The 50,591-nt window shown below is 49.3% G+C and overlaps 1 protein-coding gene across 2 annotated transcripts; it reads left to right on the forward strand.

The window, feature by feature from the left end:
• Positions 1-13,526: 13,526 nt before the first annotated feature.
• CLCN5 (chloride voltage-gated channel 5) lies at positions 13,527-28,703 on the forward strand. 2 transcript variants are annotated; one of them, XM_044682958.1, is made up of 11 exons: positions 13,527-13,678; positions 15,859-15,958; positions 17,317-17,504; positions 18,549-18,671; positions 19,930-20,136; positions 22,350-22,430; positions 22,662-23,204; positions 24,628-24,814; positions 25,756-26,154; positions 27,472-27,688; positions 28,286-28,703. In XM_044682958.1, the coding sequence occupies exons 1-11, from the start codon at positions 13,532-13,534 to the stop codon at positions 28,374-28,376; spliced, it is 2,283 nt and encodes a 760-aa protein (XP_044538893.1). In that variant the 5' UTR covers positions 13,527-13,531; the 3' UTR covers positions 28,377-28,703. The 2 variants fall into 2 exon arrangements, with proteins under 2 accessions (XP_044538893.1, XP_044538894.1); XM_044682959.1 differs by lacking the exon at positions 22,350-22,430 and having other exon boundaries at positions 13,531-13,678.
• Positions 28,704-50,591: the final 21,888 nt, after the last annotated feature.

The raw sequence follows: 50,591 nt of genomic DNA on the forward strand, positions 1-50,591 counted from the left end.
CTCTCTCTCTCTCTCTCTCTCTCTCTCTCTCTCTCTCTCTCTCTCTCTCTGCCTCCAGCAGAGGTTCTTCACCTTGTTTGTGTCACGGCCCCTTTGGCCAGTCCAGGAAGAAGCCTAGAAATGGACCCCGGGTTCAGAAAAGGCAGGTTTTTAAATAAAAGAGTTGAAGGAAATGCTACGTTTCAATTAGAAGTAAGTTAAAATCAAGATGTAATCTTTTCCCTCCGTCTTAAGTCCGTGTTCTCGAGTGAAGCCAGGAAGCCTTCCTTAGGTCGGACGAGGAACTTCTTAACAGAAACAAGCGTGAGTGGCCCCCTGATAAGGAAAGGTGAGGTCTTCGGCCCTCCAGTCTGTCCTCAGAATCCTAGATGAATCGAGAAGACGATGAGTTCATGCCAAATGGATGACTGGGCAGCTGGGTGAGAGGGAGTGGGCTGCCGGATAGCCGGCGAGGATAGTTAGTAGCACTGGGGCACTCTGGTATAGTGGGAAGAGCCCCCGAGGTTATTACTGCTTCCGAACGCCATGTGCCCTGTGGCAACAAACAGGCTTCCAGCTGGCCTGGGCCTGGCTAGCTAACCTAGCAATTGAGAGGGCCCATCGGCCTCCTGAAAACGGGCCTCTGCCATACACCGTGGCGTACAGAATTGAGCTCGGCTCTTGCTAGATGATCACTTGACCTTTGCGAACCTCTGTGTTCTCCCCTATAAGTGTGAGGAGCTGGGCGGAGGCGATCTTTGGGGGTCGTTCTCCCTGGCCTTCGGTGGTCTCAGATGTGCTGAGGACTACATGGAGCCTGGTGACAGGGAGCATGCTGGGCTCCCCCTTTTCAGAAGTAGAGTGACTCAATGAACTCCTGGAGCAATGATGTCGGTGGCCGTTAAGTGTGCGCTTAGTCAGCGGGGGCAGTGAGATAGAGCTGCATTTCGCCCTCTGGTCACCAGTTTGTTCCCGAACCCCTGCCCACCCCTTGCTTTTGACAGGACTTCGCTAGGCCACTTGGCTGTGTCATCGGTGGCCTTGTAGGCCTCCGGGTTAACCTTGGAGGGTTTGAGCCTCATGCTTCCTCCAGCCTCCTGAAAGCAACCAGTGACTATGGACAGCAGCAAGGAAGTTGTTGGCCTAACGAGAAGTGGGTTAAATACTTCAGTGACTTCTGGGCCTTGTCGTTTCAGCAACGAGCTTCGAAAGGGCCCTTGTGAGCTCTTTGGCTGTGAATGGAACCTTCTGGTCGGGTTGCTTCAATATTGATTTTTCCTGGCCCCCTCACTGTATATTTTTCCTGGCCTTGGCAAATGCAAATGAGCCTTTTCTGGTTTTGCTTCCACCCTTCAAACTGGGATCCAAAGTTTCTTAAATGAAAGCATCTTTCTCTAAAGAACTTCAAGTCATTTTATAGACAAGCCCATGAACCTTTTTGCAGCCGTCTCTTGGGTTACGTTCCTTCCCCCTCTCCTACCACAAACACTTTCTCCCCTTTTAGTGGAGACACAGCAAGGAGTTTCTCCAGGCTCTCCCTGGGAGGCCCTGTGCCCTCCCGGCTTCGTTTTGTGGAGCCCCCCGTGGAGGGGGGCTGATTGCACACCTCCCTCTCACCACATAGGAGCAGCTTTGGCGGTGGTAGGTAGCCCCAGGTGGGTGGACCACATCCACGGTGGGTTCCTAGAGGGGCTTCGTCATGCTGAATGCCAGGAAGGGGACGGGGTGGGGGGGGGAAAGGGGGAGCATCTTTCTCAGTGTCTTGCCACCTTGAGAGCACTGATCCAGCTAAGTCCGGGGAGGGGCGCAAGATAAGACTCCGTTTGTTTGACCGTCTCATGGCCAGCATCCACTGAGGCCCTTTGCTGAGGGAGGTGGCCTCCCCCATGCCCAGGTGTCCTCTGGGACCGTGGCGATAACGGCTCGTGCCCAAGTGGTACATGCTCTGCTCCTCCACACAGGACAAGTCCAGTAAATGCCTATCAATCAGCTGACTGGTGAAAAGAAAGCTGAATTCTAGGGTTGTTCTGGGCAGAGGAGGTTGGGTTTTGTGCGCACATCTTCAAGCACTTACCACACAGCAAGGGCTATGTGAACTGGCCCGTTTGTTTTTTCTTTTCCTTCAGGGAAATTCTGGCACTAACCTATATTCTCTATATGGGTTGTCCGTCTTCTCACAGTTGTTCTCAGCAGCTGCTAATGGGTGGAGATCACCCCAGCCTCCTGGGGCTGTTTGTGCGCCTCCCTGTATGTACCGAGAGCCAAGCTCGATTCTGTACGCCACGGGGTATGGTAGAGGCCCCTTTTCAGGAGGTCGATGGGCCAACCCAATTTCTAGGTTAGATATCCGGGCCCAGGCCAGCTGGCAGCCTGTTGCCATGGGGTACGTGATATCTGGAAGCAGTAGCAAATGGGAGGGGTGAGCAAAAAGAGGAGTCACTGTGCTCCAAGTGTGGCCATCTCCCTTGCTAGAAGCCTACTTAAACAGGATATAAAATACTCTTAATGTTGGGCACCCTTTAAAAAGTGTTATTGCTGATGTAGGAGTGGAGGGGGCGAGGTAGGCTGGGCATTTTTTGGTTTGGGGTCGCGTCTTTTTTTGGTAACGAGCCCTCCTCCTTATGGCAACGACAGAGGTGACTGGAATTCTTCTTGCCCTTAGACCTGATCCTAGTACATTTAGGGAGACGACTCTGCTGCCAGCTTATTCTTGTGGGAGCAGCAGGACGCAGAGGGGAGAAGGCATACGGCCCCAGGAAGCAGCAGAGTGGCCACATGTCAGCACAGCCGCCATTTTAAAAAGAAGGGTCTGAAGAAGGAACAGGGTCACTTTGGGTTTCGGAGATGGAAAAGCATCCAAGAGTAGAGAGCTTTCCTTGTTGGCTTTTCCCTAGGTCCCTCTCCTCCAGATGCCTCAGATGGGGCCATACTACAACCTTGAAGGCCGTCCACTAAACTAGCCCAGACTTGTCCTTTCTCCACCTTGAACGGCCTGCTTATTGGCCCAGGGTCTACTTTTTCTCATTCGCCTCTTTAATAGTCTCATTAGACCACACATCCTCTAAGACCCTAGGAGTCTCTTCTAAATTGCACTGTGCCTTTGTATCCTCAGCACCTAGCACAGGGGCTGGCACACAGTAGGTGCTTAAGAAACACCTGTTGAAACTGTCTCCTCTGCCAAGTGGTAACAGTTTAAAAATCCTCCCGTATTTGACTAATTTACGTTTGCCCTAGTGTTCAGATAAAGTCCGTCTCCTTCAAAAGAGACCCCCGAAGAGAGCAGGTTCATTAAACTGACGGGGGCATCTGCGAAATACGGTTCTCGTCGCCATCGCTGGTATGGCCAGCCATTGGCAGGGTTGTAGATGAGGAACTTATTATCTCCGACCTCCAAAGAGGTGATGCTCAGTTTCCGCGAGGGAACGTCTACCTGCAGTATCCAGAGAAGACAATTTTCGAAAACGCTCATCCTGCCACAGCAAGCCCACTTGGGTCCTGTCTAGGATGGAGACTTAGGGCCCCCGAAGATGAGGTGGCCCCTCGTGCTGTTCATCATCTCATCAGTGACCTCGATTATTTTACCCACGGGGCCGGAATTAGGTTAATGCTCGAGCGGCAGCGTCCCTGCCAACTTCAGATACGGGATGGTTTGGGTAAGCTAGCACCGAGAGTTCTTGAGCCGCACAAAACTTCGTTCTTCTTCGGAACAAAGCTACTAACTAGCCGTGTGACCTTAGCCAAGTCACTTCCCGTTCCTCTCAGAGGACCCTCTTCAGCCCCCAGGTTCCACAGATCTATCCAGCTTTGCAATGCCGATGGATACATGGATACGTGCGCTGCTGTGCCCCGCCTCACCCCAGACCCCAATCCTCCCATTGCTCCAGTGGAGATAGGGACAAGTCTCTGGCCCGCTCCCCCCTGCTGCTGAGCCAGGAGCTTGATGATTAGAACAAGCTCTGAGCAGGTTAATGTGTGACAATTGCTACAGAAAAGGCGGCAGGGGGTGCGCGTGGGGGCAACATTGTCTGCAGGCCTGATGTCAAGTCATGCAGAGCGAGTTGGGACGAACAGGTTTAGCCTCAGAGAGGTCTGCTCTTGCTGGGCGAGATACAGGGCCGCACTGACTCATTTTCTGTGAAATGGTTTGACGAGTCATAAAGCTCTCCTCCCCGGCCCTCTCCAAGGACCAAGTCCAGGTCCGAGAATGGAAAACACCTCGCCCCTTCGTGCTCGCATCTAGCATTTGCTGATTTCACTGAGTGAAGCAGAGCCACGAAGCCCCTCACGGGTTTGGACAAAAAGTCATGCTCTCTCGCTTCTCCCCTCTAGGCCTCAGTTTGCTCATCTGGACTGGGTGACCTTGAAATCGTGGGACCTTTGAAACACAGAGTTCTGTGTTCGATGGCTGCTTGCATTTTCCTTTTTGCCTTGCCGGGCTAGGAGGGACAGTCCCTAATGCTCTGGGGGTTAATATGTAAACCTGTCCTTCGAGGGCACATTCCAACTCAGGCCACTTAGAGGAAAATAGGCTTGGTTTCCTCTCCCTAGTTTTCTTAATGTGCCAGTTTCACCAATGCCCTTAGCATGTCCAGCCTGATGCGTGCTGTGTGCCTCCAACCTTTGCTACCGCTTACTCTGCCCATGCAGCATTAGCAAACTCTGAGAAGTCATGTATGACCCTGATCATGTATAACCCCCCAAAGGAGGATGGGGAAGGGCCATTAGGGATCAGTGAAGCAACTGGCCTTTTGGTCCTGTGGACGGGTTTTTGTTGGGCAGCTCCCCTCCGTAGGCATGTGGACTCATTCGAGAGGGCCCCTTGAACTCAAGGGCTGCCCCCCTTCTTGAGGCTCTGACCGGGGAGCTGCCCCTGGACTCTTTCTGAAGTCCCCGAAATGTGCCCAGGATGATTTTCTGCCCATCCCTTCAGTGCTAACGTCCCATCCAAAGGTCTCAGAGAGCTGAGGCCTCTTCCTTAAGGGGGAACGGTCTGTCTCCATTCCTGGTGCCGAGACCAAGAAGGGCCACCTCGCTGCAGCCTCACATTCTCTCAGGCTTCGGCGAGGGAGGCGTATCTAAGAATACTGTCTCTTCTGATACAGGCCCGGCAGAGAAGACCTCTTGGGCGTCTTCTTCAAGGGGTTCTAAGCCCCTTCTTTTGTAGAACCCCACTGCCATCGAGAACGGCAACATAAACCAGTAACAGAAGCCATACACACTCTGCACCATGACCCCTCGGTCCTTATCAGCAGGAGGCTGGCGGGCTTCACACTTCAGGTCCAGCCAGGCAGGGGTAGTGTCTTGTCAGTCTCGTTCCGTTGGCCCTTCAGGTTATGGATTGACTTGGACAGAGCAGTGAGTTCAGCCTCTTTTTCCTTCTCTCCTCGCGGGCTGCTTCTCCCTCTCTTTTCATAGAGTGGCCTCTTCAGAGGAGCCTTCTGGCGTGTGCCAGTGCCCTTCCCCAGTGCTGGAGCCATCAGGGAACATGAAGGCCTCCCTCCTTCTTCTCCCTGGCTCTGGCCTTGTGATGGGCCTGCCATCTTGGCCAGGTACCTTCTTTCTCCTCCTGTAGTCATGGGTAGTATTCTGCTGCCCGCTTATGCCCACCACATGCCTTTGTAGTTGCTTCTGGTTGAGTGGCATAACAATTTAGATGAGAATGGAGGAAGCGGGAATGGCGAGGTGGAACACTGGGGGCTTCTGTCATTCTCATTCTCATCTTCCAGCCATTTGGGGGACTTTTTTTTAAACCCTCACCTTCCATCTTGGAGTCAATACTGTGTATTGGCTCCAAGGCAGAAGAGTGGTGAGGGTAGGCAATGGGGGTCAAGGGACTTGCCCAGGGTCACACGGCTGGGAAGTGTCTGAGGCTAGATTTGAACCTAGGACCTCCCGTCTCTAGGCCTGACTCTCCATCCACTGAGCTACCCAGCTGCCCCCTCCATTGCTTTTTATTTCATTTTTTTTAAACCCTTAACTTCTGTGTTTTGGCTCCAAGGCGGAAGAGTGGTAAGGGTGGGCCATGGGGATCAAGTGACTTGCCCAGGGTCACCCAGCTGGGAAGTGTCTGAGGCCGGCTTTGAACCCAGGACTTCCCGTCTCTAGGCCTGGCTCTCAGTCCACTGAGCTACCCAGCTGCCCCCCTATTTGGGGGACTTTTAAAAAGTCTTCCTTGAGAGTGTCACTCTGGAGAGCTAAAGTTCAGTTCAGCTCAGCAAATTCACGGCAGCCTGGTTTTGTCATAGGCTGCCGCCTTGTCCGGTAGTAAACATCGGCTCTCCTCTTTCTGACCTTGCCGGTAGCCTGTGGCCCTTCCCTCCCCGGTTTCTGGGGGCCTTGCATGGAAATGAGAATGAGTGAGCTGAGGCGCTTGGAAGCCGCTGCTGGGTGCCTGCCTTGTGGCTCCAGGTTAGCTGGCATCTAACTGAGACTATGTCTTTAAGGTTTCCCTCCTCCGGAACAGCCCTCCTTTTCCCCAGGCTGGTCCGAGGGGGTCTGTTCACGTGAGCCAGATAGTGACATCACGTTGGAGTGCTGGGGGCATGCTGGAGGCTGGGGCTCCGGAGGGTGGCTGGCTCCTGGGAGACAGGACTGATTGCAAGTATTCTCCCCTGCCTGAGCGCCCTGGGCGTTGTGCTGGGAGTGTACAACTACTGCCTGCCTGCCTGCCTGCCTGCCTGCCTGGTGGCCACATGCAGCCTGCAGTGCCGGGCTCCGGCTTAGAGCAGAACCAGTAAAGGTAAGCAGGCGCTGCCGCCCCCGCCTACCACCCCTCAGCATGGCTGGTACACAGGGGGAGCCTGTGCTTGGTCACTGCTGGCCAACCGTCCCAGAATTTGTTTTTCTTCTGACCAGAAAATGCCAGGAGGGACAATGCCAGGCTCAAGTTACTGAATGAAGTCATCCTGACTTTGAGGTGGGGGCTGCTGCTGCTGCTGCAGCCTGTGCCCCCGCCACCACTGCCGGTACGAGTTGGGGCTTTCCTATTCGGAAGTGGGCAAGGGGGGCCTTGTTTTGCCTTGAGTCATTCAGGGATTCGATGCCTTCTGCCTTTTGTCTGGTACATCAGGGGTATCGTGGCTGATGCTTTTAAAAAATCAATTTCTCCCGATCCTCTGCCTGGGATGAAATGAGAAATTGGAGCCTCCTGGGAATGGAAGAGGCCAGAGGGAGCCTGCCTTCTTTTTTCCAGTGGTTTGCTGGCGGGTTTGGGAGTAGTTTGTGTTGGGTTGCATCTGAAAGGAGAGCCGGCGGGGTCCTGGGAGTCTTCCTGCTGCTGGAGGGTCCTAAGCTCCTCCCAGGCCTCCCCACTCCCCAGGCTGTTGTTTTATCTCTCCAAAACAAGCTTATCTTGATCACTCTGGCCTGATGGGACTTATTTCTCTGGCTCTCCTCTCTCCGGGCCTGCTGGGGGTTTTTCTAATCAGGTGCCCTGGAAGACTTTGCCGCAAGGACTTTGGTTCAGGGATTTAAGATTAACTTCTCCTCTGCTGGGGAATCAGCCAAAGTGCAGATCTGGCCTTTGTTAGTGTGCTGCTTGGGGCAGGTACGGCCTTGGCTGGGGAAGCCAACTTTTGTCCTTCCTCTAGGAGAATGAGGGCCCAGAGCTGGGAGTGCCCTTCATCCTCGGATCTGCAGAGTGACCACGCTGCCAGCTAGGCGAGAGCGCTTCCTGCCCCTGCCAGGGCCAATGCTGCATAGGGCTGGGAACAGGGAGGGTGAGCTTCAGAGGCTGCCAGGCCCCCACCCTCGGCCTCCCTCTTCCTGGACCTGGAGCTGCGTCTCTAGCCCCACCCCCCCGACCGCCTGCCCTTGACTCGACTGGTACTCTGCTCCAACTCCTGCAACCAGCAGCCACCAAACTGAGACAGGGGAAAGCTTCGGTATTTGGACTGGGTCCAGCCTAGGAGCGGGCCCAGACCCCACACCTCTTGCCTTCGGGACCTCCTCTCCAGGAAGGGCCACTGAAGGCAGGCCTCTTCTCCCTTCTTTTGAACTGAGGCTGCCTTCTGCCATCACAGGACTGGCAGGAGGGTGGGAGGCCCAGCCAAAAGGTACTGCATCCCTGTCCTAAGGCTAGCCAACTCCTGCCTCTCCCTCTTCTAATTCCAATGATACAGAACCAATCATGACCCCCTCCTCTGCCACTACTTCCCATTCTCTCACTTGCATCCACCTCCCATTGGCACAGCGCAGCCGCCCCACCTTCCTGCCCTACCACCCGCCGCCCCAATCCAGCTTTGCTTCCTCCTTCTATTGTGTGCTCTGGAATCCTGTTGTTCAAAAATGCCTCTTCTCCTTGGCCCTCTTCTCTTCTGCCTCCCCTTTCATCTTTCGGCTCCTCCCAGAAGATAGTGTTCTTCTGGCCACCCTCTCTGGAACTGCTTATACTTTCTGCCCTGGTGCCTCCACCACTGGGCCAGAAGGAGCAGGAGCAGGTTCTTCCTCTTGCTCCCAGGGCCACCTGCAGGTCCTCCTCCTGTCACGTAGCCACCTCTGCCTTGGTGGTCCCTGACAGTAGTTTTTCAAGTCGACTGGGCCCCCATCCGTGCTCTCTCCTTTCTCTAGGAGCTCGGGCCCTGCCTCACCCTCTTCCTCTCCACTCAAAGCCCAATTCTCGCGGTCCCTCAGTCTCCTTAGCTCCCACGACCCATCCCTTCACTCCTCAGCTGCAGCCAGGGCCAGTGACAATGGTGTCCCCCTCAAGCTCACCATCCCTCAGAGATGGGCCATTTCCACGATCAGAACTCTGATGAAACTCCCATTTTACTGGAACCTCCTGTTCTTCCAGTTCTCTCTGGCTCCTACCTCCTCCTAAACCAATTCCTTGCCCCCACTGTGACCTCCAGGCCGGCCAGACCAGAGTGTTCCCTGAGGCCATCCATCACCCTTGGGGGGGGGTGTGGCAGTGTGGTACACTGGAAAGACCATTGGCTCTGGTGGCAGAGGACCTGGTTCAAATCCAAATCACTTTAGCTGCCTGAGCCTCGCTTTGGTCATCTGTAAACTGAAAGCTTGGACCCAGAGGACCCCCGAGGTCCCTTCCAGCTCCAGGTCTAGCATCCTCTCGTCCCAATCTTGACCCTGTACTTAACTAGTCATCTCCTTTCAAATCTTTTGCCCCTTTGCCCCAGGGCCACCCAGGCCTTGCCAACTCCAGCTCCGGATTGCGCCGCCTGCCTCATCTACCTTTTCTGTTCCTTGTACTTCAGGTTCCCTATCGCCACTTGATTTCTGCCTAAATACTCTCCACTCTGCTTCTCCCTGGATTTCCTCTTTTGAGTATATCCTTTTAATATACAGAGTTAGTCGCTCTTCCCTCTAACTCCCATTTTACCCATTTTGTTCCTTTTAAATAAATCATGCTCTTTCAGGTAACTAGCCGGTGCAGGGGAAAGGGTGTTGGATGTGGAGGCGGAAAGACCCGAGTTCGAATCCTGCCTCAGAAACCCGAGCAAATACTTGCCCCGCTCTGGGCCTCAGTTTCCTTATCTATAAAATGGTGGGGTTGAATTCAGCGTTCACTAAGGTCCCTTCCAGCTCTATAATCCTCTGATAAGAGTTACATTTCCAATCCTGCACCCCATTGCACCGGGTCTCAGTGATACCTGGGAGCTTAAGTCTGAATCTCTAGTCTCTCTTTGGATGGTTCTACTTTGAGCATCTGTGTGTAGACACATCTGAAGGCTTTTCTGGCGGATTTTGTTTCCTGTGAGTTTTGGAGTGTCTCAGCTGCCCCAGCTTTTCCCACATTGTAGTTAGCCTGTCTGTCTCTGGTATTTAGGTTTGTGAATGTTCCAAAGGCACTTCTGTCCGGCCTGCTTCCTTTTCCAGTGAAAGCCCTATTGATTGGTTTTGCAAGACTCCAGGCCAATGCTTTCTTAGCAGCCCTCATTAGGTGTGGCCCATCCACGAGTCCCTTCATTCCTCCATTCTAAGCAGAATTTCTGATCTTGTTTTCAGGTAGAAGGTCCTAAAACTAAAAGCTGAAAAGGGCCTCAGAAACGATGCCATAGAGCAGATGGGAAATGGGGCCCCAGGAAGCTCACAAAGAGAGTGAATCAGCTCACACTGGTGGGGTTTGAACAGAGGTCCCTTGACTCCAGAGCCGGTGCTCTTTTCTCCATTAGAATATAAGTTCCTCGAGGGCTAGGAACGCTTTACATTTGTCTTTCTGCGCTGCTGAGAGCCTGGCCCACTGTAGCAGCTTCATAAAGGCTTGCTATTTTTTTGAACCCTTAACTTCTGTGTATTGGCTCCTAGGTGAAAGACTCCTAAGGGTGGGCAATGGGGGTCAAGGGACTTGCCCAGGGTCACCCCGCTGGGAAGTGTCTGAGGCCGGATTTGAACCCAGGACCTCCCGTCTCTAGGCCTGACTCTCCATCCGCTGAGCTACCAGCTGCCCCCAAAGGCTTGCTATTTGATTGTCCCACACTGCTGCCTTTCTCTCCTGAAGTGCTGACTTTCAGTGGGCCACAGCCTGCATTGCCAAGGTCTTCAGTTTCTCACCCCAAACCCCGTTGTCCAGGACGGGCTACACTTTCCTGATTCCTGATGGCTTGGGATCATTTGTTCCCGTGTGAATCACCAGCAATGGTGGACAGTAAGCTCTGAAAGGCCCTTCATCCCAGCTTGGCCACATGCCCCAGAAAGGGGGCAGCCTTCTCTAGTAACACCACGATCTGGTCTTAACCGCCTTGGCTGGGAGCCACCAGCCATTCCTATTCTTCTCTCCTCTCCTTCCCACGCTGGCTGATCCCTGGCCTGCCAGCACCCACCTGTGGCTCCATGTCGCCACTCTTCGGACAACAAGCAGCTGCTTCTCCTTACAAAGGGCTATGTTGTCTGCGCTGTCTCTGGCCTCTTTGAGAAGAAGTCTCTTAGCTGGGTGCTGCTTAACTTCCCAGCCAGTGGCCCTTCTTCTGGAGGAGGCCCAACATCCCGATGGTAGGTCACGCCAAGCCGGGAATATCGCCTTCAGTTCTGGGAGATACATTTGAGAAAAATGAAGGTGGGCTTGTTGAAAGAGGGGACACACAAGCTGGGCTTTAATGGATGAGCAGGAATGCAGTAGGCAGAGGGAAACGAGGGCAGTTTGGGCACGGGGAACACTGTCCTTACGGGCCGAGAGTCACAAGAGCAGGCTCTGTGCTGGTGTAGGAGTGGATCATGGTCAGAGTAGCCCAACTTGGCCAGGCTCTAGAGGGATGAGAGGGAAGAAGACCGAATTAGAAATACAGGTGGGAGCAGGAGGAGACTTGTGCGTCCAAGCAGCCAGGTAACAATAATGGCCAATAATAGCAGCTAGTGTTTATTAAGCGCCTCCTCTGAACCAGGTACTGATCCTGCCAACAACCCTGGGGGGTTGGGTGCTATTATGATATCCATTTGTACAGATGAGGAAACTGAGGCAACCAGCTATTAAGTGTCCAGTGAGTGTGCCACCTAGCTGCCCCAGGTCATCAAGGGAAGAGGACAGAGGTGCCGGCCAGTGATGTTGCCAAGGGGCCAGTGGCAAGGCTGGTCATCACCGATACTTGCTCCTCCTTCCTCTCTCATAGCTAAGGAGGACCCTCAGGGTCTGAGCACAGGAGAGTGGAAATGAGGACATTAAAAAAGGAGCAAAATGAAGAGAGAAACAACAGCAACAGACCTCCGCTCCTTGGGGGCTCTAGGTGTGGAGTGAGGCGTGCGTTGCCAGGCGTAGCCGTCATGTTGACCTATGATGCTTTGCTGTGCCTCTTTGAGGGCACTAGGAGGGTGGTGAGAGAGGAGCCATCAGGAAGTAATAGCAATGAATTTATTTTTATCTATTTTTCTAAAGCACCAAACTTGCGGCACTTTTTTTAAGATAATGAGCTCGATTTTCAACATATGTTGAGTTTGAGATGTCAGGTGGAGCCATCTTGTGTATCGTTAGAGATGTGGGCTTGGAGCTGGGGGGAAGTCAGCAATGACACTAGAAAGAGGATTTGCCAACATTAAAACTGTGGGAGAGAATATGAAGGATAACAACTGACACCAATTTTGCAATTAAAGGTTTGCAAAGAGCCTCATCTATGTTCTTATTCGAGTTTTACAATAACCCTGAGAGGTTGGCCATCCAGGTATTATGATCTCTACAGATGAAGAAACTGAGTCTTGGTCAGCTGATGGGACTTGCTCAGATCACGCAGCTTGGAAGTCTTCCTGCCTCCATTTTCTGTCTGTCATGTCTCTACATAGAGAGACCAGACCTAAGGGCCTCGGTAAAGAGTCAGGAAAAAGATGAGACAACAAGGGAGACAGAGGGTTAAAGTAGAAGGAGGGAAAAACCAGAGAGTTTGGCATCAAGGGTTCCAGAAAGATAAAGACGGAAAGGAAAGCCATTGGGTTTGTTTGGTGGTTGAGGAAACTGGTGACTTTGACAGGTGGGGAAATGGAGGCCTTGGACAGAGATTGCTTTTTCAGGGCCTTTAGTGGTAAGAGGGCAAGAGGAAGGAGATGGGCTCCAGTCTATGTGAGCTATGAGAGTCAAGAGGAAACTTTTTTGTCGATATTGAGGAGACTTGAACCGGTTTGTGAGCGGATGGGAAGGAGCCAGTGGTGAAGGAGAGATTCCATAAGATGGACAGTTGCTGCCTACTGGAGTGAGGCCCTGTTGGAGGAGCAGGAGAGAATGGGATGGGCACTAGTGGCTACTGCTGCTTCCATGGCCAGAGGGAAGGAGAAAAGGATGGGGCGGATGATGAAAAATTAGAGGCACTTAAAGAGCAGGAGCTAAGAAAGCTTGGTCAGATGGCTTCGGCCTTTCAGTGATGCAGGAAGAATTGGAGCATGAGCTCTGAGTGCTGGGAGCACGGTGGGGTGACAATTTGGAACCGTGGCTGGCAGTGCTGGAAGAGGGCAGGCACCGAGAAACGTTGATGAAGAGTGCTGACCTAATAGTAAGAGTTGTCAGATCATGAATTCCTAGTGTGTGGATTCCTCTCGGTTTTGTCACTTTTCCCAGGGATGATCTGATTTGGGCAGTGGCCCAAGGCTGAGGATTTGCAGGGTGAGTCTATGAAAGGTTGGCGGGGTGGAGAGGTCCAATGAGTCTGGAATAATAGATTATGACAGGCCATGTGGTGCGATGCTGGGTGGTGAAAGCAAATGAAGTCAGAGTCAGGGAGAAGGACTGTGAAAGTGGGGAGGGGTTCATGGTTCAGCAATAGCAAGGAAAGGTAAGAGTGAGGATGCAAGAGGTCGTGGGTGGTGGGAAATTCCCCAGGATCTTTTAATCTTGGAAGAGTGAGACCCCTCTTCTGATATCTGAGTTGAAGCTGTTATCACGCCCTCCCCCCGTGGACGCAAGGAATATGTAGATTGTCCAAGGTCTCCTCTGGTTTGCTGGTGTTTAGTAAGAAAAGGGGAATGCTGAATTTTGAATGCAAGCTCCTCTTTGTACTTGGCTCCCCAGTGCCTAGTACAGTGCTATGGACACGGGAGCCACATAACAAATACTTATTGATTCATTGAGAAACTAACTAGTGTGTTTCATGTGTATGTTTACTCCTTTTATGCAGAGTTCATGTCATATAATGGAGAAGGGGTGAATGTTCCAAATAAGATGATGGACTTCTTAGAGGAACCTATCCCGGGAGTGGGAACCTATGAAGACTTCAATACAATTGACTGGGTGAGGGAGAAATCCAGAGACCGAGACAGGCACCGAGAGGTAAGGCCACGGTGGCAGGTCATGGCCAAGGATGTCTGGGATAAGGGGTCTGCTGGTGGACACACACATAGGAATAGATGAAAGTTTGAGAATGGGGGAGGGAGAGAGAAAGAGAGAGAGGGAGTGAGAGGGAGAGAGAGACAGAGACAGAGAGAGAGAGAGACAGAGACATAGAGAGAGGGAGGGAGAGACAGAGAAAGACAGAGGGAGAGACAGAAAGGGAGAGAGACAAAGACAGAGACACAGAGAGAGAGAGAATTTTGCTGTAAGTCACTCATACTTGACGATGCCTCTTTTTACCCTGGAGCATATATGACTGACATGGATACCTGAAGGTGGTGGAATGGATGGGACTGAGAGAGCTCAGAAACCACCCATCCCTACTGTCTTTGTGCTACTTCTGCTGTGGTTTCCAGGTGCTTTAGGTAACTTTTGGGCCTTGCCTCAGTTTCTTCAGAGGTGATATCGGAATGGTGGGTTTTTACAAGTGTTGAAAATGTTCTGTTTGTGGAGTGCTTCCTAATGAATGGGGGAATAGTGGTTTTTGAAAACCCCATAAAGCATTTTAATACTGTGTTAAACTGGAATTAAGTACCCCATGTTTTCTGAACATTTTTTGGAATTAGACACTTTCGTAGGATATGTCACCTTTTTTGGGTAGATAACATTTAAAAAATTTCCTTGAGTTGACTGACAGATGACAGGAAACTCAGCTGTCATCTAGTGAAACTTCTCTCACAAGCCTCCCTGGATTCTCCTCCAAGACCCCCACGATGGCTGTGTTCTCCCGTTTTGAGCCTCACCTAGCACTCTGCTGTCTTTTCCTCAAATACACTGCTTGGACAGTGAGGATTAGAGGTGCGCCTCTGCCAGTGTGGTCCTTCAGCATCAGGATGGTGTCTCTTCTAAAACATACATCTTCTCCAGCACTTAGCCTCGCCCTCTGCCCAATGGAGGTGCTTGAGAAATGCCCGTTGGGTATATACCGAAGCCTGAGTGGCCTCACCAACATCTCTGCTTGGGGGGCGTCCACCTTGGGTTTGGAGGCCCCTCACTCCTGCACCAGTGAAATGGAGCCATGCTCTTAGGGCAGCTCAATGGTTGTTAATAAGAAGCTCCTGCCGGTTTGCCAGTGATCGGAAAACAATGGAGTGACTTTACACGCGTCAAAGACCATTCAAGGCCCGTAGTCCTTTCTGTGGTTGTTCGAGCATATGCTCAGCCTCCCCATTTTAGTGCTGGTTTTTTCACTGGCAAATGATCTCAACGATTTATCATTCCAAATGATTATGCCAGGCCTGGTTTTGAACATTGCAGATTTTCCAACTTATTGGAAACAGTTGGTGTGTGTTTATAGTGTTCTACAAAGGCTCGAGAGTTTTCAGAGCCTGGGATCACAGATCAGCACAAGCAGGAGGAAAACGTTCAACAAATGTGCCAAATTGTGATCTTTTTGAAAAGAATTATTATTTATTTTTAACATGCTCTTCTTTTGAAATGTTGAGTCCCAAATTCTCTCCCTCCCTCCTACCCTCTCTCTCACCCACTGAGAAAGCAAGCAATATGATAGCAATTATACACGTGAAATCACGCAAAGCATATTTCCACATTGGCCATATCACAGAAGAGAGAAAACTGTATAGATAGATGTATGTGTGTGTATACACACACACACACACACACACACACACACACACACACACAGTATTGATCAGAGCAGCCAAATCTTTCCCAGCTGACCATTGTGACAACACTACTGTTAGTTAGCATGCACAGTGAGCTCTGGTTCTTCTCACTTTCACTTTGCATCTGTTCATATAGGAAGTCAGAGAGAAGAAAGTAAGATAGGGAGAGAAGTACAGACCAGCAGCGGAGCTGGTGGAGTTCATGGGCATCGAGGAGTCACAATTGGTCTTGACAAGGGTGAGGGACATCAGAAAGTGGGAACGGTCGACTCGGTTCCTGTTTGGCAAGTGCTTTGTAAGCACGTCCATCGAGGTAGCCTTCAATATCTAGAGAAAATTGGTGGTCTCAAGGGTGGCTTTTGTGTCTGCCTTTCCAGGACACAGCAAGCTTGCTTCGTCTGAGTGAGTGTGTGACTCGAGTGACAGAAAGGCAAGGGAGCGAGTGGGTCACACCCACTCAGTGTGTAATCCCTGCCGTGGAATGTTTCTTTCCAGATCACCAATAAAAGCAAAGAGTCCACCTGGGCCCTAATTCACCGTGTGAGTGATGCCTTTTCCGGCTGGCTGCTGATGCTGCTTATTGGGCTCCTAGCAGGTATGAAGAACCCCTGGCTCTTGGGAAACCTGCTTCTTCCCATTGTGCAAGTGGTTAGCTGGCTTGGATTTAGTTTAAAGACAACTTGGAGCAAAAATGACCACTGGGCTCACCAGTGGCCCAGGCAGGGTCTCTCCTGGTGGGGAAGGGGGGAGGTATGGCACAGTGCTGGCAGGGACTCCTACTGCCCTATCTGTGTAGCAGAACAAACTCCTAAGCATATCCAGAGGCGCTGAGACTCTGCGTTGAAACCATCACAATTGCCAAACTCATGGCAGACTGAGCAGAGAGCCACAGTATTCATTTCTCCATTTACGAGGGCAAATAAGGGCGGCCTGGTCCAGAACGGGTCCGAGCTCACGCATGGTCAATACGGGCTATGGTTCTAGGGCAATGGAGGCAACACAGGCTGAGGAATTGTGAGGCTGGAGTTGGCCAGGTTCGAAATGGATGTAGAAGTTGGTGAGGATGATATAGAAAGCAGCTTTGGAGGGTGAGGGTGACCTTGGTGCAGAAGGTACCGCAAATAAGCAGACATGATCCCAGGGGCCAGCAAAATGGTTTTGGGGAGGGTAGAGAAGGAGATGGAGAGCACCCAAGTCCTCATGGAAAGCCAGTGGAGCAGGGGTCGGCAACCTGCAATGGAGGATGCCTCTCTTTGGCATCCATTTCCTGTACCAGAATGGTGCCGCTAGCAATAAGGTACCAAGAGGAGGAGAGTGGCAACAGGTCTTTTTTTAAGGCACAGGATGAGGGTGAGAGGGAAACACAGACAAGTAGGATGACTTTGGAATTTAGTGCCCTGCATGCACTAAGACTTTCTGGACACCCAATATATTTTATTTATTTTATTTTATTTTACTTTATTTTGTTTTATTTTATTTTTATTTTTAAACCCTCACCTTCCATCTTGGAGTCAATACTGTGTATTGGCTCCAAGGCAGAAGAGTGGTATGGGTAGGCAATGAGGGTCAAGGGACTTGCCCAGGGTCACACGGCTGGGAAGTGTCTGAGGCTAGATTTGAACCTAGGACCTCCTGTCTCTAGGCCTGACTTTCAATCCACTGAGCTACCCAGCTGCCCCTTATACTCAATATATTTTAGAGAAAAAAGGACCAAACTATCCATGGTTAGAGAAGCATGCCAGAATGCTCATGTTTGCTGTCATTTGTCACGTTCAGAAGAATAAAGTGATACACACACACACACACACACACACACACACACACACACACAAACCTATGCTTAGCCTCTTGGTTCTTCTCGACTTGTCTTCTGTTAATGAAATGGGTCCTAAAGACTAAGGAAACAAGTTTGAGAGATGCTCTTTGCTCTTGGCCTTTCCTCCCCTAAATCAGGCTCCCTAGCTGGCTTGATAGACATCTCTGCTCATTGGATGACCGACTTGAAAGAGGGCGTCTGCTTGAGGGGCTTCTGGTTTAACCATGAACATTGCTGCTGGAATTCGAAGCAAGTCACTTTTGAAGACAGAGACAAGTGCCTTGAGTGGAATAGCTGGTCTGAACTGATCATCAACAAGTCTGAGGTAGGTAATGTCTGGCCGACAAAGCCCACCTGTGTGCCGCCCAGGTGACGGGCACGTCTCTTCCTCGCCCTTGCCAGGCCTTAGCCAGTGACACCAGATCGTGTGTTCATCCTGGGAAACTGGGGATTCTCTAGTCCCAATAAGAAAAGGGGACCCAGCTGAGATGTTGCCGCAGTTTAGTGCCCTGCATTGCCAGCTCTCTATCGCCCATGCCGTTTCAGTAAAACGTGCCCATGCTAGGGCCAGTTTCTCCTATTTCCCTAGTCACCGGATCAGCAAGCTTTATGAAGGAGAGAATTTAGTCCTAATTCTCCTCCCAGTTCTTCAGCTTTCTATGACCAGTTCCAATGAGATCCTATTTAGAGTGCCAGGCATACAGTAGGGGCTTAAGAAATGCTTGTTCTTTTTCCCTCCCCCCTAGCGTGAGCCTGAATGCCCTCCCCCACACCTGTTATTGCAGTGACTTCATAAGCAATCTCCTTGCCTAAATCTAGCACCAAGAGAATCTGCCCCCCAAAATAAATAATCCTATCATCTGTCTCAGTTTCCCAGGATTCCAGTGTGCTTCCGTCGTATACTAAGTTCCTCGTCCACCCTCCTGTGATGGTGGCAGCTCCTGATGAGTGGCTGAGATCAGCTCTCCTCTCCACATACCCCACAAGAGCAGGGATGTTCTCTGGGCCCCCAGCCCATGCTCTGAAGTGGAAACACCCTAAGAGGCCCTCCAAGGGGCTTGAGCCTATTATTTAGCTCTTGTTCATTGACAGCCCAAGTTGTTTTTACTGTAATAAAACATCTTGTTTTCAGTGGCAAGCTAATGGTTTCACCAAATGAGCTGACAGTGTGTTTCTGCACTCGTGTCTCCAACTCTGGAAAGGGCGTCTCCTGAGAGTTCATGTGGATCCTGTCTCCTTCATGACCTTTCCCGAAATCCATTCTTCTAAGTAGTTTCACGCCTCATTGGGACAACCTCGTCCAAGTGTGAGCTTTCCCTCTCTGTTTCTCTCTCCCTCACTCTGGGTTGTGTGTGTGTTTGTGTTCCAGGGAGCCTTCGCCTACATCCTCAATTACTTCATGTACGTCCTCTGGGCCCTCCTGTTTGCCCTTCTGGCCGTCTCCCTTGTCAGGGTGTTTGCGCCCTATGCCTGTGGCTCTGGGATCCCTGAGGTGAGTTGCTTCGGAGACATGGAAGAAAACGTCCACCATCTTCTTTTCCACGGTAAACCAGTCTCCATCCCGAGAACAGTCAAAACCCCCTTCCCTTCCGCCAAGAAGCCGTGGCTCGCTTCCCGAGCCTGCTCCCCGGGGCCCGTGTCATCCAACGTATGGACGCCGCGGTGCTTTTAGTCCTCTGCTGGCATCCTAGGGGAGGACGACAGCAGTTTGGAGCTGCCAGGGACCTCAGCGGCCCTTTGTCCAAGCCCTTCGTCTGTCAGAGCAGGGGGGGAGGGAGGCCCAGAGAGGGTATGGGGAACACACGGTGCGGGACAGGGGCAGAGCCCAGCTCTTTCCGATGTGCCGTGCTGCTTATGTTCAGAATGTCCAGAGGCCTAAGAAATTGGAATCTATTGTTCTCCAAGACGCGGGCACTTCATTAGCATCTTTGTTCTCCTTCTGTGATATTTCGTTAACCCTCCGCAAGCTATGTTCTTGGAGCGGATGATATACACTGGTGGGCCGTCTCCAAACTCAACTGCGGGAAGATTTTCTATTGTTTCTCTCCAGTAGTTTGGCCTTCCCGAGGCTGTTTTGCTCGGGCCACTGAGGGTACCTTCCCTGATTGAGCCCAAACCAGTAGACTTCTCTGGCCCCAAGTAGGCCAAGGGGAAACTAGGCTAGCCCTGAACATTTGCTTTTGTGACTCGACAGAGAGAGTATGAGAGTTGGCTTTTCGATCCAACTGATGTCATCGAGAACCAGTTCCAATCTGAATGTCCTCATCGTTCTCCTGTTCAGAATCCCCCGGTTCAGTCATTCCAGTGGGATTGGGGTAACAAAGCATGTTCTTTAAAAAACAGCCTCCACCCACTGCAGGAAAGTACAGTGGGGCCCCACCTCACAGACTGATTCTGTTCCCCAAACGCTGGTTGCCTAGAACGACACTGAATCCATCGAGCCTCTGGAGAAATGCCTGTGCCAGGGAGGATGAGTTGCTGCAGCGGCAGACTGACCCTTAGCTATCGTCTCTCCCAGGCCCTTGAAGGTCAGGGAGAGGTATAGCCGCATCAGTAGGTTTCTCGCCCTGCTCTGCTGGCTGGCGCGTCTGTCACGAGAGGGATGTGGGAGCCTGGGGATTTGTCAGAGCAGCCTCGGGTGGGCAGCGTCTAGGGGACGCTCCTGAGTTGGGGAGTGCTTCGAGACTCGTTGTCGTATATCCAAGATCGGCCCAGGGACTATGCGACCTCTCTTATGCTTCTGCTTGCAGATTAAGACCATTCTGAGTGGTTTCATCATTCGAGGCTATTTGGGAAAGTGGACGCTGATCATCAAAACCATCACTCTGGTGCTGGCAGTGTCCTCTGGCCTGAGCTTGGGCAAAGAAGGCCCCCTCGTACATGTGGCGTGTTGCTGTGGAAACATCCTGTGCCACTGTTTCACCAAGTACAGGAAGAATGAGGCCAAGCGCCGAGAGGTAAAGAAATGACCAAATGGCAAAATCCAAGTAGTAGGCATCCCTCTGAAAAAGCCCGTGGATTTGCCTGCTGTCTTGGAGAAAAACCCTTAGACGAGGCTTGCCCCTAGCCTTTGAGACCCTGGAGGGCCTTGTGCAGAAGAGGGAAGGGCCTTGCTCTGTGGCGGTCCCAAGGACCGAAGGCACAGGGAGGCACTTTTTAAAAATGGGGGCTGGTAAATGGGCTGCCTCTGGACGGAAAAGCCTCCTGCAGGTCACTGGAAATGCTCGAGGCGTTGCCTGAGTGAGGTTCCCACAGGGAGCACCCATCTGGTCTAGAGGAGCTCTCGGGTCCCTTCCGACCACGTCCAAGATGGGACGATGGCGGACTCAACTCGAGTCACCCCAGCTCGATCCGTCTCCATAGCTTTCCTTCAGGGCTTTACAAGGCCAATTCCCTGGACTCTAGAAAGCAGATGGCCCAGAAGCAAGAAGGTATGGGGAAAGGAAAGGCCATACTGGATCGTTAATATGGGGCCACAGGTGAAGGCCAGACTTGGGATGGGTGATGGGTCAGAGGGGAGAGCTGGACAGGCCCTTAAGAGAGGCCACGTGGCTAATCACTGTTCAAGACGGAAGCCGGCGTCGAACTCAGCCCTCTGCCTTTAAGGGCTTGTCCAGCCCTAAGCTTTGACAAGCTGTACAGGTGATAGCAGTGTAATGAGGGGGAAGGTGAGGCCGGGAGAGGCAGACACTCCTTGCTCCTAATTCCGGCTTCTGAGGCCAAGTAGAACAAGTCTAACCAATGCTGCGTCCCAAACTGGAAGGCAGCCCCTTCCCGTCCCTCCAGCACCGTCTCTAACGCGACTTCACGATTTCTCTTCCTTCAGCCCATCTTCCTAGGGGACGGTCCGAAGGCCCTTCTCGCTGCTTTGTCTTTCCCCCCCTCTGTTTAGTGCACATTCAAAGAGCAATGAGCCTGACCATCACAGTATATGAAGGAGAACAGAAGCGGAGGATTGTATCGGAAACTGTAGCTGCTTTTAGTAGCTCATCGCTTGTCTTTGGTTTCAATGTATACTACGTTGAAGCCGATAGAAACAAAGTGGCCCTGCTTGCCTGCGGCCACTCTTTGAACTTCCTTCTGCTCTCTTTGGGGCCTTTGGAGCCACTGGTCCTCCCTCGTCTTCTGTTTCTGAAGTTGATCTTCTGAGACCAAGTATCACACTCTCAAGTGAATAGGAAGCAACATCACCTTAGTATGTGCTCAGCCCAGGAGTGGAGTCTGTCGAGACCTTTTCGGATCCCGATTCCGTCAGCTCGTGTGTTACCTTTTCCTCTCGGCTTTGGGGCCCCGGCAGATTCCTTAAGCCTGTGGTTCGTGCCTTTATTCCAAGTCCGAGATAAAAAGGTTTCCTGGCAGAGGGCCAATCGGAGATCTTCCCTGCCCCCCCCCCCCCGGGCACCTAACGGGAGCCTTCCTGTCAAGTTGACATGCAACCGGGTGGCTCCCTGTCTCCTCGCATGTTCAGGGTACTTTTCAAAAAGAAGCAAATGTCTGTGGCCCCGTCATGAGGGGCTTTTGAGGTTTGCCAAGGCCCAAACACAAATCATTGCATTTGAACCTCCTAGTGTGAAGATGGGATTAACTCTCCCTGTGACAGAGAGGTCTGAGGCGTTACCCCCTTTCCCCATTTTACAGATCAGGAAAATAAGGCTAAGGTGGTGAGGCTATGAGCCTGTGCTCACACAGCTAATAAAGTCTGAAAAGAGGCCCCTCGGCATCTCGCCGTCTCCTCACATTATATTGTCCTTGGATCACGGAGCGCTTTGGAATTTTCCGTGGGCCTTGGCATGAGGCGACGGGCTGTTCGTCTCTTTCACCGAACTAGCATTCTCGTTTCCCAGCTTCTTGGGCTCATCAAGCACTAGACCCTTTTAGAACAATTCCCACAGCCACCTCACTTGCAGAAGAGAGCCTCTCGGTGCTTCGAGCTCTTCGGTTAATAGGTTGTCAGCAGTCGGACACTTTCCAATGTGGAAGGTTATAATCGATCAGGGTTAAACCTCACTTCTCACACGGCGCCTGCATGGGTCCGATTAAACTGAATTGGGGAGATGGGAGATATGTCTGATGGTGGTAGTAGGAGCAGTTTTATCTTTTCACTCTGAGGTTCAAGTGAGGAAGTGCACCAATCACGTAGCTGATGCCGAGTGTTTGTTTGGTCTTGTAGGTCTTGTCGGCAGCAGCGGCGGCGGGTGTTTCTGTGGCCTTTGGAGCTCCCATTGGTGGAGTGTTATTCAGCCTGGAAGAGGTAAAGCAAATGTGAGCGGTCTGCAGCAGAACTTTTTAAGGCCCTCGGCTTTCCATGGCTTTCGAGGCCACGGAGCATCTCGGCCTCCTGGCACTCTCGGCAGGAACTGACTGGCCCAGGCACTGAGTCTCGGGCCTGGGGCAGCTCCTCGTCTCCCGACTCTTTGTATTCTTCACAGAAACCCTTGATGCTCGGGTGCCTGATTGGGCTTTCTCCTCTTTTCCCTTGCAGGTCAGTTATTACTTTCCCCTCAAAACATTGTGGCGATCTTTCTTCGCTGCTTTGGTGGCGGCGTTTACTCTGCGTTCCATCAACCCTTTTGGGAACAGCCGGCTGGTTCTGTTTTACGTAGAGTTTCACACTCCGTGGCATCTCTTGGAGCTGGTGCCATTTGTGCTCTTGGGGATCTTTGGAGGCCTCTGGGGAGCCTTCTTTATCCGGGGCAACATCGCCTGGTGCCGCAAGCGCAAGAATACCCAGCTGGGCAAGTACCCAGTGCTGGAAGTTCTCATCGTGACAGCTATCACCGGCATCCTGGCTTTCCCCAATGAGTACACACGGATGAGCACCAGCGAGCTGATCTCTGAGCTCTTCAACGACTGTGGTCTCCTGGACTCCTCCAAGCTCTGTGATTATGTGAGCAACTTCAATACCACCAAAGGGGACCAGCTGCCAGACCGGGCAGCCGGGGCAGGGGTCTACACAGCCATGTGGCAGCTCTCTTTGGCCCTCGTCATGAAGATTCTCATCACTATCTTCACCTTTGGGATGAAGGTGAGGGACCCTCGTTGTCACTTGACAGATCTGTTACCTGCTCTGCCAAGATGGCCCCTTACATTCGGGAGGGGGGGCACCACTCTCCGTTGCCGCCCACGCCCTTTGTTCGTGTGTCTCTGGGCTTCCTAGAAAATGCCACCTCTTCGCCCTATATTTCCCAACTTGACTCTGAAACCCAAAGCCAACCTCTTAGGAAAGGTGAAGCAAATAATGTGCTCCGCTTGGCTCTGGAGCTCCTGGAAAGGGCGGGACACAGCACTCTTTGGGATTTCTTGTGAGTCGTTTAGCGCGTTTTGTAGCTGAGCAGTATTGGTGTGACGGTGTGTTAATGGGCACACTTCCTGTTTGTCTTTAGATACCCGATAAGCGGGCCAGATCGACTGGTGGCTCGGCAGAAGACAGCGTAGTGGGCCTTCATTTTCCCTTCCTTTGAAAACAGCCTCACCTCCTTTCCTGACTCATATTCCAAAAGAAACAAAAAGGGAAAAATTTCAGCAATCTTTCCCCTCCTTAAGTCCAGCCATGAGAAAAGGCCTTTTCTACCAAATCGACGCTGAATTATGTCTGCGGCCTGCCCGCGCCCCCCCTCCCGCCCCCAATCCTGGGGAAATGCAAGCCAGGCAAAATAGTACTAGAGAGAGCAGCTCTGTTCAGTCCAGAACATCATCCGAGATGATATAATTCATCCCCGTCGTGGAATGGAAAGCCAAGCAGGGTAGGGATGGAGGGCGGTGGGAGCGGGTAAGGAATCTTGAATGGCTTTTCATCTCTTCCGGAGTTGGTTTTTACAACGTGGCTTCATTATTTAGTTTGAAGTGAAGCCCAGCCATAGTCAAATGGAAGGCCCAAAGGATATTCCAAAACCAGATACAAATTTTTCTGTCATTTTCTGTTGACCACAGACTCTCTGAGCTAAAAGGGACCCCAGGAGCCATTTCTATCATGGCCATCCCTACCTGCTGGGGGTGTTGTAGATGCGGTGGCTGGGCAGGGCTGGGTTGGGCTAGATGGCCTCCGAGGTCCCTTCTGGCTCAGAGAATGTGAACAGCCTCATGTGAGCAGGGGGCGTACGTGTGGCCATCGTAGCTCAGGAATCAGAGACAGAAAAATGTCTGCACGTGACAGCGATTCCCCGTCTTTCTTTTTCTTCAGACAAGAGTGTTTTACCATACGGGCATGGTTTGGGCCTCTAGCTAGCTCTCTGGTATGGAGACGGCTCCCAATTCAAGCCAAGGCATTTAGCCAGGAGATCCCAGAGATTCAACAGCATTGGAAGGCATCTTCCAAACTAGCTTTGTACTTTGGTGAAAATGCCTTTCTGGGGCACTGGTGCTGCTCAGCTCTCTCCCTGAATGTGGGTACAGACTGCTTGTCATTGTTGCCGTCATTCCTTATTAATCACCCACTCCTCCTTCTGCAGGTCCCCTCCGGTCTCTTCATTCCAAGCATGGCTGTTGGTGCCATAGCAGGAAGACTCCTGGGCGTGGGCGTAGAACAGCTAGCTTTCTATCACCATGACTGGCCCATCTTCAGGGGCTGGTGCAGCCCAGGAGCTGACTGCATCACGCCTGGCCTTTATGCGATGGTTGGTGCGGCTGCCTGCTTAGGTAAGGGTCCACGTTGATTGGGGCCAAGCGCTGAGGATTTCGGGTTACCCACAGGTAACACTAGGGGGCGGCTCGGTACGGTGGACAGGCCACAGGATTGGGAGCTGCTCCCCGGGCCACAATCTCCCCTCTGTGAAACGAGAGGGTAGGGCTAGGTTACCGCTAAGCTCTACTTCTGTAATGTCATGGAAAGCAAGGTGGCAAGCCAGGGCAGGCTGTTGAACGAACGGTTTTCAAGCTTTAGATGTGTAGACATTGCCTTAAGGAATCGATCGGATTCTTCTAGTTAGAAAGGGTCTGGGAGGTCCTCGATAACCTGAGCGTGATCCTTTTCTCGGGGTCTGTGTGACCTCATTGGGCTGCAGTGTATAGATGACCCGTCAGTATGGGATGGGCTCTTGGAAAAGATCCATGACAGACTTGCACATTTTGCATCGTGCTGGTGTCTTCTTGTCCTTCCCCACTGGGCACTCACCTCCTACTCAATAGACTCCTGTGGCTCCCCGTTGCCTCCAGGACTAAATATAAAATCGCATGTTTGGCCTGTAAAGCTCTTCCCAACCTTGCCCCCTGCGACCTTTCTAGTCTTGTCGCTTCACTCCCTTCCGTGTACTTCGAGGCCACTTGCTGTTCCTCAGATACAGTGTTCCTTGTGGCTATGCCTCTGCCCTGGCTGGAGTGCTCTCTGTGCTCACGTCCACCTCCTAGTTTCTCGGGATTCCTTCGAGACTCGGCTCAAATCGCACCTTCTGCAGGTGGCCTTCCCTCTGAGATTACCTCCCATTTACAGTCTGGATCTTGTATGTAGATGGCTGTTTGCATGCTGTCTCCCCCATTAGAATGGCAGCTCTTGGACGGCAGGGACTGTCTTTGTATCCTCAGTGGTTGGCACAGTGCTCGGCACACAGTAGGTGCTTAATAAATGCTTGTCGACTTTTCAGGTGGAGTGACTCGTATGACTGTGTCCCTGGTTGTCATCATGTTTGAACTCACGGGTGGCCTGGAGTATATCGTGCCCCTAATGGCCGCGGCTATGACCAGCAAGTGGGTGGCAGATGCCATTGGGCGGGAGGGCATTTATGATGCCCACATTCGCCTCAATGGATACCCCTTCCTCGAAGCGAAAGAAGAGTTCACCCATAAGACTCTGGCGATGGACGTGATGAGACCCCGTCGAAGCGACCCAACGCTCATGGTCCTCACCCAGGACAGCATGACCGTGGAGGATGTAGAGACACTGATCAGTGAGACCACCTATAGTGGCTACCCAGTGGTTGTGTCTCGAGAGTCTCAGAGGCTGGTGGGATTTGTCCTCAGGAGAGACCTCATCATTTCCATTGGTAAGGGCCGAGAGGGCTGCATGGTCTCATTGACAACATGCTCTCTCCTAAGTAGGCGTTTTGTTCAGGGACGATGTGGTAAACGTTTAGGAATGGGAGTTTTCTGAATAGAGGGACCCCCCCCCGACACCCAACAGCACCCTAAGGTAGCACTCAAGGACTAAAATGGCCAAATTGGAACCCAGGACACAGTGAAAATGCAGGTACTATCTGTTACTGTGTTACCCTGACCTTTGGTGTCATTTAATTCTTAAGTAATGATGGAGACAGTATGATGTGGCCATGTACCATTCAGAGTTGGAAGAGCTGAGTTTGAGTCCTAGTTCTGACACTTCCTTGCTGTGTGAACATGGGCTAGTCATTTTCCTTCTCGGAGCCTCAGTTTTCTCATCTGTAAAATGGGGATAATCATCCTCCTACTACACCTCCTTCAAGGGGTGGTCGCATAAATGTTAAAGCTTACAGACACATGAGTTCTGTCTGTTTCTCTCCTCTCAAAAAGCCTCAGGAGCTCGTCCCGTCTGACTTCAACCTCCTTTTCCTCTCTCGTTGTCCCTTCATGTGGTCTAGGCACATTGGGCTGGTGATTGTTCCCCTTCCTCACCTCTCTCTGTTCTTCTGATTGCTACCCCTTTACCTATGTGGCCTTTAGATCACACACCATCTCCTTTGTGAAACTTCCCTCACCCCAACAACCACATAAGCTCCCTTCCTCCGATGAACTCAGGTAGCCCTTTAGACACAATTTTTACATTGTGCCCTACATCCCTAGTAAGGGCTAAGCAGTGGGGGTTAAGTGACTTGCCCAGGGTCACACAGCTAGGAAAGTTCTGAGGCCAGATTTGAACCCAGATCCTCCCAACTCCAGGCCTGGCACTTTATCCACTGTGCTACCTACCTGCCCTAGGGGCAATGTCTTAACCAAGATCTTTCTATGTCCCTTAGCACCAAGACATAGTAGGGGCCAAATAAGTGTTGAATGACCCCACTTCCAGTCTGAGTTAGTGGCTTTGGAAGCGTAAGATCCCGGCAGCATGGTCCAGGAGAAGAAGGCCAGGGTTTGGAGTCTGAAAAGCCTCTGGAGATCAAATCCCGATTCTTCTTCTTTGTACCCATGTGACTTTGAGCAAACTGTTTGCCCCCTCTGGCCACTGAGGCACCTCGTGGCTTTAAATCTCTGATTCTAGGATATTTCTTACCAAAGAAATGATGAAACTGTTGGAGGGAAGCCACATGTGTGGGGGGCCACTTGGATGGAAAAAGTACTCCCACCATTTTATTATACGTGCGTCACTTTTTTTTTCCTTTTTCAAATAGAAAATGCTCGGAAGAAGCAAGATGGCATTGTGAGCACATCCATCATTCATTTCACGGATCATTCGCCTCCGCTGCCTCCTCATGCCCCACCTTCGCTCAAACTTCGCAACATCCTGGACCTCAGCCCTTTCACAGTGACAGACCAAACGCCCATGGAGATCGTGGTGGACATATTCCGAAAGCTGGGACTTCGCCAGTGCCTGGTCACACACAATGGGTGAGAGCTTCAGGGTAAAGATCAAAGATTTGAGGCAGGTAGAGGGGAGCGGTGGATCTGGGCAAACACACCGGAGCTGAGAGGAGGTCTGGAAGGGTAACAGTATTTGTTGGCCCCAAGATATATGCTTCCTGCATCCCACCAAAATGGTGGCGGCAGAGGAGCTCCCTTTGAATCCTTATTGGAAAAGTACTCCCCTGCTGCCAAGACTTTGCCTTCCTGTTACCTATTCAGTGGTCACGCCAGAGAACATGAGGCGTGCAGAGAGAGATGGAAAGCAACGTTTGGTCTGGAAACTGTCCTCATGGCTAGATGTCATCTGTCTTTAAGAACCGGGAGTGGGAACAATGGGCATCACTGTACTCTGACCTGAGCACAGAGAGCTGCTTGTGCTTCCTCTCCGATGCCCAAGGGCATGTTTGGGCCTTTAGAAGGTATTTGTCCTGGCTAAAAAGAGGATTCGAGACCATAGCACCCTTCTGAGCCCCTTCCGCTAATAGGCTAGGCTAGGGAGCGCTGTGCCACTGAACCCAGGGCCAGGGATGGCTGGACTGCTGCTGGAGCTCTTTTATCTTGAGTTTTTTATTCCAATTTTAGGCGGCTCCTGGGAATTATTACCAAAAAGGATGTATTGAAGCACATAGCCCAGATGGCGAACCAAGATCCCGATTCCATACTTTTCAACTGAAGTCTCAGAACTGCGCTGGGGATGTGACACTTGGAAGATGGGACCCCTTCTCTGTTCACCCAGTGCAGCAACTTGAGCATTTCCCATGTGGGAATGAGGCTGATAATCACGCATTCTTTGGGACTTCCTTCTCAGCTAACCTGTTGCACTACAGAATTTTCTCTAGAAGGAGAGCTTGCTCCTGAGGCTTTTGTGAAGTTACATTGCAAAGATTTCATGAAGGAGTAAAAGAAAATTGCCATAGGAGAATGCTCTTCCTTTCCCTGCCCTATCCTTTTCCCTCCCCTCCCCTTCCTCCTCCTCCTTCTTCTCCTTCCTCCTCCTCCTCCTCCTCCTCCTCCTCTTCTTCCTCTTCTTCTTCTTCTTCTTCTTCTTCTCTCTCTCTCTCCCTCCCTCCCTCCTCCTCCTCTTCCCTCCCCTCCCCTCTCTTCCCTTTTCTTTTCTTCTCTTCCTTTTCCTTCCCTCCTGTCCCATCTCCTTTCCTTCTTTTTTTTAATAAGATCTTTATTTTTTTAACTTGGTAACTAATGATTAGCCAGCTTAGCCATCACTAAAACCTCTGCAAGGAACCTCTTGGCCCACCTGGCCCCCTCCACTTCCTCCTGACCCTTTTGGAGGTCGTTATTGACCTACAGACTCAGGCTTTACTTGGTTTTCTGACAGGAAAGCCAAAAAGGCCCATGGGGTTCTCCCCAGATCAGGGGGAGGGGAGTTCTTGTCATAGCAGGTGGTCCCGTGTGCCTGTTAAAGCATTTAGCAGGATTCCCGACTTTTGCTGTTCCCTGTAAAGGGGATGGGGGAGGAAGGGGAGCTCGCTTGCCTCTCTTTGTGTGAAATTCCCTGCTGCTCCCAGGATGCTGCTTGATGTGACCTCTCCATGTATGCAGGGAGGCCCGCTTCTAGAGCTTGCTTGCCCACTGCTCATGCTACTCATATGAAAAGCAGAAATGTTAGCCCGCTTTCTCTTGGCCTGCAGAAGGCTTACTGTTAATCAGTTCTCTTTGTTAATAGCAGCAAAGAATGAGTTCTGAAGTGTTTCTGAAAGAAACGCCATCTGAAAATTGATTCATTAAAGGATATGAGAAGAAGCAAAACCTTAGTGGAGAGCTGCCAGGTGTCTTTGGGTGGTTGGAGGGCTTGTCATGTGGGAAAGGGCGGGACCTTCCCTGCAGCGGGGGCAAGTCGCAGACATCAGGCCATTTTCAGATCAATGTCTTTGGGCAGAAATGAACCGACGGCCCGAGAAGGGGTGGCTTCCTCCTGGGTAGTAATCCTTAACCAAAAGCAGGGTTGGGGATGTCGTAAGGGGGTCCTCAGGCAGGCACGGACTCATCTGGTTGGACGAGACATACTTGGGCGGATCCCTGAGATTCTGTGACTGGAGTCCCAGTTTTAAGAGCAAGAATAAGTATCGACTAGACCCCATAGGTCTCGGCTGCTGTCTGAAAGTAAGGGTGCAACAGTACAAACCACAAAGACTCGATTACTCGCTCCCCTTGCCCATGCCCACTAAGCTTCCCAGAATTCTACATATGTTCAGGCATTTGGACTGGGCTTGTCACAGACTCTCCAGGGAAACCATGTGCCCTAAACTAAAGTTCTCTCTGAGGCAAGTTTGACCCCCCCCCCCCGGGCAATCCCATAAACCCCCAAAGCTCCCCTAGGTTCCTCGAAGGTGTCACCACCCAAAGGTGCTACAGTCAAAATCAATTCTCCTTTATAATCCTCTGAAGATCAGGCGCCCAGCAGTGGGGTTACAGAGCCACCAGCCATTTCATTCACTCCTCAGGGGGCATTTTGCTCCCCTTTATTTTATCCACATTCAACTCTCCCTTTCTGTTCCCCTGCAAACAACTCAGGCCTGAATTGTGTTGGACTAAATGCTACGACTGATGGAATCCATTTCCCAAAATACCCCCAAAGACTATACTAATGTTATAATATCAGATGTGCCAAAGATGGCAGACAGGCGCTTTTTCCTTGGCCCACAGACTGATTGCTCCCACTTTGGGCAGGAAGACCATAACCGCCATGTCCCCCTTCTCTTAAGTCGTCCTGTATGACCAGAGTTCACTTCTCCTGTTTGGTAAGCATGTTGACTGGCACTTCCAATCATGTGCCTCTTCTCCCCCAACAAACACACATGCACGTGTACACACGCTCACACGTGTGCACAGCTGCTCCCGCAGCTCAACGATGGGCAGACCGTGGATGCCATTCCATCCGTCCCGCACACCGGAAGGTTCGCTCCCGAACCCTTCCTAGAACGATTGCTCAAGGTTTCACAAATCAAATTCTAGCGCCGGGAAGTTCTTATATGTAATTATTGTGTAAATGCCTGACAGTCACGAGGCAGCATAGGCGCTCTTAAAAGAGGTTTTCCAGTAGCAGCCCAGAAAACCCTTGCCCAGGTAAAATAGCAGTGAGCTGCAGGAATATTCCGTTTCCTCGTTCTTCAGCTTTGTCCATTTGAAGCCCGTAGACCAGGCAGACCTTGGGGGGGGGGCACAGGGAGAGCGAGGCCCTTAGCAGTGCTGCTTCTTCCATCTGAGGCTCTTCCCTTAGTGCCGTTTGCCAAGAGCCGAGAGCACAGTTTGGGGTTTCTGTCGCCAGATGTTACCGTGAGGTTTCTTCAAGTACAGATTTGCTCTTGTTTCTCACGTCTCCCCGAAAGCTTTGACGGATGAGGCAGCCGGCCCCGAGACACCACTTCAGAGCCTCTGGTCAAGCCTGGTACCGTCGCAGGTATCTGTGCTCAGGGCCAGTGTGTGGCTCCCGAGCTTTCCTACACAGCGAGAGCCTCATCACTTCTGGGTGTTCTGTTTTTGACATTGTCCTCATCTGCGAATACTGTCCCTTCACGGCACCCTCCCTTGCAGCAACGAAGTAGAATTGATCCAAAAAGACAGGCCCGCCGATGTGCATGGCTCAGAACCCGTGTGTGTGTGTGTGTGTGTGTGTGTGTGTGTGTGTCTCCTTTGCTGCCTGTGGTCCTCCAGGTGTTTAATGAGAAGAGAGAAGCGTTTCACCATTGGGAGAGGCCAGCTTGGGCACTGCCTTGATCTGAGTTTGGCTCTTTGGGGGCTGGGTCTACTTTGTGTTCTTACTGTCAGTGTCGCTTTTCTGCTCTTTCTTTGCCTTGTATCAGTTCAGAGTGATCTTCCCAGGTTTCTCAGAGTCGTCTGAAGAACACAATAGCACTGCGTGCCTGTCATGAGTCGTAAGTGCTTTTCACCCTTCCCCGCTTGGTTTCTGGTGTTTGACTGCCACAAAGAGTGCTGCTCGGAATCTCCGGGGCCAGGTGGCCCTCGCCCTCTTGGCGTCGACCTTCCTGGAGGGCATGCCCACGGATGTGTGGGATTGCTGGCTCCCGTGTGCCTCTCGGCTTAGGAAGACTTTTCCCACTTGCCATCCAGAAGTAGCTGTGGCCTGTGCAGTGTATCCATCATGACACACTTGCAACCCTGGGGAGCTCTGATTGTGGCTGAAGCTTCCTGTCAACTTGCTAGTTCAGCACATTCACAGAGGCTCTTTTCTTGGCGCAAAGGAAAATGTGGCCTGTATTTAACCGTTAAGCCAAACAGATGCAGGGAGCTCTGACAGCCTAGGCCAGCGGCCACATGGCCCCGACCAGGGAATTCTGTGACCCACAGATTAATGAGGTAGAGCTCATCTGTTTAGTGTTCTGTGTAAGAGGAAAGGCTCGTGCTGGAATGCAATTGATTACTTCTGCAGAGCCCTGGATTTCCAGTGGTAGCCAGCCAGCCCGGGAAGGGACGGTTCCTTTAAGAGAAGCCCTCCCTGTTCATCCATTTGCCCCCTTTCGTAGATTTTAAGTAGTGAAGTTAGTTAGCTCCCACTTATCAGAACTGATGGCTGTGCAGAGGGTAGAGAGGGAAGAGGGCCACGTTCCATTCAAGAGGGAACACTGGAGAGAACTAATCATAGCGAAACAGCCCCTTTCTGCTTGGCCTCAACTTCTCCTGTCAGCATCCTGGGACCCAGCTGCACGGTGGGAAAGAGGCAACTAGCTCACGGCTTCAGTGGATAATCGACAAGGCAGCCGAGGCTCGGGTGAGATCATCTCAAGTTGTTGATCCAGCAGCAGAAAAATTCAATTGTTTTGGCACCAAACAGCTGTCTCTGAATAACTCTTGGCAGGAGGAGCCAAGAACAGGATGGAAGTCTCCAATGGGTCCTCAATCCTGCTAGAACATGAGCAGGAGAAAGCAATGGTAAATTAGGCCAGCCTCAGACCCTGAACAACTCACTCTGAAGCTCATTAAAAGAGGGCTCTGAAAAGTTCTTGCCGCTGCCCTGCGGAGCTATGTGGATCTCGGTTGCTTCGCTGAGGGGCAGCTATGTGGCCCGTGAAGGTTTCGGTACTATGGAAGGCAGTTTTCAAAAGGGAACTCTTGTTAGTAAACAGGGGCGTAGCTGCCCCCACGTCTGATTGCCGAAGGATTACGACGGGAAGGGTCCAGGTTTGGGTTTTGCCAGGTGCCGAGTGCCCAGGCCAGCAACGGCAGGAGGAAGCTGTCCGGTCTCTCCCTACCTTGGACTCCTATTCTGTGAGAGGGAGCATTCCAGGCTGCTGATGCAGGGAGAGGCCGAAAGGACATGTTCCAGGGAACCTGGATTCTTTTAAGAATCAGTGTGCTTCAGCCATAGATAGGAAAGAGCCCCAAATCCTCCATTTGGAGCGACTCTTTGGAATGGGAACTCAAGTGAGTGTCAGTGGGAAAGCACCGCTGGGTACCGCTCCCAGCTGCTTGGCCTGGAAATGTGGGAAAGAGGAGGTTACTGCCCATACCCTGGCATCTTGAAGATGCAACATTCCCATGCCTCCAGGGCAGTGAGGTCAGAGCCCAAAAATCCATCCGGTAATTCTAGAGGATCAAGTGCATCCATAAAGCCTCACAAGTGTGAGCGGCAAGCGAGAGTGGGGCTGGGGTGGGGTGGGCTGGGGTGGGGTGACATCCATTCTCAAGCCCCCCCCCCCCGCCCTGGGATGGAGCACAACCTGCACTTCCACTGCCAAGCTGTCTTCAGCTGTCACAGAGAGGGCTGCCACAGCCTTTCCCCCAGTCTACCGTGGCATGTTCCCAGCCAAACCAATTTCATGGGCTCTGTGTGAAGGGGACATTTTTCAACTGCATCCTGATTCCAGGCATTCTTAAACAAAGGCTTTATGGAGCTAAGAAGGGTTTACACAAAAATGGCCACTTGGCAGGGCGGCCCATGCACTCGCAGCTCCCCATATGGCAACATATGGTGCGGCCCTCCCCTGGGCTGGTAGGGGTGAGGGGGCTCTCTAGCCAACCAAGCAACGGCAGCACGAGATCACCTCAAAAGCCAGCGGCAGCAAAACCATCACCGAGTCTCGAGGCGTCTCCCTTCCTCAGAAGAGGGGCTAGCGAGCCACACTTTCCAGGGTTTCCCGATCAAGCAGGAGGCGGCTGTAACAAAGCGGAGCTTGAACCTGTTTGCCATTTTTTCTTTGTTTACAGTCGCAACCTAAATGATCAAAAGTTTGTTAAAGATTTGATTGTGTTGCTTGTTACATGGAAAGAACTTCTTGGAATTGTGGGCGTTAGCAGCTTGAGATGATGCCAAAAACTCTTGCTGGCCACATCCTCATTTCTAGACATCTGGCTTCTGGCTGCATCTCATGGGTGATACAGGAAATTAAAATTGCTTTTCTTTCCACTGTGCTCTCGAATTTTGCCAAATCACCCCCCAAAAGACAACACGGCAGGAGCGACCCTCACACGTGGCCTGAGCCTCAGTGACTGAAGAGCTGTGTTTGACAAAAAGCAGAACGGGACGCTCTAAAGTTCATCTTTGTCGAACGAATCCTCACGATTGGCCCCTCCTTCCTTTCCGTCCCTGAACTCATGCCTACCTTCGGTTCTAACAACTCTTCTCTTATGCTTGAGGAGCTCCCCAAGTCAAAAAGAATTCCTCGGTGACCACACTGGACAAATCAGAAAACGGCACAGAGTCCTGGCAAGGCACCAGAGCGAAAGGGTCACTGGGGAGGTGATGCTGAACGCCAGGGACTTCCGAATAAATAGCAAGGCACGTGACATGCTCAGCGCTCATTGCCGAACCCCGATTTTCACACGTTTCACCATCATCTCTGGCTGTCTGGATTACAGGAGAGAATTGGAGTTAAGCTGCGTTTGAAACCTGTTACTGTGAAGAACACGATTAAGCCCCTTCTTCCCTCTCTGGACCTCAGTTTCCTCCTCTGTTAAATGAGAGGGGGGCGGGTGGTGTCAAAGCAGATGGGCTCTTAACCCCGTGTCAGACATGTAGAAAATGACAGTCCAAGACTAGGACTAAGAGTTCTTTAAGTAGTCACGTGGGAATAGCCAGTCTTGAAAGAGCTACAGACGTGAAGAAGAAAGCTTAAACGTGTTCTTTTAGGCCTCAGAACTAGGAGCAATTGGTTGGGGGAGGGTTACAAAGAGCCTGATTTGGGCTTAATATTACCGGGGAAAGCTTTCTAACGACGAGTTGTAGAGAAGTAGAAAGGCCCGGTGCGGTTGGTTCTCCCTCTTTGGAGTTCTTCAGCATGGACTAGACCACTCTTGTCCAGGACATCATAGCGCAGAGAGCTTTGGGGTTTGGCCTAGACAAGATGGCTGCCGAGGTCCTCGCCAACTCACAAATCCTATGATCTGAGGAGATAGCTACGAAGGACAGAGATCTAGTTTTCTTCCCATATCTCACCATGTAACTAACTCCTTTCTGCCCCTTTAGCTATTAGTGTGCATCTTGAAGAAAGTTCGCATGTGTATGTGTGTGTTTGTGTGTATGTAGGGCGGGGTGTGTGGCAGTGATCTCTGGAAGGTGACCTCAAATCCTCTCAACATGATCTTGCGTATCTTAGATAAGCTCCATGTCTTAAGCGTTGCTTTCTTTGAAGCCACCTTTCGAAGCTCTGCTTACTAACCACGTGTGGCCAAGTTCATTGCCTAAAAAGCCCATTAACCAAACTTCTCTGGCCTCCCGCCCCCTTTCCAGAAGAAACCTTCCTCAGCCCCCTGGAAATAAATTTTTAAAAAAATTTGAATAGCAATGAATAGGAAAGCTAAAGGCCCCTGTGGCCATCACTGCCCTCCTGGATCGCTGCAGCACCCACCAGGGGGCAGTGGCGCCCACTTTGGGAATCACTGCTTTATGGCCTTCAATCCAAAATGCCACACGAGGATGGTGCTGCCATTCTGCCTTCCTCTCTGCTCTGGCTCTAGGCAACAATCGAGCTGGAAGCCAGACCCCAACTAGATTCCATTCTATGAGGCCCGACATGGACTTCCACTCAGCCAGAGAAACCAAACCTGCCCAACTGGCTCTTGGAGTTCCTGAAAGCTGGGAAGAGTTCAGCAGAAACCAATATTTTACAAATATCTGCATGTCAATAGGAGCTCAGCATCCAGAAAGCTAATGCAGTGGAGTTTCCAGAGAAAGCAAAGCCTGGAATTGTGCTGAGCAGTTAATCTTCACATGAGGAAAGGCTGCCAGCCCTTAAGATACTTCCTTAGCTTTAGTCCATCTTTCAGAAACATGGGCCTTCCTCCAGAGAGACAGTCTGAACTCCAGCTCCGGCTCGTCACGTAAAATGGTGTGGTGAAGAAGGGAGAGGGACACTCGGGCCGGGGCACTTGAACTACCTACTACCTCTGTTTTCCTGTCTAGAAAAATGGGGCTGACGGGGTGGAGCCAAGATGGCAGCTTAGTAGCAGCAAAAGCTTAAATCACTCAACAGCCCTTCCAAACCAATCTTTAAAAAGCACCTCCAAATGACAGAAGTCGAAAACCAACAGCAAGATAGAGTAAGGAGGTTCTTGCAGAATACAACTTGAAAGGCAGGTAGCAAGTCGATTTTCATGGGATATGGGGGAACCAGAAGCAAAACTGCACACAGAGGAGTGCTGGCCAACCACCCCTCCCACCTATTGTGCCAGATTCTGAGCCCGGGCATAGGCAAACTTCAGGATCCCAGGATCTTGGCTACAGCAACAACAGAGCACTCCCCACCCCAGACCCACCCCTTGAAGTCCCAGGCCCTGGCACCACCTTCAAGCCTGTAGTGAAAACCTAGCCCCAAGGCAAAATAGCTCACAGTGCTGAGCCTTGCAAGCCACGGGCAGAGAAAGCAGAATCATCAGTTCTCAGAATTTCCAGTCCAAAGGCAAAAAACAGCTGGGAAAATGAGCAAACAGCAAAAGAAGCACTTAACTGTAGAAAATTTCTATGGAGACAAAGGGCAAAGCACACATTCAATAGGAAACATTGAGATCCAAGCAACCACATGTGATGGAAATTGGTCTCAAGCGCTGGAAGAACTCAAAAAGGAACTCAAAAATAAGACAGGTTGAAGAAAAATGGGAAAAAGAAATGAAAGTAATGCAAAGAGAAAATAGTAGCTTAAAAAGCAAAATTGGTCAACTGGAAAAAGAGGCACATAAATCCAAAGAAAAGAGTTTCATAAAAAAAAATAGAATTGACCAAATGGAAAAGGAGGATCAAAAGATCACAGAAGAAATTCATCCTTTAAAAATTAGATTTGAGGGGCAGCTGGGTAGCTCAGTGGATTGAGAGCCAGGCCTAGAGACAGGAGGTCCTAGGTTCAAATCTGGCCTCAGACACTTCCCAGCTGTGTGATCCTGGGCAAGTCACTTAACTCCCATTGCCTAGCCCTTACCACTCTTCTGTCTTGGAGCCAATACACAGTATTGACTCCAAGACAGAAGGTGAGGGTTTTAAAAAAAATAAAAAAAAATTAGATTTGAGCAAAGAGAAGCTAACGACTTCATGAGACGTCAAGAAGCAATACAATTAAAAGAATGAAAAAATAGAAGAAAATATGAAATATCTCATAGAAAATGGGTCTGATGCTACTCTAGCCCTACTTACCTCACAAGGATGCCATGAGGAGAACGTAGCAGTTGATGGAGAACATTTTGGGAAGTCCAAGTGCCTAATGAATAATAGGTGGAACTCTTAAAACTTCAAATATTTTCAGGCCCCGAGATTCACATTCATGGTATAGTTAAGGTTGCTTTCTTGCTTGCTTTGTGAATTCACTTGGTCCAGGTTCGGAATGATGCATGTAAATTAAAACACGGCAGTTACCCAGTCTGGTGCTATAATGCTGCTTCATATACTGACTGCCTGGGATCTCTTCAGCAAGGGTTCTTAACATGGACTTAAGATTTCATGAAACTGAAAAGAAAAAAAAATTGTCTTTGTTTTCACTGACTTCCAATTAAGCATTTTCTTTCTTTATGAGTTTGTTTTTTAATCACTAGAATGTATTTCCTAGAATCTTGGGCCCTCCTTCCCCGCCCCACATCAGAGAAGGCATCACCAGGCAAACAGATATGTACCCATGAATGATGTCTTCCAAGTTTCCATTTTTCAGGTCATTCTTTGGAGGTGACACCCACAAGTCATTCTTCCAGTAATCTGTATTCTGTATACAATAATATCTGCAAGTGGATATGACGTTCTCTTGGTTCTAGTCATTCTGCTATTCATTATCCCATGTAGATCTTTGCAAGTTTGGTTTTTAATTAGCCTGCTTGTCATTTCTTACAGCCCAGTAGTATGCCATCACAACCATTTACCAAATGTCCAGCCATTCTCTCAATTTCCAGTTTTTTGTCACCACGAAGAGAACTGCTATGGATCTCTTGGAACACAGAGGTTCTTTGCCTTTTCCCCGGCTCTCCTTGGGAAATAGAGCGGGTCTACAGGTAGACACAGTATTATACCTCTTGGGATTCAACGGCTAATGGCTCTACACACTGGTGGGATGGGTTCACAGTTTCACCAACGGTGCTTCAGCGTCCCCTCCGATATTTGTCATTTTGGCCGGTCTGGTGTGCGTGAGACGATATCTCAGCATTGTTCTGGTTTGCCTTTATCGAATCAGTAGTGATTTTTTCATAGATTTTTTTCATTTTTTCATAGATCTAAATATGGCTTTGATTTCTTCATCTGAAAATTGTCTGTTCATATCTTTTGCCCATTTATCACTTGGGGCATGGCTCTTATTCCTATACATTTGGCAAAGTTCTCTCTACATGTTCCATGTGAGATCTCTATCTGAGAGCCCCCCCCACCCAACTTTCCTTCTAATCTTGGCAACATTTGTTTTATTTGTCCAAAACCTTTTTTCTTTTTTAGATTTTTCTAAACCCGTAACTTCTGTGTATTGGCTCCTAGGTGGAAGAGTGGTCAGGGTGGGCAATGGGGGTCAAGGGACTTGCCCAGGGTCACCCAGCTGGGAAGTGTCTGAGGCCGGATTTGAACCCAGGACCTCCCCTCTCTAGGCCTGACTCTCAATCCACTGAGCTGCCCAGCTGCCCCACCAAAAACTTTTTAATGTTTGTTTGAAGTATGATTCTAAGGAGGGATCCTTCTGTAGGCTTCACCAGACAGATTGCCCATGAGGGGGGTTGGGGCCCCCCCAACAAAATGGTGATGAACCCCCATTCTACAGCAAGGAACTTCTACATCTGCAGACCCTTTAAGTAATATGTCAGAAAACACTAGATTATTTGAATCATCATCATTTGCTCATTGACTATTGCTCAATAGAGAACGCCATTCAAAGGGGAACCTCAGCCTAATGACCATTAGAATTTAGCTCCGACCGGATAGGGGAGCATCTGTTTCCTGAATTCCCCCCAAAGTCTTCTGGTACAAGTTTCCCAGGTAATAAGGTCTCTCCTTCTGCCTCAGGCTCCAGGGAGGGACCTCTTTCTGCCCACTGGCTTCCTTATAGCTGTCGTCCACCCTAACTTGTGTCTGCCATTGCAGTTGTGCTGCTGAGCCCTCATTGCTGGCTGATCTTCTGGTGTGAGCAAGGGAAGCCAAAACAGGGCCACCCGTGTGGGAAAATAGTCCCCCTCCCCCAGGATGGGGTTCCGACGCTAGAGTCCAGGAGGAAAGTTGTTTGATGGCAAGACGGTAACAATGCTTCTTTTGTTGTGTCTAGCTGAAAGCTACAGGAGGGGGCAGATGCATGTAGGAAGGCTCTTACTCATCCGAAGGGGAGGAGGAGGACGAGGACGACGACAACAGTGGCACGTGGCACTAATGAGAAATTCCATCATTTTGTCAAGAGCGAGCCCATCTCGAACGTGAACAATCCAGGGAAACAGAAGCCTGGTATTTCTGAGAGAGGAAACCCTCCCCTCCAAAATGAACCCTCTGTTGTTATGGAGGAGGAAGGAGGAAAACCTGCCGACGTGGCCGATGTGGCCGTGGCAGCTGAGAGTGTAGTTCATATCCTATGTCAGTAGTCCCTCGCCTCTGTGCACGAAGGGGTGTGTTTCATGATCTGTTCCATGACCCGCTTTGGCTTTCCAAGTAGTGAGACCTTCCTTCGAGCGATTCTTTCACTTCTACTCTGGGTAGCCTTTGTGCCTGTTCTCTTGTTTCTGCTAATGTGCACATCCTCGCCCATTTCCCTGAATTCCTAATATAGCGCCTGGTACTGGATTCCGCCAGGCCAGGCTTTTTGTCTTAAGATTTTGTTTTAAGTTGTTTTGCCACCCCAAAGAGCACAGCTATGGCTATTTTGGCATCTGATGTGCCTTCGGCTCTGATTCCAGTAAATGCTCTCCAGGAGTGAAGCCTGCTGGGTCAGGGGCGTGGACCGTTCAGTCACTTTGTAAATGTCCAGCTTCATCCGTGAAACGGTTTTGATGTGCACTTCTCTTAGGACTGGTGACTTGTCACATGGTCATTAGAGCTTTTGAATCTTTTGAAAAGAATATTCCCAATATGCAAATAGGTCTTGATCAATGACACGTGCAAACCCCGGTGGAATTGCATGTTGGCTACGGGAGGGGGAGGGAAAGAACACGATTCATGGAACCATGGAAACATTTTCTTAATTAATCAGTAAAATTAAGTAAGAAAGGAAAGAAGGAAGGAAGGAAGGAAGGAAGGAAGGGAAAGGAAAGAAAGGAAAAGGAAAGGAAAAGGAAAAGGGAAAGGAAAGGAAAGGAAAGGAAAGTATTCCTTGGACCACTTATTGACGCTAAATACTTCTGTTCATTCCCTGAACAAGAAATGACTCGTGAAATATCACATGAAAAAAAAGTTTTACGATGAACTTGACAGTCACCAACAAACCTTTCCACACACAAAGGACAGGAAAAGAGTTGTCTAGGAGCCCATGACTACCACGTCCCAGCATGCTTTTCTGTAAGTGACATGTTTGGAAAGGATGGAAGCAGTATCACATTTCTAGTCTACGTTTCCTTAGGCTGTGGAACTGGCTTGATGATGCTCTTTTATTCCTTTTATTTTTTTTTTTTTGCATCACTACCTGCCCCCCCCACTTGCTCCTCCCCAAACAGAAGCTTTAACTTGTAACCAATAAATATATATAGTCAAGCAAAAGACATTTGTGTTGTGTTGTTCATGTGCTCCATCCAGAGGTGGAAAGTGTGCTGGGCACGGCTTTGCTAAGGGTTCTTTTTTTTTTTTAAACCCTTGTACTTCGGTGTATTGTCTCGTAGGTGGAAGATTGGTAAGGGTGGGCAATGGGGGTCAAGTGACTTGCCCAGGGTCACACAGCTGGGAAGTGGCTGAGGCCGGGTTTGAACCCGGGACCTCCCACCCCTAGGCCTGACTCTCACTCCACTGAGCTACCCAGCTGCCCCCTAAGGGTTCTTTTATAAAGCCTTTCAGCCTGTCATCCCTGCCAGCTCATCTATAAACGAGAACTTGGCCAGCGGAAATGGTCCTGGTTGTCCTCCCTTCACTACGTCAGGTCGTGTGGGGCTTGCCAGGCTTCTCGTGGCTTTTGTCGTGTCTCAGGGCACAGTAACCCATGCGATCACGGTCCCTCCAGCCATTCGTTGATGAATAGAGGCCCGTGGTTTCTGGTTCTTTGCTAGAACAAAAGGCTGCCGTACGTATTCCATGTGTAACTGATCTCTGCGCTATGGGCCTATTGGTGCTGTTGCTGGATCAAAGGGTGTGTCCAGTTTAGTGGCATCAGAGGCCGTAGCTACAAATGGCTTTTCAGAATGGTCGGACCAATTCATGGGCACGCCAGAATAGCAACCGGCCTCCCTGGGGTCTCCCAGCAACCATCACTTTCTCAATTTTTATCATTTTTGTAAGGAGGAACGTGAGTCATTGGCGTTTGCCTTGCTGTTAGCCATTTGGAGGATGTTTTCATTTCACTGTTGATATGCTGGGTTGGCTTTCCTCTCCCCAGAACTGCTTCGCCCCATCCTTTAAGCGCTTTATTCTCTTGGCCCTGTGCTGATAGGTCTGTGGCCATCCCTTATCTACGTTGGACCTTCAGGAGAGGAAGGTTCTGCAGAGGAATCGTCTCCTCTCTGATGATGACACGATTGATTTCCTTTTGCGGAGCTTTTCAATTGGATGGAATGAAGCGTCCATCTTCTCTTCTGTGCCCCTCGCTGTCCCTCGTTTGTCAGAGACTCTCTCGCGAGCCCTCTAAACAGATCCTCGCTCCTTGCCCTTCTGATTTGTTTGGTGCGGCCTTTGATTCATCTGCGGCTTCCTGTGATCTGAGCCTCATTCCTGCTCTGTGGCTTTATCAAATACACTTTGTTATTGGCCTCAACGATTGCTTAAAATTTGTCTCCGCTTTGTCCTAACTAGTCCCAGATTGTTTTGATGATTCCTGCTCTGTGGGACAGGCTGAGGCCTGGGCCTGCCCGAGTCACTCTTTTCTTTCCCACTCTTCCTCCCCCCCATTATTTCTCTCCAGACTCTTGACCTTGTATTCATGGGGACGTACTTTTTTTTTTTGATTTTTTTTTTTTTTGATTTTTTAAACCCTTAACTTCTGTGTATTGACTTATAGGTGGAAGAGTGGTAAGGGTGGGCCATGGGGGTCAAGTGACTTGCCCAGGGTCACCCAGCTGGGAAGTGTCTGAGGCTGGATTTGAACCCAGGACCTCCCCTCTCTAGGCCTGGCTCTCCATCCACTGAGCTACCCAGCTGCCCCCTGGGGACGTACTTTTAAAATGGATTTTATCTTGTTCGACAAAGAAAGAGATCCCTTGGTAGTTTGACTGGTATGGCATAGAATCGAGAATGAACTCGAGATCATGTTGTCAGTTTATTAGCATGACCCAGCCGTGCGAATAATTAATGTTTATATAATTAATAAAACAACAATCAATCAATCAGTAATCAATAAAATATTACTATCTCATTCATTAGTGATTGATTAATTAACACATTAATCACACCTTAATTAATTAATAAAAGCAAGTAATTAATAAAATAATAATTCATTCCTTTCCAATTCTTTAAGTCTACCTATCAGACCCTTCTGGATGTCGCCAAACGCAGGCGCTTTCTCCACGCTACCTCTTCTTTTTTCTCCTTATTTGATTTGATTCCTCCGGAAATGGTTTCCACTGACCTGCTGAGGGGGCTTCTGGCCTCTTCAGCCTGCTTTTCATTAAGAATTCTCTAACTAGCCAAAGATGCTAAAGAGCTCCGTACCTTTTTCTTGTTGTTTTCACGCTGAAACCTTCTAGATTCGGATCCTACGTCCATTCTCAAGTATGATGGCTCTTGTGACACAGCCAGGAAATGGCCACCAGGTGTCAGGGCAGCCAAGCTCACTGGGTGCTCTGAGCTGTAGAAAAAGGAGATGGTGGCTCATGTCATGTGAAAGAGGTAAACCAGGACTCATCCTCTAGTCGCAGTTTCTTCCCTTCTCCTGCCCGGCTCCCACCTCCACCCTGACTTCTCCAGGGCAGAGAGAAGGGGAGGATAAATACATAAATCCACTAGCAGTAGAAGCACCTACTTTCCCTCCTCTCCTCTCATGAGAGGGGAGAATTCTGAAAATCAAAAAGAGGGGCAGCTGGGTAGCTCAGTGGATGGAGAGCCAGGCCTAGAGACAGGAGGTCCTGGGTTCCAATCTGGCCTCAGACACTTCCCAGCCGAGTGACCCTGGGCAAGTCACTTGACCCCCATTGCCCACCCTTACCACTCTTCTGCCATGGAGCCAATACACAGTATTGACTCCAAGATGGAAGGGTTTTAAAAAATAAATTTAAAAAATTAAAAAAAAAAAAGAAAATCAAAAAGGAGAGATGAACCCAATTCAAAGCATGAATAAAAACACTGAATTGATAAATAAAGCTAGTAGCTACTAGAGAAAAAATGAATAAAATACTTTATTAATCAGCTAATCTTGTTTTTCAAAATAAAAGAGAAAATGCAAATCACCAAGGACAAAATGAAACTGGAGGCTTCCCAACAAATGAAGATGAAATAAAGGAAATTACCGGAAATTATTTTGTCCAATTATATACCAAGAAAAGGGATCTTTTAGGTGAAAAACATTTTTTAGCAGCAGTAGGTAACAAAGATCTGTTTTTATTATTTTTTTATTTTTGTCACTGACACGCTCATAAAATTATCAACACTTAAAGGATAAAAGAACTCCGTACAACTGAAATCATTAGTTTATGTATGTTTTAAAAAAAAAAACCTCTACTTCTTCCCCCTAAGTCAGTGCATAAGCTACAATGAAAGCAAGAATGTTTACATAACAAAAATAGGAAGACAATTTAAAAAATTCTTTTAAAAACATGAAAAAATATAATATTGGTAAATTGGTAAAACAAAAAGATGGCAAATATTATTTAGTTAAAGCCAAGGGCCAATATTATATGTAAATTGTATGGTCAGATTAAAGAACTTTCTAATAAGATGAAGTACAAAACCAAGACATCTGTTGTCCCCAAAATTAGTCAAGTTCTAGCTATAGCAATAAGATAAGAAAAAGAAACTTAAGGAATACACAGAGGCAAAGAGTAGCCAAAATGATTGCTCTTTGCAGATATGGTATTCTCTTTGAAGGGGTTGTGGAAATATACCATTGCATTATTGGTGGAACTGTGAATTAGTATATACATTTTGTGAGCAATTCAATATCATGTAAGCAAAGTGGCTAAAATGTCCACAACTTGGGGACTTCCAGGGGTGGAGCCAAGATGGAGGAGTAACTAGGGCAGCAGTGCCATTTCACCATGAAAATCCTCTCCAACCAAGAGTAAAATATCACCACAAAACAAATACAGGAGTGAAGCAACCTTCAAGAAAAGAAAAACCCAAAAGGCAGGCAGAGACCATCTGGGGAACCGAGGTGAGAGGGGAGCAGAGCTAGCAGGAGGCAGAGCAGTGAGTGAAGAGCAATCCAAGAGCAAACCACAACCCCCACCCCACATCTGCTCTCACGGGTTCTGAACTTAAAACCAAGCTGAGAGAATCTGCCAGGACAAATTGTGGCCCAAGCCAACTCATACCCCTTGAAATTTCAAACCTGTGAGAAGTCCAGAGTCCCAGCCCAGAGCAATCTGGGCTGAAGGGGACCAATCCATGTGGGCCCAGAGCAAAGCCAGGAATCCCAGTTTCTCAGGGGGAGCCTCCCTGGAATCTTTTTGCCCAAAACTAAGGGTGGAGCTTCGGGACAGGGCAATCAAGGGAGTGCCTGATTGAATCAAGAACACCTTGAGACCAAAAAAAAAAGCCTAAGCCTGGGGCTAGAATTTGATCAGCCCCTGACCTGATCAAGTTGAGACTGAGATCAAAAGCTTATACCCAAGCCTGAGGAAAGTTTTTAAGCTAGCAATATCTCAAGAGTCAATTGAATCAGCAAGGGCAGGGGACTATCAGAGCTCTCAGCCCTCAGACCATCTGGTAAACTAGTAACAACGCAGGAAATAAGCCAAAAATAGCATCAGGAAGGGCTAAAGTTTAAGAGGGTGCCCCAACTTCCAAGAAAACAGAGCCTACCTATAATTAGATAGGAAAAATGAGCAAACAACCAAAAAAGCACCTAACTCTAAAGAGTGTTTATGGAGACAAAGAGCAAGGTGCAGACACAGAAGGGGATGGCAAAAGCAAAGGAAACACATGCAAAGTCCAAAAGAAAAATATGAATTGGACCTAGAGTCTGGAAGAGCTCAAAAAAACTTCAAAAACCAATTAATAGAGGTAGAGGAAAAGTGGGGGATAGAAATGAAAGTGATGCAGGAAGAAATGGGCCAACCGAAAAAGGAGAACCAAAAACTGACAGAGGAAAAGCAGGCCTTATAATCAGAATTGACCATCTAGAAACTAATGATTTCACGAGAAATCAAGAAACAATAACGCAGAATCAAAAGAATGAAAAAAAAACAGAGGAAAACATGAAATATCTTATTGAAAAAACAACTAACCAAAAAAATAGATCTAGGAGAGACAATCTGAAAAGTATTGGACTACCTGAAAGTCATGATGAGGAAAAAACCTTGGATATGATATTATAAGAAATTATCAAAGATAACTGCCCAGAGATCCTTGAACAAGAAAATAAAATTGAAATTGAAAGAATTCACAGATTTCTTCCAGAAAGAAATCCTCAACTGACAACTTCCAGGAATGTAGTAGCTAAATTCAAGAGCCACCAGCAGCCAGAAAGAAACCATTCAAATACCATGGAGCTACAAATGGAGGATCACGCAGGACCTAGCAGCTTCTACATTAAAGGATCATAAGGCATAGAATATGATATTCACGAAGGCAAAAGATTTGGATTTACAACCCAGAGTCATCTATCCAGCAAAACTGAGTATATTCTTTCAGGGAGAAAAAAGTGGTCATTCAATAAGATAGAAGATTTCTAAGCATTCCTGAGGAATAAGCCAGACCTAAACAAAAAAACAAATACAAGACACAAGAGAAGCCCAGAAAGGTAAATAAGAAATAGAAAATTTAAGGGATTAATTAAGGTAAAAATGTTTATATGTCTACATGAAAAGAGGATTTCTCTAATTCTCAAAAATTACTCTTAGTAGTAGACAAGATAGTAAGTGATAGACAAGATGGAGAAGTAAGCTTATTATGATAATATGATGATATATGATGATATGATGTATATGTAAATGTAATGATATGGAACAATATGTATGTATGATATGATATGTTCAGTGCCAAGACCTTTGGGCTCCTTCTTGGGCTTTGTGTTTGCAGATAGTTCTTGCTGACAGTCGTATTTTGGGGGGGACTATACTGTCACTTTGAATTCTGGTATGGGAAAGTCACGGGAAAGCTGCTGCCTCAGAACACAGATACCAATTAGACTCTGTTGAGCTAAGTCTCTAAATAAAGATGTCAGAACAATTCATAGTTTCTTCAAATGTACCACGTGAGGTCATCAGAACAATCTGGTACTGGCGAAGAGACAGAAGGGAGGATCAATGGAATAGACTTGGGGTAAGTGACCTCAGCAAGACAGTCTATGCTAAACCCAAAGAGCCCAGCTTTGGGGACAAAAACCGCTGGGAAAATTGGAAAACAATATGGGAGAGATTAGGTTTAGATCAACATCTCACACCCTATAGCAAGATAAATTCAAAATGGGTGAATGACTTAAATATAAAGAGTAAAATAATAAATAAATTAGATGAACATAGAATAGTATACCTATCAGATCTGTGGGAAAGGAAGGAATTTAAGACCAAGCAAGAGATAGAGAATATTGCAAAATGTAATGTGAATGACTTTGATTATATCAAATTAAAAAGGTTTTGTACAATGGCTTGCTTTTTTGTACAATTGATTTAGCTCCTTATAAATGTGAGTAATTAGACCTTTGTCAGAGGTTTTTGTTATAAAGATTTTTCCCAATTTGTTGCTTCCCTTCTAATTTTGGTTGCATTGGTTTTGTTTGTATAAAACCTTTTTATTTTAATGTAATCAAAATTATTCATTTTACATTTTGTAAATTCTCTTTCTCTTGCTTGGCCTTAAAATCTTTCCTTTCCCATAGATCCAACAGTTATATTATTCTATGTTCACCTAATTTACTTATAGTTTCCTTCTTCATATTCAAGTCATTCACCCATTCTGAATTTATCTTGGTGTAGGGTGTGACATGTTGATCTAGACCCAATCTCGCCCTTACTTTTTTCCAATTTTCCCAGCAGTTTTGGTCAAATAGTGGATTTTTGTCCCAAAAGTTGGGCTCTTTGGGTTTATCATACACTGTCTTGCTGACGTCACTTACCCCAAGTCTGTTCCACTGATCCTCCCTTCTGTCTCTTAGCCAGTACCAGATTGTTCTGATGAGCTCCCGTGGCACATTTGAAGAAACTATGAATTGTTCTGACATCTTTATTTAGAGACTTAGCTCAACAGACTCTAATTGGTATCTATGTTCTGAGGCAGCAGCTTTCCCGTGACTTTCCCACAGCACAATTCAAAGTGACAGTGTAGTTCCCCCCCCCCTCGAAATGCAACTGTCGGCAAGAACTGTCTGCAAACAGAAAGCCCAAGAAGGAGCCCGAAGGTATTGGCACTGACATTTTCTATGTAGTCAACCCTTGGGTTGATTGGGACTTAATTCAAACTCAACTTTTTGAAACTCAACTTATCATCCCCTCTCCTCAAGGCAACTTTTTTCCCGAATTGCTCGTAACTGTCCCTGATTCCCACAACCCCCCTAGTCACTCTTGCTGAAAAGAGTCACCTTAAGTATTCCTTCTGAGGATGCAGATAGTCACTATCGCCTTCTGGCTGTCCCTTTGAAATCTCTCCACCATCCATCCAACTCCTCCTTTCCACTCCCGCGCTGTGATCATCCTGCTTCCCGGGGCCTCCTTATCGCTTCTCCAGACACCAGAGCAATTCATCATGGGTATGCTGCCAGGCAAACCCTCCCCAAAAGAGCCTGGGGCATTCTCCTTGCCAATAACGTTTGTAGCTCTTGGGTGCTTCCGGAGATAAAGGCCAGATTTCTCCACCTGGAATCTGAGGTGTTTGCTTTTTTGTTTGCAGGGTGGGGAAGGGAAGAGAGAGCAGCCCTTCCAGTTTTGCCGCACTCATGCCTTTCACAAACCCTCCGTTGCTGCTGAAGTGGTTTCCCCACAAGCCATCGAGCATCTCAAGGGGGAAAATGAGCAAAGAATGGGCGGGAAGGAGGCCTATCTGGGTCAGATCTCGGACTACAATATAAAGCGGTAATTGTCAGAAATGTCTGATACTAAAGTGTCCAGAAGGAGGATGCAGGTACACAATGGAGACACCATTTGCAGACACGGCATACCATGCCAGTAGCCGCGCGTTTGAGAAATCAAAAGTTTATTCCCAGGCTCTGGGGAAAAGGACTCGCTAGTGGCCTGGGAGTTCCTCGGGGGAAGCACTATCCTTGCCCGGCACAAAGCGGGTGCTTAATAAATGCTTAGGGATTTAGTCTCCTGTTTATTAATGATTAATAATTCTTTGATCATCGAAACACATTTCGAAATGAGTTATTCCTGTTGGAAGAAGACAGTAGCGGGCGGAATGGAGCTTTAGGTAAACGGGCGGCGTGAGAGGCTCCCAGTACATACATGGTCTACCTCTGAAAGATCACATTGCAAAAGAAACTAGAGAAGAAAGGAAGGAAATGCCTTTTCCAACTCCGGAGAAGGGAGAGAGTCACAAGGAAGCAAGGGACGGAGGAGACTACAGAGCTGAACAATTGTGTTTCCAAAAGCAAACCGAGGGGAGGCACAAACATAGGTGGAAATGGCTGCATGCTTGAAAAGAGAACCCTCAAGGCCAGCTAAGGGGTACGCGCCTACAGGACACACAACGAGAATGTACGAGCAAGGCTCACAGCCCCAAGAGGAAAGCCGGCCCCCCAAATAAAGAGAGGGCCTGCGCGGGAACGGAAACAAAGAGAATGCACGCACACACAACTGGAAGTGGATCCACAAAGGAAGAGGGACACACACACTAAGGTGGGAGGAACGCAACGATTTGGAAGCACAGTCAACCGGGATGGGCACACATGGAGAGGAGCCGGGCACAGCGACTGATGGGATGAGGGGACGTGGACACAGACAGGGGAACAGACAGAGGGGAGGGGCCCAGACAAGTAGGGGACACACAGAAGATGTATGGACAAGGGGGAAGACGAACAAATAGAGGAGACCTAGCCAGATAGGTGACACAGACGGCTGGGGATACACACCGAGACAGAACACAGACAGAGAAGGGACAAATGAACAAATGAAGAACCCACAGAAAATGGAGACACACAGACAGATGGGGCACACACATGTGAGGGACACGCATAGGCACACAGAAAACATGTAAACAGGGGACACACGGACAGAGGGGACACAAAGATAGAACACATAGAAATACATGGGACGGGGGGCACCTGGGTAGCTCAGTGGATGGAGAGCCAGGCCTAGAGACGGGAGGTCCTGGGTTCAAATCCGGCCTCAGACACTTCCCAGCTGGGTGACCCTGGGCAAGTCACTTGACCTCCATTGCCCACCCTTACCAGTCTTCTGCCTTGGAGCCAATACACAGTATCGACTCTAAGACAGAAGGTAAAGGTTTAAAAAAATAAAAATAAATTAAAACGAGAAATACATGGGACAGATTGGGGACACATAGACAGATAAGGATACCCAGGCAGGCAGGACACAGAAAGACAGACAGATGGGGGACAGACAACACATGAACAAAAGAGGGACAAATGGACACATGCAAAATGCACAGGAAGATAGGAGCAAACAGCCGGATGGGTCATACACAGGCAGACAGAGAACACGCAGAAACACCGGGGATCCATGGACAATCAGGAGACAAGTAGACAGACAGCAACGCCCAGATGGAGGAGACACAGACATATGGCAGACACAATGAGAGCCGGGATACAGAGAGACCTGGGACACACACAGATTACACATGGGCAAATGAGGGACGCGTGGCCACAAAGGGACGTGGGGGATACACGTATGGATAAGAGACAAACAGGAAGATGAGACACACGGACAGACAAGGGAGACCAGATCAGGCGGGACATGCAAACATATGGAGGGCACATGGGCATATGGGGAACACACGGATGGAAAGACGGAGAATGCAGAAAGATAGGGGACACACGGACAAAGGAGACACATGAACGGACAGATGTGGGAGATACAGAAAGGGGAAACATAGAAAACACACAGAAGGGCAGCGAACACACAGGCAGATGCCACACACTAAGAGAAAGGACAGATGGGGGAAACACAAATGAAAAGGAGATTGAAGGACAGACAGAGACACACGCAGAGACAAGGGACACAGAGAGAGAAGGGACAAACATGCTGAAAGAAAAGGGACACATGGGCAGGCGGAACACAAGGAAAGACGGGG

This window comes from Gracilinanus agilis, chromosome X (assembly GCF_016433145.1).
Source record: "Gracilinanus agilis isolate LMUSP501 chromosome X, AgileGrace, whole genome shotgun sequence".
In the NCBI taxonomy this organism is placed as follows: Eukaryota; Metazoa; Chordata; class Mammalia; order Didelphimorphia; family Didelphidae; genus Gracilinanus; species Gracilinanus agilis.

Coding starts and splice junctions, on each gene's coding strand:
- CLCN5 (XM_044682958.1), top strand. CDS start 13,532: ATGTCATATAATGGAGAAGGGGTGAATGTTCCAAATAAGATGATGGAC. Junction 22,431..22,661: donor TGTTATTCAGCCTGGAAGAG/GTAAAGCAAATG, acceptor TTTCCCTTGCAG/GTCAGTTATTACTTTCCCCT. Junction 24,815..25,755: donor TGGTGCGGCTGCCTGCTTAG/GTAAGGGTCCAC, acceptor TCGACTTTTCAG/GTGGAGTGACTCGTATGACT.